At 47.0% G+C, this 71899-nt stretch overlaps 1 protein-coding gene across 1 annotated transcript; it reads left to right on the top strand.

The window, feature by feature from the left end:
* The first annotated feature begins 41054 nt into the window (after window positions 1–41054).
* Ccn4 (cellular communication network factor 4) lies at window positions 41055–69605 on the top strand. The gene is made up of 5 exons (XM_051160540.1): window positions 41055–41242; window positions 56710–56989; window positions 62971–63231; window positions 67321–67514; window positions 69165–69605. The coding sequence occupies exons 1-5, from the start codon at window positions 41174–41176 to the stop codon at window positions 69462–69464; spliced, it is 1104 nt and encodes a 367-aa protein (XP_051016497.1). The 5' UTR covers window positions 41055–41173; the 3' UTR covers window positions 69465–69605.
* The last annotated feature ends 2294 nt before the right edge of the window (window positions 69606–71899 follow it).

Genomic DNA, 71899 nt, shown 5'->3' with positions numbered 1-71899 from the left:
GTCCCTAGCCTTCCTCTCATTTTGATTAGCCATACTCTATTTCTCCTTGTTCTGGGATCTCAGATAGGTCTTCCAGGGTCTGTGCATCCTGTCCTATGCCTGAAAACCAGTTAGTCCCACTGGTCCCCAGCAAGTCTTTGTATTGTCCATAGGCCAAACAATGTATCACATTCTCTTAATAAGTCTCAGAGCAAATTTTCTGTCGGCCATGTTACAGCAGAGTCTAAATGCAATTTAACATAACCAACTTCCCTCTTTTCTTCTTCCTATCCTTAACAGCCTTACACCACCCACCCAGGGTAAGACTGTAGAGCTTAAAAGGTGTGTCTTATCAGAGCTCTATGGGCCATATGCACCCCCATATAGCTCTGAGTGTGACCCAAAACATGGCAATGAAAACATCCTGCCGAAGTGTCCCAAAGATAAACACCCCTGGAAGTTATTCCTGTCTCCATTGTGACCATGAGAACTGGTGCTCTGGCCTTCAGAAGCAAGATAGCATATCATAGTTAGTAGAAAGACAGAGCCCAGGACAAGGGGCTCAGAAGCAAGCATGGCTACAGTGGCAACTCTTAGATTCTACCAAAATGTCACTGAGACTGGGGCTGTGTGCCTCCCAAAGTGAAGTGGTCCTTTGCCGGTCCTCCATGATAACCACTGAGATTGTCTCAAGCTTTTTGTACTTCACTGGATCTCTCTTTCCTATGAATGGAACTCAGAGTTCCCCAGTGTTTGTTCCCATATATTTGCATTGGCTATAATTGTATGTCCGGCCATATATGGGCAGAGTGAGGAAGAAAGGGCTCATATCTCCTCCTGGAGGCCTTGACTCCACTGTAGCTCTGTCTGAGAACATGGAGCCAGAGGAAAAGCTGGTCTATGTGGGCAAATATCAGAGGAAGATAAACCTAATTAAGAAGAGCCAGGTCTCTAGATCAAGCGGACTGTATACCTATGCCATATGGCTAAGCAGGCAGCAAGTACAGCTACACATGACATGAGCTGTCTAGACCAGGTAGGTCCTGGAAGATCAGGAGAATGTCTTGCCAAAGTCTCAGTTCAGGGTCCAAATGTAAAACATATCTTTTATTTGCCTGACTTAATTGTAGTCTCAGAGGCTTACTGGCTCTGTCTGCTAACCTAGGCCTAGTCCTGGAAGCCTCTAATCTAATCTAGGCATAGATTGTTGTCAGCCTCTGAATCTTACTGCTTGCTGAATAAACTCAGCCATTCTAGCTCTTTCTGGGTTCAGCACAGCTGTTCTGGCTCAAACTCCTCTCCAAGCTGACTGATTGAATCTGGCTTCTCTCATTTTCTCACTGAATTGCTCCGCTTGGCCTCAAGCTAACACTAGCAGTCTGTTCTAGTCTTCTGGCTTCTTCTCATTCTGTCTTCACCTGTGTCTAGCTTGTTCTCGCTTAAACCTGTCTCTGTAAAACTCTCCTGGTTTTAAAAAAAAAAAAAAACTGCCTCTGAATTCCATAAATTGAACTGCTGTGAACTCAACTCCACTGCACGGCCTCTCAACACACTGACTCAACTGAAGTCCTGAACAGAACTGACTAGAACTCAGAGATCTTCATGCCTCTGTCTCCTGAGTGCTGGGATTAAAGGCATGTTCTACCACACCTGGACCCAAGCTTTTCTTTTTTTTTTTTTTTTTTTTTTTTTCAGCTTTTGTTTATCTGAAACTTGCTCTACCCTAGGCTGACCTTGAACTTAGAGATCTGCTTGCCTCTGTCTCCTGTGATTAAAGGTGTGTCTGCATTCCTGCTGGATCACACAGACCTAGAAGGTCTTTGGATATGATCCCTTGCCAGAGTAGGCATGTTCTGAATTAAATCCCACTACATCCAAATTTGCTAATGTCTCTGCGTCTGTTTTGGATCCTTCCTCACTGTGGCCTGGACTCTGAAGCCAGCCCCTGAAGCTTCCTGCCGCTGTATGCTAGAGGTTACCTAGTCTCTTGGCCTGCTTTGAGAGACATGCATCTCCACCCATCATGGGTGCTCTGAAGAGGAAAGAAACTCTCCCAGAGGAGAAGTATGTAGGGGGGGGGGGCAAGCACACTGCAGCTGCTCAGGAGGAAAATGGCAGGTCTGCATGCAACATTTCCCACCAGAGTTTGGTAATGTGAGCACTACATCTCTTGGCTTCTTCTGCCATCTGCATGAAGAACTTCATTTGTCCCAGGATCTCTAAAAGTTTATCATCTGCAAAGTGAATCCTACAGCTCATTGCCCTTTGAAGGACGAGCTATAAATAAACCAAGTCATTAAAAAGAGGAAGAACTGCACCTGGACACTGAGAACATGTAAATTTGACCTGTGCAGACTACTGAAATCACAGTCTGCTGAGCCCCGATGTCTCCTCCTGGCTTCTAAAGAACCCTGAGCCTCCAGGATGGAGACTGCAAGCCGCCAGTGCCCCATGCATTGGAACTAGAAATCCCATGTGTGATCATAACCATAGGCTGCGGTGAGTCACAAGTCTTTGGCCGTGATCAACCCATTCTGAACAAAGAAATATAGTGACTTGTAATGATGAAGGTCTAGAGGTGGCATCAGTGGTAAGGAACATTTTTGGAAGATGTGTCTGTCTCTATGGAACTTTCCTCATATGGCTTTTGTGACTGCTGAGGTTACTTTAGGCAAGACAGCGTTACCATTCAAGACATCAGGGGCTGCTTGGCTCTGCAATGCAATGCGTAGACACTATGATTTAAATAAATTTAGAAGAAAAACTATGCTATAGACAATGCCCTCATTTTAAATTTTTTTTCTTTTCTTAAAATCTATCAACAACATAATATGTTGCATGCCAGTCATGTTCACTCACACATGAAACAATTCGGTGATTCGGAAATAAATTTCTGAGTCTCTCAAGCCTGTATGGATTATAGGTGAAAAGGCTATACCATTGACAAAATTCCTGCTTAAGGAGCAGATTTGAGCTTTTATTCCCCCTTCTCTGCAAAGAGAAAAATAGTAAGTAAAGGATGAGTTCATTAGTAATGGCTTTGTTTGCATATGGCTGTGTGACATTGTGTCATGTATCTCATGTAGGCATGGAGAGATTTCCTTATGAGATCAGGATTTGCAGTCTGGGAAGACATATTTGGGAATGGCAGAAATGACTCTCTAAGTAGTGGGCATGGGTGACAAGGTGTCTCTCTTTTTGGCTTCTGTGCCTTTTGTCTTGTCAGACTCTGTCTCTATGACCAATCTTAGAAATCTCCACCCAAGCTATGTTTTAAGTCTCCAGTGCCCAGAGGCATTCTGCAAGAATGGTGGTGGCTGAGAGCAGAGGTCACACCACACCACTGACATTTCACATTCTTCTAACTGGTAACCCATGACAGAGCTAAAAGGAACCGGTGATGTCACCTGGTGGGCTAGCTCATACTGGTGACATCATCTGCCATTTAATTGTGTGGCTCAAGCCAGTACAGTACAGAGCAGAATTTCTAGAAGCCTTCCTGTGCCTTCTGTTGAGAGCTATGCCATCTGGCCTCAGCCTACAGGAAGGTAACAGGACCACGTGAGAGGCTCCATAGCTGCCTATGGGGCAGCTAGCAGGAGTCAAGCCCAGGCCTGCAGGCCGCAGGCCTCAGGCCTCCCAGGCCTGCTCTGCATGATTGCCTCCTGCCACTCCACAATGGAGGTAGAGTCTAGATCTACTACATCTCTAGGGACTTATAGGAGTTCCTCAAGGTCCACCCTGATGGTTCCTAGCAGCCCTTCATGTCTAGTGCTCACTGTACTACATTGCCAGGAAGGACCCCCAACTTGGCACCACCCCTGCAACCAGTGGACCAGTGTGTAGTTCCTAACAGCTAGTCCTGAAAGAGCCTGTTCCTGTCCCTCCTTACACCACAGTGACATCTAGATCAGATGCCTGACACAGATGCTTGGGCACAGCTCTTGTGCCAGATGGCTAGGCTTAAAGCTTTCAGCATTATGACCTTGGGCAGGAGTCTGGTGTCTTTTTTGGTACTGGGTTAAATGTTTGTCCCTTCAGTCATTTTATGTGAGAAGACAATAAACAATTGTATGCAGAAGACTGCCACACAGTGTCTGCCATGATTTGATCCTCAGAGAATTTTGCTTACTGATGTGTCTGGCCAAGCAGCTCCCTGTTCCTTCCTGACTCTGAGACCTTCTCCTCAAGGACTCCCTGGAATGTTCTGCCCACCTCTCTGGCATCAGCTTCTCTGTGGGAAAGAGAGGGATGAAGAACAGGTCTGTGTTAGGGCCAGCTGAGTCTCATCTTCTCCCTGATGACAGGAAGCTCTTAAGAATGAGGTAATGGAAACTAGACGCGGTGTCTTGGTTAACGGGGCCATCTCAGTGGGTTTGACCACAGCTTTTTCTATACCATCATAAATCCAAAGCTTTGGCCTGCTTCTAAAGGAAGGGGAAAACAATGGCTTGTGCTTTTAGGCACATAAAACCACAACCATAATATTTGACCCTGTCTTGGTTTGTTTTTATGTCAGCTTGGCACAACCTAGTCACGCCTGCAGAAACAGAGTTGGGGCTGATCTTTCTGAGGAGCCGGTAGGATGTCTAACCACAGGCCAGTGCTCAGGGGCCTTTGTTTATTATGCTGGTTAGTTTTAACTGTCAACTTGACATAATCTAGAATCACCTGGGAAGAAAGTCTCAATGTGGAAATATGTAGATCTGGTTGCATTGCAGGTGTGTCTGTGGAGACTGCCTGAATTGATTGATATAAGAATTGATATATTAAAAAAAGAAAGAAAAAGAAAAAGAAAAAAAAGAATTGATATAAGAATCTTAATTGATATAAGAAGAGCACAGCCCAGTATGGGCAACACCATTCTCTAGGCTGGGCTCTGAACTGTATAAAAGTGAAGAGAACTACTAAGCAAGCAAGCAGCATGGATGCCTGAGTTTCTTTCTGCTCTTGATTATGGATGTTATGTGACTAATTGCTTGGTCTATATGAGTGTGCTTGTTAGGTGACCTTCTCCTGCGTACCTGCTTGTGGTCCTGAGCTTGATGTCCCAAAAATGATGTACTGTAGCCAAACCGATCCTTCCCTCTCTTTTGTTTCGTCTGCTGACTTCTTCCTGGAAGGCCTTGCTTGCCCTCGATGATTCCTTCCCTCACCCTCTGCTCAGACTTGCTGTTCCGGTCAACTCTTACTAAGGAATAAGGTTATGAACACAGCCCAGAGAGCATCAGGAAACTGCGAAAGTATACTAGATCATTCTGATTTCTTAGCCTGCCTGTTTCAGGTGCAGTGTCCCAACAGCTTATGAAATCTAGAGAGAACTAATTCATAGTCTCTGTTTCTTAGTCCAGATCCTGCATCTTACCTTTTCCCCTAAGCACATTAGGAAAAGAAAAAAGAAAGAAAGAACTTGTTTTATCTTCTCAGATAACACAGCTAGTGTATTCTCATGACCTGAGTAGGGCAAGCCAGAGATGTTTGGAAGTTTGCTTTTCCAACCTCAAAGGCCCATTAAGACATATTTATAGAGAAACAACTGCACAAATTTCCATCTAGTTCCAACAGGAAGTTTCAGAGGGTTTGAGATGATAGCAATTCTTCACTGTGCTTTGGTAAATTCCTGTGCTTATTTCCTGGCCCTCTGCAACTGTGATGTTTATGATGGGAGAGGCTCATGTACAGCAGAGTTTCCATGGTGCATGGCTACTTACTGATACATAGAACCATATGATGGAGAGGATTTGGGAGTGAATATACTGCATGTGTTGGGACAGAGAGTTATAAAGCATTCAGATTATGGATCATTTCAGTATGTGTGTATGTGTAGTGTGTGTGTGTGCATATGCATGTGTGTGTGTGTGGTGTGATATGTGAGTACAGGCATATATGCATGTGTGTGTGTGTATGATGTGTGTGGTGTGATCTATAAGTCTATGAGTTGTGGTGTATATGTGTGTGTGCGTGCATGTGTATGAGATGTGTGTGTTTTGATGTGTATGTATTTGTGTGTGTGTGTGTGTACATGTGTGCCAGTGTGTAGTGTGTGTGTATCTGTATATACAGATGTACTCCTTGTGCTGGTGAGGGTGTGTGTGTGTGTGTGTGTGTGTGTGTGTGTGTGTGTGTGTGTGTATGCAAGTATATATGAATGTACTCCTTGTCCTGGTGGGGATGTGTGTGTGTGTGTGTGTGTGTGTGTGTGTGTACACATGTATATGGATGTACTCCTCGTGCTGGTGGGGATGTGTGTGTGTGTGTGTGTGTGTGTGTGTGTGTGTGTGTGTGTACACACGTGTATATGGATGTACTCCTCGTGCTGGTGGGGATGTGTGTGCATGTGCTGGGGTTGAGGTGGTATGTAGTCGTGTTTATGCAGGCCAGAGCCAGAGGTCCTGTGGAGTGTAGGAGAGGAAGAAATTGGTGTATGGTTTAAGATTTCTCAGCTTGTCTCTTGCCAAGTGGTTTCCTCTGAAGCTCAGAATCAGCCCATATGGCCTGGGGTGGAAAATACCACTGTGGGCAGCCAGCCCCTGACTCATTCTGAAAGCCTGCAGGCTGCTGCTTACTACTGTGTGTCCCACACTCAAATCCCATCCGCCCTGCCTCCAGACTGTTCCTTTGAGGACCCGTATTCCTCTGGTAAAGCTCGGAAGGGAATGTGGAGACCCCTGAGCTCATGTTTCCTGTTGCCTCTTTCTCCCCTGCCTGGTCACTTCTATGGACTATAACCAACTGTTTTCAAGGACCTCCTGAACTACAAACGCCCTTCCTACTCCCAGGGGCCCCTGGGAAGTATCTTCAAAGTCCTGTGGTGCTACCTCTTTTCTTTCTTCTTTATCTCCCTCCTTTCCTGTTCTACTTGTTTATCCTTGGGTGACACGTCACTTCAGAGCCCTGTAGAAATGGCAATTTCACCTCCAGAGACAAACTGAAAACAAAATTAAGACTTTGTGTCAGTGCGTGTTGGTGGGGGCCCTGGGAGCGAACCCATGGCCTGATGCCCAAGACTCTACCCATGCCATTTTGAAAGGATATCCTGCCTCGGATGAGTAAAATTCGGAGAAGCAAATATACACTTTCAAAAGGACAGTCTTTCCTTCATGGGCCTCACCACATTCATTGCTCCTTCCCTTCCCTTCGTCAACTGTGATGACAGTGGGGGAGGCCCACATCCAGGGGACTTCCCTACTGTTTCCATGTTGTATGAGTATTTCCTGTGAGATAGCACAGTGAGGATGAGGGGGGAAAGGAGTGGATACACTGTCTTTGCTTCCAGACGAAGGGATTAAATGAGTTGTGACTCCGTGTCTACCTTTCAGTGCAGTGTAATATTTTTATTTCAAAAAAAGAAAAGATAATCAATGTCTACACCCCAGGCACCTCTACACCCGATCTTCTACCCAGGCAGGGAAGGCTGGCATGAAATAAGATTCCCAAGGCTTGGAAGCATTGATCCAGAATGGTCACCATGTGTAGGCAGCCATTTTGGCTATGTTACAGACAGCCGATCTGTCACCTTGTCCTCCATCTTTCTGCATCCTATGGAGTCTCTAAAAGGACCACCCATTTTGAGATCCTGCCCACTGTGGGTGACCCTTGACATACAAAGATTGTGTCTCACCTGCAGGAGCTTGTCCTGGGATCTGGGGCTTGCATTCACAATGCACAGGTTCTGTAGGTGTCAGAAGAATCAGCACTGACATTCCACTGAAGTGTGGGCCAGCCACTGCCATATTTATAGGTGATAGGCAAAGTGACACACTGCCATCTGCTGACAGTCACTATGCTTCTTCTACTAGTGGTTGCTATTCCCTGTGAGGGGAATCCCTCCCCCTCCCCCTGCACACATCCCACACATCGACAGCACTCACACTCATGGATGCATTCACAACCTAATACCCCCAGACACCCACAGAAAACAGATTCCCTCCCCCTCCCCAACCCCGGTACTACAGTTTCTTCTAAGCAGCATAAATGACCATTTCTACCTACCATCTTGTCTTCTAGAATTTGCCAAATGATGAGTATAGGCCAAGAGAAACCTGCTGCTGGTGTTCAGCCACTGTAGTTCCCCCTCTTAGCCCTTTGTTCTTCCCAGGCCCTGTCCTCCCACTCTCCTTTATCCCTGGGGCCAGCAAGAAACAAGTATCCTACTGAGTTCCAGCAATGCCTCGTGGAAGAGTCAGAACAGCTGAGGCTGACCTCCCACACAGCCCTCCAAGGAACCAGTGCTGGATAAAGCTGGGCACTGGATGACAGAGGCCACCCGCTTGTCAACTATGGCTCTTAAGTCCCAGAAGAAACATCCTGATGCATCAGTATCACACAGGATTGTGAGCCATGCATGCAGTCAGCAGACATTCGGAGACTGAATGTGAAGTCTGTTTTACACCCCTCTCCATTTTTTCAGGTAATTAAAAATATAATCAACCCATTTGGCAACAACTGGAGGAGTGCAGCCCCTGAAGGAGATTCTTCCCCATCTTCTAAAATGGCATCTGAATGCTAAGGTCACAAGGTACAGAATTGCCTTAGTTTGTTTTCCTATCAATGGGATAAAATACCCAAAGGAATCAACTTAAAGGAGAATGGGTTTATTCTGGCTTACAGTTCAAGGGCACAGTCCACAACATCAGGGAAGCTGAGGTGTTGGGAGCTTGAAGCAAAGAGCGGTGAGTGCACACTGCTCCTCAACTCCTCATCTGCATTTACATTGTCCAAAATCCCAAGCAGGGAACCATCCTACCCACCATTAAAACAGGTCTTATATTAATTAACATTATCAGGATAATTCCCTACAGTAGTGGATCCTGACCTTCCTAATGCTGTGACCCTTAGTGCAGTTCCTCATGCTGTGGTGACCCCCAACCAAAAGGTATTTCATTGCTACTTCATAACTGTCATTTTGCTACTGTTATGAACCATAATGTAAATGCCTGATATGCGGGGTATCTGATGACCCCTGTGATATAGAGTTTGACATTCCCCCCACCCAAAGGGTCTAGGACCACAGGTTGAGAACCACTGGCTGAAGGCATGCCCCATGTCTATCTTTTAGATGATTCTAGATTCTCTCAGGGTCACAGATGTGGAGTACATGAATTGCTCATGTCCCCATTCCCCCATCCTTCTCCAGTGGCAGGACCCAGTGGAATGGCAGGAGAGGTCCGTGTATGCTGGGCTCCTTCAGGACGGGCAAAGGAGGAGCTGGGCTGCAACCCAGCTCTCTGCCATTCTTCTCTGGGCTGCTATAAGAAACCGAATGATGGCTTGCTAAACTTGGAGTACCCCCAAAAGGCTAATGTGTTCTATATAGATTACTCCCCACTGGGATTCTGGATGATTGCAGGAGGTTGCTGAGGAAGAGGGCTGTTTCTCCATGTGTGTGGTGGCTACTAGCCATTGGGTAGGAATGTAAGCTCTAAAGAAGATAGTCTAGGTGTGTTAGGCACAGTGAATTCTTTGATTCAGGGAAGTCAGGGTGTGATGCAAGCCTTCTAGACCAGGTCAGAAGCGTCAGCATCACAACCATATTTTACTGAAGGGCCTTACGGTTTCTTTACCCATGTTCGTTACCCTTTTTTAAATGTAAAAGTCACATAATTCCTTATGTGAATTCTTAAGTATAAAGGTAGTACAAATGCAAAATCCATAACCCCTCCAGATTGCTGTAAAATAGCCACTGTAAGTATTGTAACAAATGTTCGCCTGGCCTTTCTTCTCCTTGTGTGGGTGTGTGTATGTTTATGAAACTTTGCTAATTCTTTACATACATTTTACATCCTTTCTTTGTTTGTTTTCTCACATCTGTTTCCATGAGCTGTTTCAATTTTCTACTGAGACGTCAGTGATGCCACCAAAGTTGAAACTGAAACTTTAAAAAAAATTTTAAAAGTTTATTTTTCTCAAAAGATACATTATGTGCTAGGCACTGAGTGTTTAATTTTTTTTATTCACTTTATATCCCAATCATAGCCCCATACCTCCTCACTCCCCAGTCCAACCCTCCATCCTTCTCCCCCATCATCCTCCCCTATTCCTCAGAGAAGGAGAGCCCCACTTCCAATCCACCCCAGCTCATCAAATAGCATCAGGACTGAGCTTGTTCTCTTCCCCTGTGGCCTGGCAAGGCAGTCATGCCAGGGAGAAGTGATCAAAAAGCTGTCAAGATGTCAAAAGAGTAGTTGTCAGATAAAGCTCCCACTCCTTTTACCAGGTGACACACATGAAGCCTAAGTTTCCCAATGGCTAAATCTTTGCAGAGGGCCTAGGTCCAGTCCATGCACCTGGGTGATTCTTAAATCTCAGCAAGTCCCTCTGGGCCCTGGTTAGTTGGCTCTGTTGGTCTTCTTGTGGCGCTCCTTTCTCTTCCAGGTCCTTTTTTCCTTCTTCCTACTTTGTCACAACAGTCCCTACACATTGCTCAGTGTTCAGCTGTGAGTCTCAGCGTCTGTTTCAAAGTGCTGCTAGGTGGTAGCAAGAGCCATAGAGACTGAAGAGATCACCCTCTAGCTAGACAAGTCTCCTAGTAGAGGGAGGAGAACACCAACTTCACCCATAAAACTTTCAACCCCAAACTCACTCTGCCTACAAGATGTGCAAGGATAAAGATAGAACAAGTAGAACAGAGATTGAGGGAATGGCCAATCAATGCCTGACCCTACCCAAGACCCACCCCACGGGAGAGAGCCAACCCCTGACACTATTAATGATTCTTTACTATGCTTGCAGGCAGGAGCCTAGCAGTGTTTAGCATACTTTATCCCTTATCCCTTTCAGAAGAGGAATGTCCTACTTTTTCTCTTATTTTCTGAATCAGGAAACTAATGTTTGGATAGGTAATATAAATTGTGGAAATAAAAGTGAAATTGATGGGACTGGAAAGATGGTTCATCAGTTGCTGCTGTTGCAGAGGACCAAATAGGTTTAATTCCCAGCACTTAAGATGACTTACAACCTTGTAACCACCTGACTCACTGGATTCAGGAGATCCATTGCCCATTTCTGGCCACTGTGGGCTCTTACCACACAGGTATACACAGATGCACACAACACACACACAATAATAATAATAATAATAATAATAATAATAATAATAATAATAATAATAATAATAATGTCTTTTAAAAGAATATTTTAGAAACTGAATTAGTGCATGTGATTCCAGAAGTCAAAATCTTAACCTCTCTCCTTTCTTTCTCTCCTCTCCTCCTCCCTCTCTTCTCTCTCTCTCTCTCTCTCTCTCTCTCTCTCTCTCTCTCTCTCTCTCTCTCTCATAAATGTTATTGCCAGGCATTGCTTTAGACTATACTAACAAGAATAGACAAAAGAAACATTCTCCTCTGTTTGTTATGCTCTATTGGAGGTTGATGGGGAAAATTTAATAAGTGGGTAAGATGAGTACAGAAAACTTATTATAAATGGTTCTAAGTGCTGTTAAGAATTTTTTTAAAAATGGGAAGGAGAGATGGGTTATCAACCAGAAGTATAGTGCTATGGAAGGTGTGATGAAGAGCAATGACTAGAAGGTACTGAGGGAGTTGGCCTTGTATTTGTGTGGATGCTATGTGGACATGAAGCAGCCCACCCCACACTAATGGGTTGAGTCCCCACCTGGCAGGTTCTTGTTTGGGAAAGTAGTTGGATCATAAAGGCTCTTACCTCACTTCTGGTTTAATCCAGTGATGGACCCATTGTGGAGAGGTAGTGTAGTTTGGTTAGAGGAAGTAGATCTCTGGTAATGTGCCTTTAAAGGACATGTGGTGGATAGGTGTGTGTGTGTGTGTGTGTGTGTGTGTGTGTGTGTGTGTGTCAACCTGACAGGAGCTAGAGTTTTCTGAAAGGAAGCTACCTCAATTGACAATATGCCTTCATAAGATCAGCTGTAGGCAAGCTTGTAGAGCATTTTCTTCATTAACGATCAATGAAGGAAGGCCCGGCCCACTGTGGGTGAGGCCATCCCTAGGCTGGTGGTTCTGGGTTCTATAAGAAAACAGGCTGAGCAAGCCAGGTGAAGCAAGCCAGGTAAAGCAAGCCAGGAAGCAATACGCTTTCATAGCTGCTGCATCAGCAACTCCCTCCAGGTTCCTTCTCTGCTTGGGTTTGTGTTCTGACTTCCTCCAACGATGGGTTATGATCTGGGAGTGTAAGGTAAGTAAACCCTTTACTCCCTGAGTTGTTTTTAGTCATGGTGTTTCATTGCAGCAATAGAAACCCTAACTAAGACAAGGTATCTCACCTTTGCCCCCTTTCTGTTCCTCTCTGTTTCCTGGCTGCCATGATTTAAGCAACTTGACCCCACCACCATGATATTTGCCTCACTATAGGCCCACAGTAGTGGAGTCAGCCAATCATAAGCTACACCAAGAAACCACAAGTCAACATCAGTTCCTCCTCCTTGAAGTTGGTCTCGTAGACATTTATTATAAGGGGAAAATGTAGGGCTAATACACTGCAGAACACAACAGAAGCAAAGTCCCCAAGGTAAGAGGGTCCTTGGCTGGTGGCTGGGAGTCAAACAGGGTGACTGGGATGGATTGAGCTGGAGAGAGGAGGACAAGATAAGACTTGAGATTTGGGACAAGGGTCCAATGAATTCCTATTTTACAAATGAAGCCAGTTTAGAACTAGAAGACAAGAGAAATGTTCATACTAACACTAGTACTAGTCTGCTTCTGAGGGCTTTGTCTGGTATTTCATGGCCCCACTCATTACAGAAACCAACATGGATGTGACATTTGTTTTCACAATGACCTTCATGAAACAGCCCTCCCCCGGTACAAGGTATCAAGGCGAGTAGACACAATCTCCTACTTCTTCCTGCCCCAGTGGCTATGATTCTGACTCATGGTCTGTGCCTTCTCCTAGATCTCCCAAGGGGGAAAGGCCTCAAATACCTGTGGTTCGCTTTGGAGTTGATAACATTCTGGGATCAGCCCAGTGGGTTTTCTTAGGTCCCCTTGTGTATTAGTTATTGTCTCATTGCTGTAACAAAACACTTGACAAAGGCAGCTTAACAAGAGGAAAGGTTTCTGGGGATAGATTCTATTATTGTGTGGAAGGCATCAGGAGAGTGAAATAGCTGGTCACATTGGCTTCATGGTCAGGAAACAGACAGTAATGGATGCCTATACGCAACTCTTTTCTCCTACTATTCAGTTGAGGACCCCAGCCCATGGCATGGTGCTGATTATATTTAGGATGTGTTTTTTATGATGAGTTAACTTATCTAGATTCCTTCACATGCACAGAGATTTCTTTCCACTATGATCATAAACCTCACCAAGTTAACAATCAACACTAACCATCAAGATTAGTCCCTTTATGTGGGATGTCTGCGTGGTCTCCCACACACTTCCCCCAAACATGCATCTTATCCCAAGATTGCTTCTGGAAAAACTCAGACATGGACACTTGTATGTGACATGGGATGAGGTGGAGGACAGACATATTCAGCATAACTTACCACAGCCTGTGGTGTTTGAGGAGTACATGCTTGTGTCAGTATGTTTGGCACACGTGGTCTCAGGCTCACATCCTCGTGGGGACTCATGCCTGAGTGGCGGCTCCTGTGTTTAAAACCAGCAAGGAAACTGCAAGTACCTCCTTGTGTAAACACTGGGCAGAGTTTCAGAAACCCTGCTCCTACCCTCCCACTGGCTAGCTGGTGAGAGTGGAGAGAAAGGCAAGGCTATTTTTGCTCTGGAGATTTCAGGATCTCTCTCTCTCTCTCTCTCTCTCTCTCTCTCTCTCTCTCTCTCTCTCTCTCTCTCTCTCTCTCTCTCATACCTGCCTCGCTTCTCACCCTGAACTCCAGATGATCTGAATGGAGGATCTACTGTTCTTCTGAGAAGGAGTCTCTGGAGCTTCCAGGAAATGTAGTGCCCGCCCTATGCTGTGAACAGCAGGAATTCACTGGAAGATCCTGGGTTACCCAGTGTCCCTTTCATATGTCACCACCTTTTGAAACTTGAAGGGAAATGGTGGGTGGGAGAACAGGCCAACAGTTCTCAGTTGGGTAATGGAAAGTGTGGGCTTGCCACCCACCTGGGTGCCAGTCCATGGCTAAGGCACTTAATGCTCTGAGGATGGAGCTCTGGCCTGTGAAAATGAGGTGATGCAGCTTGCCTCACACCCATGATGGCAGCCGTGAACCTCAAGTGGTGCCAGGAGCCAGAAGAGGCATCTGGGAAAAAAACGAACATTACTAGACACACTCAGGTTCAAGTCTGGTCTCTGCCATTCCTGGGTCCTTGGAAAGTAACAACACATTTGATCTTGTGCATTCAGCCTCATTTAGTTGAAAAGGTAGTGCGCCATTAGGTAGTGTGCCATCATCCCACTGTTAGGTAGTGTGCCATCATCCCACTGTTAGGTAGTGTGCCATCATCCTACTGTTAGGTAGTGTGCCATCATCCCGCTGTTAGCCTACAGGATGTGCTTCCTGGTGCTTCTCCTCTGTTCTGCAGAGCCAGCTGACTCCAAGGAGACTGAAGGGAAAGAGAGCAACCGAATAGGCAGAAGACTCACCACTCCCCTCAATACAGCAGCACGAGGTCAGAGGTCAGGTGCCTTCTAGAATGGTCTAGATGCAGCCCTTCCCCTAACGCTCATTACAGGGACCATGACCATGGGCAATGAAACTCCAAATTTAGTCATCCTGTGAAATGCTTAAAGTGTGAAATGTCCTAGCATCTCCAAGTGCTCCTCTGAAGAAAGTAAACAATGCTTATTCTAATTTTTTTCATGGTTACAAAAATAAAGGTTCACTGTAGAAAACTTTGAAATACAAACCAAAATGAAAATATCACCCATAATTCCATCGAGCTTTCAGTATTTCTCCACTGTGTCTTTCTCCTTCTTGGCTTTTCTGTGTGTCAAGTACCATCCAACAATACTACTCAGCTATTAAAAACAAGGAATTCCAGAAATTTGTGGACAAATGGATTGAGCTAGAAATGATCATAATGAGTGAGTTAACCCAGAACCAGAAAGACTCAAATGGTATATACTCACTTATATCTGCATACTAGCCCAAGGGGCATGTCCCATGAAAGCCTTCATGTACCAGGAAACTGGGACAGAGGGGAAGACATCCTATTGGGACTCTAGATGAGAGAAGCATGGGAGAATAGCAAAGTAGAAGGATCCAGAGGGTCCTAAAAACCTACAAGTAGAACATTATGATAGGCAGATTTGGGCCCAGGGGTCCCTCTCAAACTAAGGCACCAGCCAAGGACAATACAGGTGGTAAACTTTAAACCCCTACACAGATCTAGCCAATGGTCAGAAAATTCTCCACAGTTGAGTGGAGAGTGGGGTATGACTTTCAAACGAACTCTGGTGCCTCATATTTGACCATGTCCCCTGGAGGGGGAGACCTGGTGGCACTCAGAGGAAGAATAGCAGGATACGAAGAAGAGACTTGCTACCCTATGAGCATATACAGGGGGAGGCAATCCCCCTCAGGAACAGTCATAGGGGAGGGGAATAAGGGAAAAATGGGAGGGAGGGAAGAATGGGAGGATACAAGGGATGGGATAACCATTGAGAAGTACCAAGAATAAATTAATAAAATTTTTTTTAAAAAAAAGTACCATCCAACAAATGGTAAATGGTATAATCTTAATTCATCAGCTTTTTCAAATGCCTGGGTTATTTCAAGTATTCTGGGGCTACTCCCTGACTCATTCAATTGTCTATATTCTCATAGGCTCATCTGAATGCCAGTAGTCATGGACTCACAGATGTGCCATGTGGATTGAGACAAGGTCTCATTATGTAACGTAGGCTGGTCTAAAACTTATGTGGCCCAGGCTGGCTTTGAAATGATCATCCTCCTGCCTCAGCTTCTCACTTGTAAAATTACAGGTATGCACCATTATACGTGGCTCTTTACATGGATGTACATGTCTTTTATGTTCCCTTCCTCAGAGTAGTTGAGATAGGGTCCTATTATTTGCTAGATTCTGGCCTGTAACCCACAACTCTCTTGTCTCTGCCTACCAAGTGCTAGGCTTGTAAGTGTACATATGTCATTATGCCAATTGTGATTCAATGGCTCCTATGTGAATGGGGACTCTGTTTTGCTCTACCCCTCAGTCCAGTTAAGCGCTCGCTATTCTAAATTTTCTCTCTGTGCCCTCTTGTCTTTGTATTGAGGCATAATCAAATTTTATTATAAAACTAATAACATTTTAAAAGGCATATATAAAAGCAATGGATCCTATCTATGACCGTCATCTTGACATCCTCACTGATATCTACGACTATGAATTCATCTTGAGTGACAAGGTATGACAAAATGTAGAGTTAGAGCTACACCTACTCTTTGTCTCTAGTCCGATACTTTTGTAAACAAGAGATAGACTTTTCTGCTGTGGGCTCATTCTCACATATGTGTGCATAATCTATGCAAGAGGAATAATCTATGCAAAACCCAGACAAGGTCTGCTATGAGAGACTCAGCAACTGTAAGCCAGTTTGTGAAAACAGTGATCCCAGTAGATTTAAGAGCACCTTGAGAAACAATGTTGTGTGCTGAGTCGTGGCATATACATGGCCCTATGATTTTGGTTTGGTTTGGTTCTTCGAGAGTTTCTCTGTGTAGCCTTGGCTGTCCTGGACTCATTTTGTAGACCAGGCTAGCCTGGAACTCACAGCGATCCACCTGCCTCTGTCTCCTGAGTGCTGGGATTAAAGGTGTGCACCACCACACCTGGCTTGACCTTGTGATTTTTTTAGTAATTCTTTGAAAATAGTTTCTTATTTAACTGATAGCCTTTAAACAGAGTGACCTCCAGATGTCTGGGGTGTTTACAGCTGGCTGGAGTCGGATAATTGGTGCGCAGAGCTGTTTGTGGTACAGTTTTCAGAGGGGAGAGATGGCAAACAGATAGCCCATAGCTGTGTGAGAAGGTGAAGGGTGTGAGGTTATGGCCCAAACATTATTTAATTCCAAGTTTGTGTGACCTAACATAGAACCTGAAACACACTCATGTGCCAAGTAATTTTAGTGTGTTCATATATGATTAATAATGAATAATTAGCAAGTGCAACTCTAAAGCAAAACTCACTGCCAAGACTACAAAATGTATAATTAGCCTTGTCCTTAATTACCAGGGCCTCTTGAGGGTGCAGAGGGTTCACATTTGTTGGTTTCATTTTTTTAATATGAGTGCTGACAAGGAACTTCTGAGCAGACCATGTATCTATCTGGCCAATCTTATAACATTTAAGCCTCAGGAAAACTTTGGCAAGGGTGAATTATGAAACATGGTGAACAAGGCAGCTGTGGATTCTATCCTGCAAATAATTAATGCCCACTGTGATGCAGTAAGGGGGCAACAGGGAGCAGGACCTCAAACAGCAGTGTCAGGAGGTCTCTTGGGGGAGATTGAAGGCTGCAGGGTGGCGACCAGCAGAAAGGCAAGAGCATAAGATAGGATGTGGCAGGAGAGAGTCAGGATACCACATGGTCTCAGAGAAGAGCTAAGCCTGTGGGATGTCTGTGGTCCTGAAGTAAGGTAGGAGAGATCAGAAGAAGGGCAGATAGCAGCCAAGTCAATTATCAATAGCAGGGACCTTTCTCATCAAGTTATCATGAAGACACTGGTATGTTTAAATGAATGAGTTGCAAGATAGAATAGAATGTTCTGAGGAAAAAAAATGGTGCTGTGGGAGAAATACCACTCGAGCTGCTGGTCACAGGTCACAAGAGGGATGCACTGAATGGTGACTAGTTAGAAAAGTCACCTCTGATTTCCTGGGAGAGCAGAGAAGGCTCAGGCCACCACAATGGCAATAGGAGAAGGAGAGATAACAAAACTATGCATGACCCATTTAGGGGCAAAGCCAAGGTGCTATATTGTAAGAAACAGTCCCATTTCTTTTGCTTTAGTATCTGGCATGGAAAGACAAGGGGAGACAGAGTTCTCAGGTCTCACTAAGACCTCAGTTTTGGACGTGATGCCCCTAGAATGTCTATGAGAGGCAACAGGACATGTGAGTCTGGGGCTTGGAGGAGGCTGGGTGGGAGGAGCACATGTAGGGTTGCTGGCATGTAGTGGAACTGAAGCCACTGGAATGTATGATGTCACCAAAGCAGAGAGAGACCCTCACAAGGTTCAAAAAAACAACTCAGCTACTCCAAACAAAATACCCGGATCCTGGAGGGTTTTGAAGTAAATAACTTGGAAGAATTTTCTCTGTGGTGTAGGATTCCACAGTCATCTTTGGCTGCAGGAGGGATATTGCTGGCCTCCGGCTGTGGTCTAGCTGACAGGATTTTCATAAACTAGTCTGGAAACCATGTCTCCACCCGCAGTCCCGTGCCAGGCCCCGTGATCACACTGCCTCCTTCCCACTTCCTTTCACTCTGGCTCTCTATACATACCATGGCATTTAGTCCCGAAGCTCTGGAAGGACCCCAAGGGTTTTACAAGGCTTGGTTTTCTTTCTCTTGTGTTAGAATGCTAAGTATCATCAGCCACAGGTGGCTAGCATGAATAGGAGTGTGTGTGTGTGTGTGTGTGTGTGTGTGTGTGTGTGTGTGTATGAGTGTGTATGTATGTGAGACTGTGTATATGAGTGTGTATGTGTGTGAGAGTGTGAATGTGTGTGTGTGAGAGAGAGGAGGGGGAGGAAGCAGGGGGGAGGGGATCTGATGGAATTCACTTGGGGAAATCCAGACCCAGGATATGGCTTGGTAGTCAAAGTGTCAGGCAGAGTCCCTGCAGGGGACATATAGGTGACTATAGAAAGCCATGTTAGTACAGCATCTTTCTCAGGTGAGTGGTATCTGCAGAGAGCCAGTTCCTTTGTACCTTGCCACTCCCATCCATCCATTCATCTCCAAATGTGTCAGCAAATGTCAGTTTGCTATGTCCACTCATCATCTGCTGGCTTCTCTCACTCACTTCGTTCCAGACAAGATTCTTGGTTCCTTTTTTTTTTTTTTTTTCTCTCCAAGGCAAAGCCATTTCTTTGTCCTAATTTCTGTTGACAATATCATTCATCCAATTGTTGTCACCCATTCTAAGTGACACTATGCCTTCCTCTGGTCCCTACTGCAGAATGGCAATGAAATTTGCCATGCCTGATCCATTAGTACCTCCTGCCTCGAACCTTTTCTTTAATTTGTTTATCTCCTTGAACACACATCCTTTAGCTCCATTCCACTTCCTGGTGCCCATTTTCTCCTCAATCTATAATGTTGTGTTTTTACTTGCTCAGCTTGCTCTTTCTCATAGATATTAATAAGAGTGAACACTAATAATCACACAACAGAGTCAATACCAGGCTGTTTTGAGATTTCCTCTGCCAATGGAATTGCTACAAACTCTTCACTTTAGCCTCAGGCAGACTTTTCAAACAAGGGTAAAAAGTAGCCATAGTCTTTGCCAAAATATCACAAGAGCACTCTCTAGGCCACATAGTAAAATTCTTCCATCTCCTCTGAAACCTCTTGAGCTAGGCCCCCAAAGTTCAAATAATCCTCCGTACCACTGTCTTCCATACTTGTACTGGCCAGTAAGTACCACTAAAGCATGTAACTTCTTTTCCAACCCAAAATCACAAAGTCCACATTCCTCTAAAGAAAAATATAGTCAGGCCTAGCACAGCAATATCCCAGTCCCTGCTACCATACATGTTTCTCAGTTTGGGTTTCTTTTTGCTGTGAAGCGACACCATGACCATAGAAACTCTTAGAAAGGAAAACATTTCATTAAGGCTGACTGAGAGTTGCACAGGTTTAGTCCATTATCATCATGGTGGAAAGCATGGTAGCATGCAGGCAGACATACACAGTGCTGGAGAAACAGCTAAGAGTTCTACATCTTGAGCACCAAGCCAAAGAAAGTGAACTGTAGACTACTAGGTAGACTTGTGCTTCTAAGACCTCAAAGCCTACCCATAGTAACCCACTTGCTCCAACAAATCCACAGCTACTCCAGCAAGGCCATACCCCCTAATAGTGCCATTCCCAATGTGTCTATGGGGCCATTTTCATTCAAACCACCACAAAGAGGCAGGGCCTCAAGGATAGATGGTGGAAACCAAGGACAATTAGAATGTCCCTGGTGGTTTACAAATCTGTCTTCTTAACAGACTTCTTAGTGAGCCATGTTCTGGTGTTTCTAGATTTCTGAGATTAACCTTCAGGCCAGGCACTGAGTGAGTACCAGTCAGCCAATGATACCTTTTAAGAGGCAACTTTCTTAACCTACCATGTATTTTCCTCAGAGACAGCAAGCACTTAGCTGACCTCTGTCCCCAAAATAATGACTGATTCATGTCTCCACTCCAGATGGCATGTGAAGTCTGAAAGCTTATTTTCCCCAAACCCAAAGAACACTATACCTTAACTGTGCACATACCTGAGCAGAATAAGTCATGGCTGAAGTACACCCTGGGTGTCAGGAAGAAAGAAAGAGAGAAAGAAAGGTCTGAATATTCAAAATAACTTGAAATGACAGGGTCAGTTAGAAGGAAGCCCTTGTAGTTCCTCTGCCAGCCTTTCTCTGTTCCTGGGTTTTGTGTGATAAAAGAGAGCCTGCACACTGCCTAAAATCCTCCATGGTAAGGGCCTAGGAAAAGGGATTAGGCTGTGCTTTCTTTATCTCCTTCTTGGTCAGCTCTCGGATCTTCTTTCACTTTTGGTCACATTTATTCACAGCTTCTTCCTTGCATTCAGCATGTGTCAAACATGTTAGCCAAAGTGCTGGGTCCTTGGAAGGCTTCAAGTGAATAAAAAAAAAGAAAGACATATTCAGAAGTGGATGAAATGAGGGAACTGGGAAGGAGAGGGTGTGTATGTGGGGGGAACGAGGGTGAAGATCAGATGTGGGGAGAGTGAGGGGGAGTGAGAGGTAAGAAGCCTGGGAAAGAGAAGGGAAACAGGGTAGGGGGACATCTCTGTCACAAGCTAGAGACTTGCAACAGGGTAGGCTCCTGGGAGGATATGGAGGTGACTCTAGCTGAAACTCCTAGTATCAGGGGACATGAAGTCTAAAGTGGCTACCTCATAGCCAAGCAGGACTTCCAGTGGTGGGAGAAGGACGCTAACCTACTCACAAAACCTTCTACCCAAAATTTACCTTGCCTACAAGATGTGCAGGGATAAAGATGGAACAGAGATTGAGGGAAGGGCCGATGACTAGCCCAACCCAAGCCCCACCTCATGGAGAGAATGAGCCCCTGACACTATTAATGATGCTCTGCTATACTTGCAGAAGGAGCATAGCATAACTGTCCTATAAAAGGTTCCACCCAGCAGTGGATCGAAACAAATATTGAGACTCACAGCCAAACTTTAGGCGGAATTTGAGAAGTCTGTGGAAGAGTCGGGGAAAGGTAGAAGGACCTGGAAGGGACAAGAACTCCACAAGAAGACCAACAAAGTCAACTGACTTAGGTCCAAGGGGGCTTACAGAGACTCATGCACCAACCCAAGAGCATGCATGGACTGCACTCATGCCCCTGGCACATAAGTGGCTAATAGGCACCTTGGTCTCCATGTGGGTCCTCTAGCAAGTGGAACAGGGACCTGTCTCTGACATGAACTCTGTGGTCTGCTTTTAGATCACTCACCCCTAGCTGGGCTACCGAGTCTGGCTTCAGTGGAAGAGGATGTGCCAGAGTGAGGTGGTAGTGAGTGTTCCCTTTTCTGAGGAGAGGAGGAAGGGGAAGGAGGGTAGAGGGTGGGAGGGTGGGAATGGGAGGAGTGGATACAGGGGATTGGCTTCAAGTGGGGAGAGAGAGAGAGAGAGAGAGAGAGAGAGAGAGAGAGAGAGAGAGAGAGAGAGAGAGAGAGAGAGAGAGAGAGAGAGAGAGAATAGCCAAGTGGGAACAGGAAAAAGATAAGTAATTGGTCACATAATTAACCTAGTTACATATAATTTTAATTTTATAATAAGAAAACATTCTAATATAAAAAATATTAAGGCAAGGCAAACTCTATGGAGGTTTGGAGTGAGCAGAGAGAAGGCTCAATGCCAGCTACAGCAAAAAGTTCCTACCATTATCCACCCTCTTTACACAGACTTTCTTCCTTTATTTCTTCCTTCATATTTTCCTACGCAGTTTTTAGTGAGTTTTTATTAGTATCTTTATATTTCTGTACAGTGTGTTTTTGATCATATTCAACCTTCCCCAACTCTTCTCAGATGCATGCCCCTTCCCTACTCAGCAACTTACAGTCTTCTTCTTCTTCTTTCTTTTTTTTTTTCTTTTCAAGTCGAATCTATGATGTATTTTGGAGTGTGTGGCCTTCCGCTGGAGCTTAGCCATCTTGCTAGAAGCTACATTCTTAAGAAAAATTGACTCTTTCTTGCCCAGAAGCTATCAATTGACAATATCTCCTCAGCTAAGGGTAGAACTCTTCTACTTTCCTCTTCTTGCTGGGGGTGTTGTGGCTTGAGCTTGCACATGTCTTGTGCGAGCCATCACAACCTTTCTGGGATCGTGTGAGCAACTGCCTAGCTGTGTCTAGAAGAACAAAGTTCCAAAACAGACTCTGCTGTATGGGTACACTCTGCCCTGCCACACCCCCTCCACATTCAGTTCTTTCCTCCAGTGGGGCTGTAAGCCTGTATATCCCTGTGGGATTGAACAAGGTGGGCAGTGACCTGAATCCTCCTCATCTCACATGGATATGAACACCTCTCACTACCACCTGTCTCTTTAGCTGAAGTGAAGCCGCTGGTTCATCCCACCTTACTAGTGCTTCCTTCCTAGTCTTTTGCTATTGCTCTTTTCTACTTTCAATTGCCAATTTTACAGTGAGCATTTCAGTTATCAGTCCCTAAATAGAAAGCATAGGAAGGGAGGCTTTTAGACCCTCAAGCCTGCCCCTGTGATGCACCTCTTCCAACAAGGATGCACCTGATAATCCTTCCCAAAAAGTTCTGTAAAGTGACACTAAGTATTTAAACATATGAGCCTATGGAGCCCATTCTTGTTCAAACGACCACATTGCACTCCCAAGTTCCCATAGGCTCATGGTCATAGCATAAAGTAAAATGCATTCAACCCAACTTCAAAAGTCCCCATGGTCTTTTAGAGTTTCAACACATTTAAGGTACAAAGTCTTTTCTGAGAATCAAGGTAATCTCGTAATGGAAACCCTATATAAAATCAAAAAACAAATCACATACTTCCAACATACAACCACACAAAATATATATTTCCATGCCAAATGGGAGGAATGGGACATATTGAGGAAATACTATATCACTGAAAGACTGAAACCCAGAAGAGCAAATTCAAAAATGTTAGTCCACCCTGAGTGAGAATATGACCACAAACAAACAAAACAAAACAAAAAACAAAAAAAAATCACTAACACAATACCACAATTCTGAGCCAAAATTGAAGCAACCTTTAATTAAATATTGGCCAGGATGATGGACTCTGACCAGGTCCATTACTGGGTTCCCAGACAATGGCAACAAATTTATCTATTTCAGGGTGGGGAGGGGATGTGCACATGTGGAAGCCAGAGGTTGATGTCCAGAGTCACTTTTAGCAGAGGCTTAAAATGGCAAACCTATAAGGACCAATCAGAGGCAAGGATGTACTTCCTGCTTGCATACCTCCTGCCCACATCCAATCAGGGGCAGGCATACATACTGATGTACCTCCCACCAGCATGTGATCAAGCAAATCCATTGTAGTTGAGTCAAACAAACTTGTTTAGGGGAGGGAAAACACTTAGCTTGTTATCTTATGTGAACAATAGCCTCCACCAGCTCAGGGAATATCTGTCCGTCGGCAAGAGGCTAACAGGTTAGAGGCATTTTGTTTCACTCTGCTCTTAGGCACAGTGACTAAAACTTAAAGTATGACTTTGGCTGTCACACAGTCCTCTAGCTCCATGTTTGATGTGAAAGGGTTTAGATGGCTCTACCCTTCCATCTTACCTAGTTCCACTCCTTGTCTCCAACTGTCCTTGGCAGAGAGGCCATGGCTCTGGCACCTGTAACACCTTGGGATCACTAATGCAATCCATGCTTCACTTTCTTGGCTTCATGCAATGGCTTCTCAGGGCCTCTTGCCCTCTCCGGGATTTCATGCAAGCATTTCCCAGCTATACATCTGTGCTCTAACACTCTCATTGATAATTGAGGAAGATTCCATGTGCCCATTATTTGTGTATCCTTCACAATCCTGTCACAGAACCATTTGGACAGCATTGCCAATTTCAGCCATCTTTCTGAGATGGAGCTTGGTCCCACTGAATGACATTTGCAACAACTTTCATCTGTTGTTGATTTTTGGGAGCAGAAGTTTCCTTTCACATGTTGGAAGCTTAGCTGGGTGGGCTTTTGGCCTGAGGACACCCTGCCCTTTATTTTCTGGGTGAACTAGGCCTCGCCTTAATATCCTTATCTCTTTCAGTGCAAGCCTTGGCTCCCACATTAAGTCTCTTACTGTTCTTTTTCTCTCTAAGGTGTTCATTTTGTGGTTCTTTTTCCCTATTGCCTCTTTTAATTGGAGTTCCACATAAGACTGATCACTAATAACCAGGTGACAGAATCAATATTAGGCTGTCCTGAAATAATCTGCTCCAAAAAATTAGTCCATTACTTTTCAATGTAGGCCCAAGAAAAATCCTTAGGAAATAGAAAGCAGTCACATTTTTATTTTCTCAAACCATTACAAAAAGAGTCTCTGGCCCACATGTTCTTAAAGTCCTTGCTCCCCCCTGAAGCTCCTTGAGCTGAGCCTCCACAGTCCACAGAGCTCTCAGCACTACCATCTTCCAAGCTCCTACTAAGACAACACGGTAAGCCCTGTTTATGGCATCCAACTTTCTAACTCCAGAGTCCCAGAGTCTTTCACATTCCTCCAAAGGACCACATGACCACATTTTTTCATAGCAATACCTCACTCCTGGTCTTAGTTACTTTTCTGTTGCTGTGATTGAACACCTTGACCAAGGAAATTTATAAGAGAAAGCGTTTAATTGGCCTTATGGTTTCAGAGGGTTACAGTCCACAACAGAGGAATGAAGATATGATGGTGAGTAGCTAAAGAAGCAGTTGACAGGAGGCTGAAGAGAATGACAAGAGGCTGTGGAAGCCTCACCGCTGTCCCCTGTGACATACCTTCTCTAACAAAGACATAGTTCCTACACTTTCCAAGACAGTTCTACCAACAGATGCCCAGGTATCCAAGCATGTGAAGGGGACCATTCTTATTCAAACCACCACAGCATCTACCCTGCTGCTGCTGCTGCTGCTACTGCCCCTGACATCCTCGACTGCCGTCATTTACCCTCTTTAGCCCTCAGGAATTCTCCAGCCTTCAGCATAAGACTGAGACCACTCAGCCATCCAGCCTCATAGACTGAGCAGCTACTGAGTTCTTGGCCTCTCTAGCATGTAGGGGCACCTGGAAGGCCTAGCCTTACCATGTAAAGCAATCTAATAAACCCCTATATGATGTGTATTCATCCTAGCTGTTTGTCTCTACTAGGGAACCCTGACTAACACACAAATGCTGGATTCCATCTGTGCCCAGCAAACCTGCCATGCTGTGTGTAACCTGGCTGCTGTCAATTTATTTATCTTCTTGCTGTACACTCTCACTACATGGGGGCTTTTCTCCACTCAAGATCGGGCCTGTTCTATGTCTGCGCTGTCCGAAGCCCTCTTCCCCCTAGTGTCTCTGTTCTGTCTCAGGGCTCGGGAACAACTCAAGTGTCCACAGTTCTGGATGACCTTCTGTGAACTTGGCTGACCTTGCTGCCTTTGGGTCATGTACCACAATAGCTTGACTTCCCCTGTGGTAGCATTGACCGGACTCGACATCATCTTGCTTGGTAAGGTGGGTATTTATTATTTGAGTTTCCTCTCTGAAAGCAGATCCAGTTTGTGTTGGGTCCTGTTGAGTCCTCAATGATGAAAGAAGTTGGTTGGCCGTAACACATGCCTTTAATCCCAGTACTTGGGAGGTAGAGACAGGTGGATCACTGTGAGTTCTGGACCAGCCTGGTTTATAGATTGAGTTCCAGGACAGCCAATCTTACTCACAGATAAACTCTGTCTCAAAGAGAGGAAGAGGGAAGCAAGGAGGGAGAGAGGGAGGGAGAGAGGGAGATGGGTGTGCCTGGTACCTAGTAGGAATACAGTGCATTCCAGGAACTGATTGTTGCTAACTACGTATCCTGTTACAGTGACGTTGATTATTCAATAACATGTGAACTTTATATTCTAGCTCTACTCTGCATTTGCTCGGTGATTTGCTCAGCCTACATAATCTTTCTTGACAAAATGAGAATAGAAGCCCTTCCTTTGGGTGTCAAAGATAATTGGAGTTGAAAGGCCAACTTGTGGAGCACTGTGAATCCCCACATTTAAGCTTTCCAGCAGCTTCCGTGCATGGTTTCTACAGATGAGAACACTGAATCTCAGAGCAGTTGATTAACACCCAGAAATTCACAAATAACTGATAGTGTCAGAGCAGCATAGGATCCCACGTCTGTCTGTTTGCTACTCATTAATAGTATCACTTAGCCCCGCCCCACCCCCACCCCGATGCCCTTTTGCCTTCAGTTCCCACTTGGCTGTGAAAGTAAGGTTGGAATCCAACCTCCTCATCAATTTGGTCCAAGCCTGTCTTAGCCTCAGGCTTTCATCTGTGAGATGAATAAGTGGTCTAGACAGTGCATTTGAGCCTGGGTTCCACCTCAGGGTCACGTGTATGAACAAGGCTGGCACTGGTTTGCATCACATTCCTGAGATGTCTGTTCATCACTCACAATGGGGAAGCAAACCTGCCAGGATTTGAGAAACAGGAGGCTAGGGAGATGGAAGCTGAGGCCCGCTGTGGGCTTAGGGAGTCTCTAATTAGCCTCGAGCTTGTCCTCACAGGCTGGCATGGATCTTCCATTATCTCTGAAATTGCACATGGCCTGCAAGTGAGCTCACACTGGTGAGCCACAGGAAGGACATAAGATCAGCTCGGGTTCCTCAGCACATGTGAGCCACAGGAGAGAGCTGCCTCAGGCTTGACAGGAGAATACAAAGGCTGGGAAGAGAGGGGTCTTCAGGGTTAGGCTGACCTCAGCCATGACCCTAGTGAGGTGGAAAGGGCAGCAGCAGGGGAGGAGGGCAGTGGTCTTTCCCAGGGGTAGGGGCAGTGTGGGCAGGCTAGTGATGCCAGATGCGGATATGGCCTGATGTAGGCACCAGAGTTCCTCACCCAGGACCCATCTTGCCAATCTGACACATCTTCCATCCAGACCTGAGCACTCAATCCTTAATAAGTTAGGGTCCTGATCATCTACTGGATATTACAGTGAATTTGTTAAAGTAGGTCTAGTTGGCACCAGCATTAATTAATTTAACTCATTCACTCACCTAGCATGTAATCTCCACTGAGTATCTGTAATGTGCTTTGCTCTGAAACAGTGGAAACAGTGAAGGCGCCCCCTCCTGAGTACAGAATCAGACAAGGAGAAGGACCACCATCACGACATAAAGTGTGTGTGCGTTAGGCTTATGGATTTCAGTAAAGAGGCTGCAGGGAGGGGGATGCCGTTCTTGATGCCACAGTCTGCCCGGCTGTGTGGCTGGCATCTTAACAAAGCTGTGTAGGAAATGGCTTTGCAAGGCACTTGAGGGTGATATTGTAATCTTGAGAAACAAGGAGACTTTTAGATCAGAGCTTCTAGAAATAAAAATGGACCCACGGTGGAAATGTAGAGAAAATAGAGAGGGCTGAGAAATGAGAGAGGGTAGAGATGGCTCTAGAGGTGCTTTGTTTGTGCTTATGACGCAAATTAAGCTACATAGTGGTCTGTCTGTCTGTCTCTCTGAAACAGACACATAGAGAGATAGAGAAACTTGGAGGCCACACCTAGACAGCATGGAAAATATAGAGCAAAACTTGGAGGGTGAGGTGACTGCGGGGGCAACATCTCTAGCTGGACAAGAGTCTTTCAGAATGGACGCTTTCTCCCAATTGGGACTCAGTGTCTGACCACAGTCATGCTGTCTGCGCCTTACCCTGCTATCCTGTCTTAGGACAGTAAGCAGGCATGCTTTGTCAATTCCTGCCTTCAGGGCTAGTGCCTTAACAGTCTCGGGGGGGGGGGGGGGGGGAGGGGAAAGAACATGTCTGGTTCTTTTTCTTCTAAGGACAGTGATGTGGGATTTAGGGCCCAACTTCAATCCAAGATGATTTTTTAAACCCTAAACTAATAACATCTACCAGAACCCCATTTCCAAGTTGAGATGCTTTGATGCTTCCTGAGGCTCCTTCCAGATGGACATAGATTTGGGGGTGCATGATGCACCCCATCCAGAAGATAAGCTCAGGGATGCATCTTCAGGCTGAGGGGCAAGGTGTCGGGGTGCTGGAGAGAATAGGGAACAGGAAAGAACTGTAACCAACTGTTTATTCGTGCCAGAAAAGACACCAGGATAAAAGACTAAAGAAACAAACTTACCCCAAGTCTAGCCCAGTGAACCAGCGGGTTTATTGTGGTCACTTTCAGAAGCCTGGGGGACTCAAAAGCAGCTGCATCACTAAAGGCCTCATCCTGGCATGGATGGTGACTCAAGAAAGATACATTCCTGGAACTCCCAGCATGGGTGGCCAATGGCCTCTGAGGACTTAAGTCTCCCCTCCTCAGCAGTTGTCACTGCTTACATAACCGTGGGGAGGCGCCTTGTGACTTTCTGAGCTTCCAGCACTTTGTAGTCAATTGCATAGGCTGCTCATCTCTCCTGTAGGAGGGTGTGTTTCAAATCAAGAAAATGGCTCGCTACGCGCCAAGAAGACAGGAGGACCAAGGGCCAGCACCATGCTAGCAGAGGGGTCAGCAGAGGACATGTGCCTGTGGGCTTCTAGAAAGAGCATGAGAGATTTTTATCAAGACCCGTTGCTCTGGCAGCAGGGGAAGGTTTGAGCAGAGGGGAGTTACAGGAATTGCAGAGGGAGGTGTTGGCTGCTCTGACCTCCATAGGCACTCCAGGAGTCAACAAAGTACCACATGCACAAGCAACGGGCTGAGGGTCTCACCCAGCACACAGCACAGTGTAGAGCCGATGGCTTCCCAGCTGCAATCATTGTTTCCTTCTGTGGAGTAAACAGATCCAGAAACACATGGTACTGGCTTCCCCCACATCAGCAGCAGCCTGGAGCACTTGCAAGAGCTCTAAGTTGTGCTTTGAAGCTCTGGGCCAAGTCAAGAGGGAGAGGAAAAAAAAATCACCAAAAGGAGCATCCTTCTTGCCACCTTGATACAGTCAGTCTCCCCATGCACCAGCCTCCCTTCGCTCCTGTCATAGTGCCTGAAGAGAGGGCAATGCAGGTTCTAGAAGGATACATCTGAAACTTTTTAATGTGGTAGGTGGTGCCTGGCTACTGAGCTTCTGTAGAGAGAAGCTGGGGTGGGAGAGGGGGCAGTGAAAGAGAATAAAGATGGCATCCAAAAACTCGAGAGAGATCAGAGGGACAACAGGGCCTTACTCTACAGGAAGGCTTTGCAAGTGATATAAATCTCACATGCTTTGGGCTCTAATGGAACTGGCTCCAGATTCTAAGCCTACCGGAACTGGAAAGCTGGAAGCAGCTGTTTCCAATGAGAGGGGCTGGCTCATTCTACACAGGACAATGCGCAGCTGTTTTACACCAGGCTCCCTCAGAAGGCACCAAAATATATAGGCCATAATGTCCTACATAAAAAATGAATCTGAAAAGCCGGGCGTGGTGGTGCACGCCTTTAATCCCAGCACTCGGGAGGCAGAGGCAGGCGGATCGCTGTGAGTTCGAGGCCAGCCTGGTCTACAAAGTGAGTCCAGGATGGCCAAAGCTACACAGAGAAACCCTGTCTCAAAAAACCAAAAAAAAAAAAAAAAAAAAAAAAAAAAAAAAAAAAAAAAAAAAAAAAAAAAGAAAAAAGAAAAAAGAAGAAGAAGAATCTGAAGAAATTCTAAAAAAAAAGAAACCTACATTTTTGTATCATTTTTGATTGCCTGATAGGGTTATCTATTACAATATACATTAAGTACAATAAAGGAATTAAAATATATATGTCTCTTCTAGTTTGCAAAAGTGCATGAGAACAGAAGGTATTGCTGCACACCTTTCCATAGTTCAATAACGCTTTGCTTAAACCAGACTACTGAATTTTAAATTTTATTTTATCAATTAATTTTCTAAGGAAAAAAGGTAACATGTAAAATGCTCCCCTTAGCTGGTAAATCATATATTCTTTCATATGGTAGAATTAATGAAAATTTCCTTTATCTTTTGAGTTACATATAGAATGACTGACATCTAGTTAATGTAATATTAAATTTAATAAGAGTATATCATTAAATAAGACAATACCTGTTGTGGGGAAGAAATTCAACACAACAGCATGGTTTTAGCTTCTAGATATATATGTACTATACATGTTATGTAGAAGAATTCTTAACACCTCTCAAAATATAACAGCACTCATCCTTGAGAATTAAGTCTATGTATATATTTTTATTTCTTTGAAAAAAGTAAGAAGTTGGGGTATGGCTCAGTGGTACAGCGTTTGTCTATTTTGTATAGTGCCCTGGTTTTAACTTTGAAAACTTTGAAAAACATAACTTTGAAAAAAATAAAATTGACCAACAGGAGCTTAGAGATTGCTTAGTGGTTAAGGAGGCTTCTTCTTTCAGGGGACCAAATTTGGGCTCCAAGAACCCACATTGGGCAGCTTACAACCACCCACAGCCACTCTAGGGCTCCAACTCTTCCTTCTGCCCATAACCCTCAGAGCACTCATATACACACATGACAAAGAAAAATACATAGGCCTGTAGGCACAAACACAAAAGTTGGAATTAAAAGTAACCTCAGTCTCCATGTGCCAACCTCTGGCCGGACTTTCTAAGTATCTTAGTATGCTTTCCATAAAAGCTCATGGTGTCCAAGTTGTGTAATTTTCATTACAGATGGGGAATTGATGAAGCTCAGAGAAGAGGGATCAAAAAAAAAAAAAAAGTAGAAGGCTTATCTAACCCAGATCTGGAAGAGAGAAGACAGGCAGTATTGTGACCCAGAGTAAGTACAGGCTGGGGACAGTGTGGGATGGCTGCCCACACAGAGCCAGACCTGCCAGAGAGTCTGCAGAAGCAAGGGGATCAGATACCTCCACAGCCAGAGGCTGCCAGCCAGCCAAACCAGAAGCTGTCCCCAAGTGCCCTCAACTAAGGAAGGAGCTAGAGGCCAAGGTGGCAGGAAGCTTAAGAAGTAGAATGTCCCTCAGAGAGTGAGTCCAAGCCTTCATTTTACAGAACAGGAAAACGAGGCCTGCAGAGGAAAGGACACACAGGGACATGCAGTAAAGGAGTGCGAGAGTGAGAAATCTTGCACACTTTGAGGGGCACAAGGACACCACATTGGACAAGGTGCACAGGTCATTGCTCACCACCAGGTCATTATTGCTCACATAGCACCGCTTACAGGTATATCAAGACTCCAATCTCTTGAGCTTGAGGCTAGTAGAAGACAGACGTGGCCTTGCCCTGCCATCCTTATGGCTTATAAACTCAAAGGCTGTGCTTCAGCCATTCCAAATCTCAGTCTCCTTCCTCAGTTTCTCACCCACTTAATCAGTATCTGTTCATCCATCTAGCCATTTGTGCAAATACCCTTCCGTCCTCATATCTCTCCATCCATCCACACATCTACCCATCTGTCCCACAGCCAGCCAGCCAGCCAACCAGCCAACCAGCCATCTTTTTAACTTATTTTCTCTTTTTGTCTTTGAAAATGTTTATTACATTTATTCTCTTGGTTTTGGAGTGAGTCGTGTGCACTATTGTGCTCATGTGGAGATCAGAAGACAACATGTGGGGGTCATCTCACTCATTCTACCATGTGGGTCCTTGGAATCAAACCCTGGTTTTCAGGCTTGGCAGCAAGCTCCCTTACACACTGAGCCAGCCATGTCACTAATGCTTCTTTTCTCTTTGCTTTCTCTTTTCTCCTTCCCAGTCCCTTTGGACTTTTTAATTCAATACGTAATCAGATGTAGGCCAGACACTTAGCTCAGAGAACACAAAGAAGAAAGTCCCCAAGTAGCATACAATCTTTGGGGGAGAATTGATTGCATGTGCAGATAACTTCGGTCCACAAAGCACATGTGTGCTTTTCACATTCTACTGGGAAGGGCCAGAGGATCTGTGGTGGGAAAGGTGAGCTCTCTAGCTGGGGCCAAACGTGGGGTCTATGCTCAGCAAATCCTGGATGTGGGCAGGCTTAGTCATTCTGAGGATGGTAGTGTGGGGTGTGGACACAATCCCCGGATACAGATCTGCCTTGAATGTCAATGTCAAATCTATGACCTCGGTCACTTCTACATCATAGCACTCCATTCGGACATGCACTGCTGCTGCAGCCCAGATGAGCACACCACTTGGCCGCTGGAGCAGCCCTCACCTCCACTTACCACTTTGCTTGGGAAGACGGAGATTTTTCCCACAGATACTGGACCCTGATTCCTCAACAACCCTCTAGATTTCTCCGACTTCCCCGGACACTCATGAGTCTACACCCAAGGAACAGGGATATGGCAAAGCCCTCTCCCCAACTTCTGTTCATTATCCCCAGCCCTGCCATCCTCCTCTATCTCCTCACTTTATCGTGTGTGTGCCTTCATCTCTTTCACTGCCACCGCTCAAAACTCCACAGTACCCCAGTCACCTGGAGGATGGACCCACTGCCATCCTGACAGCTTCTCTTTCTGTGTGGGCCTCCTCATCACTGCCCCTCACATGTTTCTGAGCTCCAGCCTCCTCACCAACTATACTCCCTGTTGTCAATGCTCTCCCAACCATGTCCCTTCCCCCACAGCATCTATACGGAACATTCCAGAACGTCTGACTATACACCTTTTTTGCTGACCCCTTTCCAGCGTTATCTCAGAAGGTCAGCCCAGGCTTTCACAGGGTAACAAGTGTTTAGGAGAACCTGGTATTCCAGAGTATTTCATCAGGATGAAGTCTTTGAAATCCCACAAACATACCATGCCATATCTGCCTGAGCCACTAATCTTCCTTCCACACAGAAAGATATGCTCTCCCCTACTATCTAAGTAAATCCTATTCATAAGCTCCCATCCACCTCTGACCTCAACCAGCTCTACTCAGGCTGAATGAAATCCCTGCCCCCATATGCCCATAATTCTTTGGGCTTGAATCAACTACAACCATAGTGGACATAGTTGATCTTGGCTTTTTGTCTATAGGCTAACGTCCTTAGAGGTCAAGCCTACAGCTAATAGGCCACAGAGATCCAAACTTCTTCCTGTGTCTGGCATGCAATAGGTACTTAATTGACAAGGGTAGAATCTCTATAACACTTGGAGAGCTAGAGAGCAGATAAAAAGCAGGTGCTGGAAATTTCTCTGCCCCTGGGTAGCCAGGGAATATGAGACTCATGGCTTAAAATGTCTCTGCATCTCACTTACCATGTGTTAAAAATGGAGCTGGTGTGAAAAAAGTGTTTTGTTCTGTCATGAAGATTAATAAATTAACGTGTGCAAGGGGTCTTAAATGGCACCTAGTACGTACAGCAAGCTCAGAAAATCTTTGTTTCTATTGTAACAGGACAATTGTATTCTTCCTCCTTCTCCTAAAGTCGGAATCTTTTCATATCCCTTTACCTAGAGATCAAACTCTTATTTGTCCTCTATGGTCTACCTAGGTTTTTGTTCCTTTGCTTGCTTGCTTTCTCATTGACACAGGGGATCTCTGGTTTCTGTGGTGGCTTGTCCCCTTGCTTGCCTTTGGAGCCTTTCTATATCAGCTCAGGCCTGGATCCTGCCTGAGCCCACAGGCACCCATGGAATAAATATGACTCATTTTACCCATGTGCCAGTAAGGGGCAAGTAGGGGTGAGCATCTCAGTCACTGAGTAAAGAGAGAAGGATAGGAAAAGGTCACATTGTTTTGGCATGGTGACATCATTGCCTCTCCCTGTGCCCTGCCTGGCTGGGAAGTACTCCCAAGTGATGTAGTACCCACAGATGTAACTCCAGAGAGTGTCACTCCACAGAAGGGTGAGAAGGAATCCCATACTGGTCTTGTCCAAGATTCCCAGACAATCTTGACAGGAAGACTCTGCACTGCGGGGAAGGATTGTCTGGCTCTCACAGCCTCTGGAGTATGTGAAACCCAATGCTCCTGCCAGATAAGAAAAAAAAATTCATATCTGCATCCATCTGGGCACATCGGTGCCAAGGGGAAGATCACTTGTCACAGACCTGCTCTTTGTCCATGCCACATGTTCCCTGTGCTCTGTGAGAGACCCAATAGATGCCTGACCTCCCCCAACCCCAACATGTACTCTTCCAGACTGAGTCACACCATATCTGGCTCTGCCTGTCCCTCCACGCATCTACTTCCTGTGCTTGGGGAAATGTGAGCTGATGATAGATTTAAGGAGTCAGCCTGGTTTTTAAGGGTCTGAAGGTAAGAATGAGCTACAGCTGGGTGTGTTGCAGCCGAGGACTGAGGCTTTCCTCATAGGACCAGGTAACGGCAGGCCCTCAGCAAGTACCATTTGCCATGGGCACCAACAGTGCATCAGGAACAAGGTATTGGTGATGCCAGTGGGCATTTTGGAATAATTAAAGGTATGAGTGAGCTAAAGGTGCCTTCTCTACTTCTCTGAAAAGAAGAATGACAGGAGTGGGGAATGGGGGTGGTATTGGGGAAAGAGGAGAGCAGAGGCTAGGATCAGGCTGTAAAATGATTAAATAAATTCAGGGGGAAAAGGTGGGGGCCTCAAATCCATCTCTGTGGGTAACCAGATTTCTGATATGGGCTGAACAGTGTCCTCGTTAGATACACATGATGAAAGTCTTATCCACATGACTTAGGTTTCTATTACTGTCATAAAACACCATTGCCACAAGCCACTTGGAGAGGAAAGGGTTTATTTCACCTTAAAGCGAACAGTCTTTACTGAAATAAAATGGAGGAAGAAACTCAAGCAGAGCCATGGAGGAGTGCTGCTTACTGGCTTGCTCCTCATGGCTTGCTCAACCTGCTTTCTTATACGACCCAGGACTATTTGTCCAGGAATGGCACTGCCTACAATGAATGGGCTGGGCCCTTCCACTTCCACCATTAACCAAGAAAGTGTCCCACAGACTTGCCTATAGACCACTGTGATGGAGGAACTTTCTCAACTGCAGTTCATAATTCCAAGGTGACTAACTTTTGTCCAGCTGACATAGAAGGAAAAGAAAAAACTAGTTAGTACACCTCATAATTTCAGGCTATGGCAGGATCTGGGAACAGGCACTTCAAGATTTCAGTAAAATGGTATCATAGGGACTGGCCCTAATGCCAATGTACCTCTTAAGACAAGGCACACCCAGAGGAAAGATCGAAGAAGACACAGGAAGACAATGATTACCAAGGCAAGAAGAGAGCAGGCCCTGCTGACACCTGGATTGTGGGCTCAAGGACCTCAGACTATTAGAGAATAAACTTCTGTCATTTGGACCAATAAAATTCTCAGTGTTTTTCACAGAAGCTCAGAAAAACCAGAACTCCCTCTGTCTACCCTCCCCCAACTTTCCTGGTGCCTACAACAGGACACCCAGTCTCCCCCACAGAAGAAGCTCCTCCCTCTTCTTTCTGTGGCCAATTCCTGATTTGCTCTTTTGTCATTCACAAATGGTAGCAGTGGGTGTCACAGTTGGCTTCAGCACTCACCTGTGGAAGGACACTGCGCTTGTGTTCAGGGTGGGTGATCAGAACTGAAGTTGCTGGCAAACACCCTGAAATTTGCTTTGTCTCTAACGTGACTTTCCTTCTCCTTCCTTGCCTCTTCCTCTCCCCCCACCCCATCCCCTCCCCTCTTTCAGCCTACTATTTCCTCTCATTCCCCCCTTCTCCTTTCTCCTCATTAAAATCTTCCCTTTTCCTTTCTTCCAATTCCTTTGAGGTAAATGTTAGTTCCCTGGAGAGCAGAGGTCTGATGTCACCTGAATTTTCCCATCATCCTTAGTGCGATGACCACCGATGCCAGGCTCCTCTCTGGGTCCATTTTGGTGTCCATCCCCCTTTCTTCACTTCTGTGGGCAGCATCTCCAGTGTGTGTCCTACCAGATGTACCTACCTTGTAAAATGTGTGCCTCGGACTCCCATGCAAGCAGTGGTGGCTGCTGTGTCTTATTCCCAATACCCTTTCTCTCATCACTTCTGAGTGGAGCTCTTGCCCAGTAGCCACTGTTCCTAAAGGGACTCTGTGCTGGCATCACCTCAGGTTTACTTCTCACCCCACCCCCAGGCTGCTTCAGGTCCCATTAGCCATTAGCATGAGTGATACTGCAAGAGAGTCTTCTCACTTGAATATAGACTATCTTCATTTTTCTGAGGTTCAGTGGAAACAAATGCGCTATCTTCCTAGCTCACACAGATGACATCTGAGGCCCTTAACAAAGCCCTGACCACCCGAGACTGGCTCAAGGTCCAAGCCCCACCATGCTTTTCTACTTGAGTCTCCTCTGGACTCAGTGGGTACAGAGGCTGCTTAGAGACATGCTGACTCGGGAGCTCAGCGTGCTGACCTAGGTTTGCAGTTAAGAGTCTGCAGTGAATCTCATGAGCAGGTTCTTAGAGAAGCTCCTTCTAACTGCAGTGCCTCTGAGGCAGTCAGCGCCTGGCCTAAGCCCTCAGTCTGCAATCAGGTGTCCCAGTGAAGGCTCTGTAGAACTGTGGAGTGCCATTGGCATGGCTAAGGCGTTAGATATCTCCTGCCACAAACTGGCTCTTATCCACTTCTGTTTCTCTTTCCATCGTTGTTCCCTGGGACCCCTGGCACCTAGGATGGAGGCAGCATGCCATCCTTTGTGGCAGCTGTGCAGCTGCTACTCACTGTTCCCCAGCCTGGAATGCCCACTTGCTAGCTGCTGCCAAGCCAAACCAGCCAAGAGCCAACATACGGCATGTGCACAGCTCTTCAGCAAGTCTGCAGGACCTCTAAACCACAAGTGTTTCATCCTGTGAGGAGCCCAGAGCCCAGAGCTCAGGAGACCACCACCCAGGGTCTCCATCATACTCAGAGTTCTAGCGCTCTGTGATCAGTGCCTTTCTGGTACTTGCCTCTGTGAGAGACAGAGGAAATTGATGCGCTCATGCACGCGCGCGCGCGCGCACACACACGCAATTACAGAAGCCAAAAGTCTGGTGTCAGGCCTCAAGAGCTGTTTTGCATGCATCTCAGCTTTGGGGACATGTTCTGTGGTAGCTAATATTGCCAGCTCAATAGGATCTAGAAGCACCTAGGAGCAAGCTCAGGGAAGAGGCTCTGAGAGTAGGGGCCAACCCCAGGTGCTCCAGGGCTGGCAACACAAGCTGAGCCTCTGTGACAAGGACAAAGAAGAGGAATTAGCAACTGTTTGCTCAGCCTCTACCAGGAGCTGAGGACCAACTTTCTATCAGGACCCTGGAAGCAAACGCTATCCTTTTCATGGTTAAGTAACACAGGCTATTTTTTGTGTGGGTAGTCTTTGCATGGTTAAGTACCAAGGGCCTTCTTTTTCTCTCTTTCCTTCCCTTGTGAGTACTGGGGAGTCCTAGTGATCCCCCATCTGTGGCTAGACTAGCAAATCAACCTAAAGGAGCCAGCAGCAGAGAGGGGAAATGAGACCAATCACAGGGGAGGCAGAAGGCAGGACATGGTGGCTCCTGTTGGCATCTAGTTAAACCTACATTGCAGGGCTTCTTGTATAGCCTCTCCATTGTCTCTTGGGTCCCAGAAAAGGAGGTGGAGCCTGGGCTCAACAGAGCTTAACCCACCTACTGCCACTCAAGTCACCATCCCAGATCAACAATGCAGCCACCAATGAGTATGCTGCAAAGCCCAGCCTGGGCCTGCATAGACCTGCCCTCTGTCACCTGCACACAGTGTGGGCTCCCAGCATGCCGAACATGTTCATGGGATGAATAAATAATCAACAAACAGGCTGTTTGATGTCAGCCTTGGGGCATCTGGGTACCTGGTCCCGAAACTGGGGGGGTCTGGAATCTTCTGTGCATCTGGCTGTCAGGCCAGCCTTGCTGCTTGGCAGAGGAATGCTGTTGTCTGACCTACTCTGCAAGCCCTTCCCCCATCCCCTCTTTGGAATTTATTTATTATTTACAGCTGCTCTGGGAGCTCTGCCAGGACACCTCCCGCTGGTGCAGGATAACTAGATAACTAGAAGGGAGAACTTTGAAAGAAACAAGGGGCCAGTCAAAAGCAGTCCTTCTATGACCTGCACATGTGTGGCAGGCTGGGATGTGGGGCACAGAAATGCCGGAGTATTATCCGGACAGAAGCCAAGAAGATAGAGACTCTTAGGTAAACAGGCTTGGGGGAGGGGCCTACTGAGCACATGCTCTGTGGTAGGCTTGCCTACAACCCTGACACATGCACACATATGCACACTTACACACACACACACACACACACACACACACACACACACACACACACACACACCATCACTTTCTCCAACCAGGAGCCACAAGAAGAAATCCAGAGCACAGCGGACTCATATGAGTTCTCCAAGGCCACCCAGCTGCAAATGTCTGGAAGCAGGAATTCAAGCCACTTCTTTTCAGGCAGTGCCGTTCCATCCATCTGTCGCACAGGAATGACATCAGCTATGGTGATAGCAGAGATTAAGTCCTGAGTCCCATGTCCTGAGAAACTCCTAAAAGATGAGAGTCTGTCTGGGTCTGCCTGGGGCATTTGAAGGTATATCAGGGCTCTCCACTCAAAGAACAAGACAAAGTAAGATCTGAAAGTCACATATGGTGGACACTGAGGCAGCTATCAGGAGCCATATACTAGGAAGAGGCAGTTAGGACATATAGCAGAAGTAGGGATTGAAGGAAGCTGTAACACCTGCCATTGACCTGAGGCAAAAGCCCACTTATACCCAGGTCTAGGTACCAGACTTTACACTCAGGTAATTGCTCTCTGTTCACACTAAGAAGCATGCCAGACTTCTGTTCCCTGAGACTTGATGTCCTCAAAAATTGAGCTCTTCAGTGAGCATGTTCTTTTAAAGGAACAGCTGCTGAGAAATTGATGAGGTATGATCCAGCTAACCATCCAAGCTGGAGGGCACAGGGCTGTCTGTCCCTAGGGATGAGAAGAAACAGGGCTGGATGGAGCCACATCATTGATATTCTTTGGGTTCAGCTTGGCAGGCTGGAGATGTGTGATCCTGAGGGGCTGAGGCTGGTTCAGGCAGCCTGGGAAATCTGTGCCTGACCCTATGCATGTCAGTAGAGAGGAGACTGCCCAGAGCCTCTGAGTTTGCTCTACCTGGCCACAGCACAGGGAATTATGAGATGGCCCATGGTATGGGACGTGTTCATGCCTGCTGTCAGTCAAATGGCCGTGAATGTCACTAGTCCCCAGTACTTGAGGAAAGTTCTTTAATGTCACCTGCTAGCACACTGGCTTTGCAGCATTCCAGCTATAGAAGCATTTGAGTTAATGAGAAGAAAACCTTAAGCTGCTGAAATGGTTAGCATCATTGTTCCACACACCTGCCCTGCTTTTGCATTTTACAAATATAATTCCCTTCAATTCTCAAATTCCAGCTAATATGGATTGGCTTCAAAGAACAAAATACCCGAATACCCGTGACTAAGGCCCTATCTTATTCTTGGTTCAAAAAAAAAGGTAAACTCCCAGGGACCCAGATCTTTTCATCAGTCTCATCCTTGTTCTTTTTTTTTTTTTTTTTTTTTTTTTTTTCTCTCAACCTTGTTCTTATACCAAAGTGGCTGCTCCAGCGCCAGCCACCACATTTACACCCCAGAGAGAACATGAATAGAGATTTATCTTTTCTTACAAAATGAGATCCCTTTTAGACCTCCTCTTGTGTCTCACTGGCTAGAAATGGCTCAGGGGTCCAATCTGAGTGAATGACCAAATAAATCATCAGAGTCACTTTTGGGGGGTTCATATCTATGGTGATCACAAGTGATTTCTGTAGGTACAGTCACTGCCCCTCCAAACAGGAAAGGGAGAGCTTTGTGCACAAAATGGAGCCTTACCACTCAGTAGGAGGCAGGCAGCAGTGAGCAGGAGTCATGAGGGCCAGACAGGGGAATGGTGTGTGAGAGGGAAAGAGATGCTCCTGGCATGCATTGCCTGGCAGTACCCAGGAGAGGACCCACATTGTCCATAGAGCCAGGCTGAGGACCACTCTGGTCTCTCTAAGATGCAAACACAGGAGAAGCCAGAGTTGAAGCTGAGGCAGGAGGCTAAACAGTACCCATGGGGAGGTGCTGGGGCTATGTGAGATGGCTTTAGGTTTTCAGAAGATTCTCAGCCACCATCCCACCCCAACCCCCACTGTCTCTTTGTCATGCAAACATGAGATTTCCTTGACTAGGGTCTAGAATAGAGCAAAGGCTGGGAGGCCCATCCCACCAGAAATAAGAAATCTTCAAAGAGACACTGAAGACAGGCTAATGGACTGAGGCAGAGGAGCCAGCTGGCAGAGGAACTGCCACCACTGTCCATGGCCTTGCGGACCAGGATCGACCCCGTTGATAGCTCGCACCTCCAGGCATGTCAGTGGTAAATTCTTTTCATTTCTGGGTGGAGTAAGAACCTTTCTTGCTTGCCTCTGAGTCAGAGGTGGGAGAGATGGTGAAGAAAGGCTAGCCCATGGGAAGAGTGCAGTGAGACAAGAGGGATGGCCGCCCCACCCCCACCCCCAGAGCCCTCGAAAAGCCCACACACTGTCTCCAACATCCCCATCTTCACCCTGCATCTGTCTCTTTCCTCCCTCCTGCCCTGAGAGCCCGAATGCTCCTGGAATATGAAGGCTGCTGGATGAGAATTCACCTTCCCATACGGAGTCAGTCCTGGGACTTTCCCTTTAAGAGCTGTCAGAGCAGGGAGGCTGGCCAAGCAGGGCTGGAGGTGGGGACAGAGGGAAGAAAAAGAGAGAGGGAGAGAAGCAGGAAAAGTTTTTTTTAGAGGGAATTGCTGGGCTAGTCTGTTGGCCTGACGTCAGATGTCGCTTTGACAACCCCCCCCCTCGAGGAGGGGGGATTGCTGAGGAAGGCTCTCCGCTGCTCTGATGGGCCAGCCCAGTCCTGGCCCAGCTCCCTGGAGAGGCATCTGCATCCTCTGGGCTGAGCTGTAGCTCCTGTGAAGCTGACTTCCAGGCATGAGGTGGCTCCTGCCTTGGACGCTGGCAGCTGTGGCAGTCTTGGTGGCGGGCAACATCCAGGCCACGGTGAGTCCTGCCTGGAAGGGACCTGATTCCTTCCTGCCTGGTGCTGAGGCCACGGGACTGGGGGTCAAGAGAAGATGGGTTGGAATAGTGTACTGAGAGAAAGAAGGCTGCTCAGATTAGAAGAAGGTGGCAGAGTGGGGCAGAAGGTGCACACCTCAAGAGAGCCAGCCTACTTTTATTCTATTCACAGACAGCAATATTCAACAGAACCAGGATTTGGGGATCTATACCCCAGACTGGCCGTGTGATCTAGGGTGGATCACTCACCCATTCAGAGCAGTATAAAATAAGGGGTTATTGGGAGCCTCCAGAGCCTGTAAGTTTGAAAGCCCCAGGGCTCTGAACATCTGAGCTCCCATGAGGAGAGGTGCTACGAAATCCCAGGAAGGGGTGGGAAGGAACATACCAGCTTTCAGCACATCTCTGCTGAGCAAGCAGGGTTCTGTGCTTTCCAGCTGCATGGTTACCGCCTTGAGCTCCTTGGTTTGCCCAGTGAATATGTTCCTGCCCTGCCATTTCCAGAAGGCATCTGGAAGCTTCTCTCCCACCTGGGTCCTGGAGGGAGGGCCAGCAGTCTGCACTTTCAGAGGGCAGGAAAGCGGACACGTGGCAAAACAGGGATGCCTGTGCGGGTGGCTGGGCAAGAGGGCAAGCTGCTAGGGGCAGTGAGGTGGGGAGGGGGCTAGGCAGAAGGGAGGCAGCTTGGGGCATCAGGGTGAGCCTCTGAGCAGCTACTGAGTCTGAGGTCCCACAGGAGGGCCATGGACCACGGACTAATGTGTATTAGAGATTGAGGAGACTTGAAACCTGAAGCTCAGAACTAGACCTGGCCAGGACTGGGTAAGAGGCACCCTCAGGTGTTACATGCAGAGAGAACAAACCTGTCCAGTTTGTGCCCAAGTCCTCCAGCCCTTGCATCGTGTTTATTGGTAACAGCACGTGACCCTACAAAAAGTAAAAATACTAGCTCTATTCACATAGGATGGCCAGAAGCAGAGGATTTGCCCAGGGTCAGGATGAGTAAGTTAGAGGCCAGGGTACCACTTGGATCTCTGCTGGCACATCCTCACCACTCAGTCCTCCCAACATTTCCTAAGCCCGGAGCCCAGGAAGGAAGGAACTAGCCCTGCTTCTGCCTCAGGACTGGATGTGACTGGTTATGGCTGCAGGTGGCTGCGCCTGGGAGGGCAGGGTGTGGATGGAGAACTGGTGAGAGGACAGAAGCTCGTGGTGCGTTCTGTACTGGAGCCTACTCACCTGACACCAGGGCAGCCAGGACTGAGGGACGGTGAGGGACAGAATCAGGGCTTTTCAGGGATGGGTAGGGGGGAGGGAATCTCAGCTGAGAGATCCATAGTCCATACCCAGCAGTAGCACAGAGTGCTCTTCCAGCAAAAGATCCCAGGCTATCTAGCCCATACTCTCAGGGCCTCATAGCAGAAAGTTCGGGTTCCCAGAATGCCCTCAAAATCCCTATCCACTAACACAGTGCCCTTAATGGTACAGAGCTGGGCTCTGCGTGGAAGTCAGTGCCTGGCTTTGTGACCAAATTCCACACATGGCATCCTCCAGAACTAATACAGAAGTTCAAGTCCAGCAAGGGGCCGGGGGTGGGGGGGCGGGGCATGGAAAGAATGATGAGCATTGGCCATATGGAAGGAAAAGTATGTGGGAAATGAGAATTGCCAAGAAGACTTTGAGGAAGTGGGCTGGGAGGGAGGCACTCTCTGATGCGCATGTAGCTCAGTGGGCTGTTGGCAGGAAGGAAAGAGCTGCTGGGAAGGGGGCCATCCAAAGTGGAGGGGGAGGCAGATCCTGGGCTCAGATGCAGAGCCTAGTGCCTATGGCAATGGTGTGGTTGACACTCTGTTCAAGGACCAGTTTGTCTTATCTCTTCTTTTATTCTTGGACAAGCTTTAAATACCCACCTGCTAAGAGAAAGGGGATAGAGTGTGTGAGCCTTCCCAAGGACTGTGTACCTGGTAATACCCACCCCGGGCCATGCCTGTGCAGAGATGGAATGTTGGAGTCCCACCAACATTCACTGATGCTCAGAGACGGTAGGGAAATTGTCCAAGGCCACACAGATAACAGTCCGTGGAAATGACAACTTGAAGTTAGGTGGGGAGCTTTCTGCTGCTCTGAGTCTTTGGGCAGAAATAGGATACATGTAGGCTAGACCCCAGCAGGGCTTGCAGGGTGGAGACACCCACCACTCACATGTCAGAATGAGAGATGAGGAGAGGATAAGGCAACATCTTCCAGGATAAATAGGTTGCAATGCAGGGTCAGCCACTGGCTGAATCTTCTCTCCCTGTCCAAGTGTGTGGGCTGTTCACCCAATCATGTGTGCTTGGGGGGGGGGGGTGCGGGGGTGGCTTGGGGAGGGGGAACTCATTGTTTGAGTTGGGAATACAAACTCATTCTCTATCCCCAGAACCCCTTACAGAATACCAAGGACCTAGGCACATGATGAAATCCTTCCTCTAAATGAGAAAGCAAGCAGAACCCGCAGACAGTCTCCACATACCTAGACACCAGCAGTGGTGAGTCAGCGGTTCTGTCCCCATCCCACCCCCTACCTCAAGATCAGAACCCTACCATGCTTTAAGCTGCTATCTGGCTGAGCCCTACCAGGATGCAATAGAAAGGCTGCTGAGAGTCAGCCTGCCCCACCCCCCCGAGCATGGTATTTGTACAGGTTTGGGATGCAGGAGGGCTGCCCCATACGGCTCTTCACAGACATGAGCCCCACATGTGGGCTGGGCAGACTTCTGGTCCTTTGGCAAACCCACACACCACACAGCACAGGGTTTAGTGACAGCTCTGTCTATGACAAGTGAATGGGCGACTGCCAAGCCTGCCTGAGACGTGGTACAGAAGCCAACTCTCAAGCGTGCTGTAGTGCCCCACCCGGGGACTTCAAGAGTCTGTCCCCAAAGTGGCTCAACTGAGAACAGTGAAGGAGCCACAGCCACAGCCAGGCTACCACAGGCATAGAAGCCACTCAAGGTTGGTAGGGTGACTGTAAGATCTCAGAGTTAGGCTTTGGCATGTGAGCTTTTATAGTCAACAAACTACAGATGCCCCACTTGCCAGCCAACCAAAGGAGGATATGAGGACCACTCAGTTCTGGCACACAGCTTTAGCCTCCATGTAGAGCAACACATTGGAGCACTGCCCACTGGGAAGACATGGATGTGCTGTCATCCAGACTGTCACTGCCCATTGCAGCTCCTGTAGTGGGCCACTGCAGCCAATCTCTTATCCATGCTGAGTGGTGCTTTGGATTGCAGACCTCAGTAGAGACAGCCCAGAGTAGCAGACTCTTTTATTCCTACCCTGACTCGTATTGACAGGTTATACTTAGACTGGGTTTTTAGTTCAACAAAACATATGATTGAAGTCAACGTCACCTGCTTCTGATTCCTTTTGCTATAGCTACTAGAAAAGTCTGTCTGTGGCTAGCAAATGGATACAAAGGTATGGCATTCAGTGAGAGAGGGACAATTTTGGAGAGTCTGAACCAGGCTCACAAGCCAAATATCTTCATGGAAAGTGTCCCCGATGCAGCAATGTCCCTAGGGGCAAGTGTCCCTTTAAATGTTCACATTAAATTCCGAGGATGGTGGGAGGATGGTGGAGGAGGAGAGAAAGAGAAGAGAGAGAACACAGGAGACCTGCAGATTCTGGGAACAGTCCCACTGTCCCAGAAGCAATGCTAGATGTCAGGCAAGTGGAGGCCCAGGCTTCAGGCAGGTCTCCAGTCTAGGAGTACAGACACTACGGAAACTGAGCTCAGTACCGTGCGTGTGCAGAGCAGTGCAGTGCAGTATCCACTAGCCTGGGTTCCATGCAGGGTGTCTTCTAAAGCCTGTTAGCCAGGTATCCATCCCTGAGAGCAAAGTTGATGAGCACTCCAGGGGATTGTGAAAGAGAAAGGAAAGCTGGTGAGGTGATGCTGATGCTGCTAGTGATGATGGTGATGATGATGGTGATGCTACTAATAATGAAGGCAATGGTCATTGTAGAGATGGTGGTGATAATGATATTTGTGATGATGGGAAGGTCATGATATGCATGATGGTGACAGTAGAAATAGTGGAGTTGCTGCTGCTGCTGCTGCTGCTGTTGCTGCTGCTGCTGCTGCTGGTGGTGGTGGTGGTGGTGGTGTTAGTGGTGGTGGTGAATATGGTATTGTGGTAATTATGGTGATGATGGTGATGATAGAGATGGTGGTGATAATGGTGATGGCGACAATGATTCTAAGAATGTCTGTATGGTTGTGCATATCTCAAAAACCCGAGTCGGGGCAATAGCCCCTCCTTTCTGACTATAGGACTCATGGCCCATCCACTTGCTTGTTCTATTGGAAAGCTGGGGCACCTGCCCGGGATTGGCACTAGCTGCTTGAGAACACAAGGCACCTGCGTGGGAGTTTCCTGGTAACTCAGCTTGCTTTGGACTTTAAAAACAATGGGGGAGATACACTACTCTCTGCTCTAGTACTGATGTCCTGATATTCATCAGCCAGTGCTCCCCCCTCCACACCCCCTTTACCTTCTTCCCCACTTTCTCCTCTTCCTCCTCCTCTTTTCCACCCACTGAAAGGAGAAGGAGGCTAGAGGGAGGAGGGGGGTGGAAAAGGGAGAAACTGGGCCTCTGAAAAGGGATAATGAACATTCCAGGGATGCGATCTGATCTTGGCCCGCCCACCAGTCTGGGATCTTGAGGCAAGTCCAGGCGAAATTGCAGATCCACTGGGGGCAGGGGTGAGGAGAGCAGAGCCCAGACTCCAGGGGCTCCTCTAGGGACTCCAGTCTATGAATGAAGAGAAGGAAAGTAGGCGGGGAGACTCCGCAGGGCTAGAGAGCTGGGGGATTGGGGTACTGGCAGAGTAGAGGAATATTTAGAGAAACCCAAACGTTAACCCTGTCTTTAGCAGAGTGGTAGACTCCCTGAACTGCTGGCTCATAAACCATCCCATTCTTATCTATTCCATGGCACCTACTTGGGACATTGCCAAGAAGTCTTACAGACACACACACACACACACACACACAAAAGTAGGGCTGCAGACATCCCCATAGATCTTATCCTTGACCCATGGGAGGAATCACATCACTCAAATGGAATTGCACTGGCCTCACCCCATGGAAGGCCATCTTTTGCTCATATCCTGTCATCCTACAAAACCTAACATCTCTCAATTCTCAAGCCACCGGGGATCCTCAACCCCAGACCTTTGCACATGCTGTGTCCTCCACTAGTCTGGCTCGTGCTAGGTTCCTTCTTAATCTGGCATGCCCCCTACTGGTCTGGCAATGGCTGTGCTAGTTACACTGTAGGTGCTAGGGTAAACATCACGGTGACTCATAAAGCCAGGCTAGGGCTGGTGGAGGCGAGGCAGATTGTATATAGGGAGAATGGACAGGAAGGGGTGACCGAGGGCCTTTCTAACGTGAGGATGCCTGCTGGAGAGGGTTAGGGAATGCTGGAACAGGGATCCAGTCGCTAAGTGGCCTAGGCAACAAGCAGTGACTTCCAGACTTGGTAGCAAATCAGGAGTCAGGAGCTCGCTTCTACAGGTCCTGTGTTAGCCTCAGCTTCTGTGCTCCTATATGGGAAGCAGACATAAAGGGTCACTGTGCCTGTGTACCACACTGAACTGGACAGAGGTCAGAAGAAGGTGAGGCTTAAACATTCCAGGGACAAGAGCCAGCTCCACCCTATCCAATCCAGGGACTAGGCAACAATTTCTTAGCCATGATGGGTGTAGAGTTCCTTGTCACAGAGCCTTGTGCTAACACAGGCTGTGCTGGCCATGAGGGAGACCAGAGATCCTTGTAGATCAGAGGAGGATTTCTTTGGTTGTGGGTACCACATAGCTTGGGAACTTTCATCATCACTTTCTCCAGGCTTTGCATTGAACTCTGCATCCTTGTGCATGTGCTACACACACACACACACACACACACACACACACACACACACACACACACACACCTTTTTAGAAGCAAGGGGAGATGAGCAAGAGTTCAGACACCTCAGGGTCTCAGTTTCCCTATTTGTGAGGGCTTCGCAAGGTATTTCCACCATTACTATCACATGACTTGGCTGATTCAGAGACTGGACCTTGTCTTCTCCGTGGATCATGGCCCCGGCCTGTGGTCGCCATGTCCTTAAACCTGGAGTTTATCTTCTCACCAGTGGCTGCCTGACTCTCACCCCACCTCAGCTGGAGCTGTATCCAGCTTGGACACCCTCCCTGAATTGTCTTTGGTCAATCATTCTCCCCATCTAAGATACAGCGAAAATATCTCCTCTTCCAAGAAGCATGTCATGCTCTCGCCTCTCTCTCCATTCGCCTTGCCCTGTATTCTCTCTCCTACTAAGTGAGGAATGCTATCTGAGTATGATCTGAAAGAGTGATGCCTGAGTGTTGAGGTTCACATGGTATATACTCACTTATAATTGGGCACCAGCCCAAAAGGCATGTCCCATCAAAGTCTTCACTTACCAGGAGATTGGGATAGATGTGAGGACATCCTACTGAGACTCTAGGTAAGAGAAATATAGATGGGGAGATAGAAGGATCCAGAGGATCTTAGAAACCTATAAGAAGAACATCGTAATGGGTGGATCAGGGCCCGGCTTGTGGGGGTGGGGGGGGGTGTGTCTGTTCAAACTATTGCACTAACCGAGGACATTACAAGTAGTAAACATTGAACCCCTACTCAGGTCTAGCCAATGGACAGGACATTCTCCACAGTTATGTGGAGAGCAGGGACTAACTCTGACATGAACTATGGTGCCCCATATTTGACCACTTCTCCTTGGTGGGGAGGCCTGGTGGCACTCAAAGAAAGAATAAGCAGGCTGCCAAGATGAGACTTGATAGCCTAGGACCATATAGTGGGGGAGGAGGTCCCCCTCGGTCATAGACCTAGGGGAAGGGAATAGGGTGAAAGTGGGAGGGAGGGAGGAATGGGAGGATACAAGGGATGGGATAACAACTGAAATTTAGTCTGAATAAATTAATTTTTAAAAAAAAGAAACCATAAAGCCACAACTCCTTGTGTTGCTGGGATAACTGTGTGTGGGTTTTCTTTTCTTCAACTCTCTCCCACTTCATGGGTACGTCAGGTATCTCTGGTGAAAACAAGGTGTGCCTACAACTTCTTGAATTTCCAAAATAAGCAAGCATGCACTAGTGTGTGTGCATATGTGTGTGTGCATGTGAGTGTGTGTGTATTTGTGTGTGGGCAGGCATAGACAGCAAGGTTAACAAAGTGCAGGTGACGATGAAGGCTGGTGGTGGCAGGAGGGGGCAGTGCCATGGTCCTAACTGCATGGGATTCAGATTCTCATTTGAATGTGTATCTCACAGTCACTGTGTCTCAAGTTTATATGTGTAAAATTACATCTTTAATGTAAACAGATATAACTTTATTATATCATATGAAATGTATATATGAATAGGCATTATGAAATCTATAGCTATACATAATAAAGCATATGCTATATATTATATAATATGCATTATAGATAAGTAGGGACATAAATAGGTAGATGACAGTAGTTTATTATGATGATATTAGTAGTAGTAGTAGTAATTTTTCAGGATAGGGTTTCTCCCTGTAGCTCTGGCTGTCCTGGAACCACTCTGCAGACCAGACTAGCCTTCAACTCAGAGATCTGCCTGCCTCTGCCTGAGTGCTGGAATTAAATGTGTTTGTCCAGCTTTGTTGTGATTTTTCTTAAAACTCTCTAAAACTGCTGGAGCCACTTCTGGTCCCTACATAGAATGCCTGTAGCCAGGATGTAGCTGTCTTAGCCCCATTTTTCCCATGGTTGTTTCCTCAGAAAGAAGAGCCTGGAGCTGGTACTGAGCCTGTATCAGTACCTGGAGGTTAGCAGAAGCCCTAAGTACACCATTCTTTCCTTCTGAGCAGAGGTGCTGGTGTACATTTCAGCCTAGCCCAGAACTCATGATCCCTCTATCTCTGCCTCACAAGGGCTAGGACTACAGCGCTGCCCACCAGGCCTTGCCTCTGAGTAAGTTTGAAGAATGATTGAATGAATGCTTATAATTTGGAAAGAGCCTCGTCTCCTGCCCTCTTTATCCTCTCCACACAAAACTGCCTCATCTGGCCCATAGCTCCCAATGTGCAGTATGGAAAATTGGTGGGAAGGAAAGTCTAAAGTCTTCCAGAATCTTTGTCTTGACCCCTAGCCAGCTGGGGTGAAAACTTGTGGCAATTTTGCTCTCTGAAAAGCCCTCTTGAATGTGCAGCCTGGGGAGGTGAAAGGGCCCTCCACCCATGCCTGGCCCACGATTGCAAGGCTTGGAGCCAAGATCCTCCCACACAGAGGTCTAGGGGACCTGGTATCCCAAAGCTCCCAAGAGATGCTGGAAAAGTGACACCCTCCCTGGTATAGTCCTTTGGACTAGAAATATGGCAACAAGGCTGTAGGACCAACAAGTTCCTGTGGTACATGCTGCACCCTGGGCTCAGACCTGTCCTATCTCTTGTCTCTCACAGAGTCTTTTAGGCAGCTGCTACTGGGTAGAGAGACTCCCCCAAATCCCTGGTCAGTGGAGATGTGATCTACCATTTCTGTCTTGACACTGCCCTCTGGTGGACTGTCTAAGCACAGTCACCCAAAGACTTCTGCCAGGCTCTCTCCTCTCCTCTGCTGTTCCCTGAGCACTGTCCAAGTGTGCCCTCACACCCACGGCCGCTCAGGTGGTTTCCCATTTCTGGACATCTGGATGCAGCCATTCTCTCCTCTGTTGTGGCCTTTCAGAACCAATAATCATCCCCGTTGTGTTACAATCCTGCAGTGGCTCATGCTTTGTCCTTCAAAGGCACCAGGTACCCAGTAGAGGCCTAGTGCACAGGTGCAGTGGGAAGATGGAAGAACAAATGAATGGACATGAATGGATGAGGGTATGGCGCCACTAGCAATGACAAATGCATTCTCTGGAGGAACATCGGGGTCAGACATGACTCACAGGCAGTAAGACCTCACGCAAGCCTTCATTTCTTCCACTGGAGATAAGGAAAACACGAATGACTTCTCATCAGGACTGGTGAAGGGCTGTGCCACCATTGCCATTTTAAAAATTGACAAAGAGAGTTCAAACAGAATGACAGTCCCTATTGCCCAGCCCTGGCAGTGGTGATGATGGAAGCTGTCACCTGAGATCCCCTCACTTCCTTGTGTCCTCTCACCACTGGACCACTCATGCCCTCAGAAAAGAGACAGGCTTTCACATGTACTCTGGTGCCTCATATTTGACCATGTGCCCTGGATCGGAGACCTGGTGGCACTCAGAGAAAGGATATCAGGCCACCAAGAAGAGATTTGATACCCTATGAGCATATACAGGGGGAGGAAGTCCCCCTCAGTCACAGTCATAGGGGAGAGGAGTAAGGGGAAAGTGGGAGGGAGGGAGGAATGGGAGGATACAAGGGATGGGATAACCATTGAGATATAATAGAATAAATTAATAAAATTAAATTAAAAAAAGAAAAAAAGAGACAGGCATGTCTCCCTCATAACTGGGTCCCCAGTAGGGTCTTCTCCACCCAGGTAGTGTCCCGTTTTCTGACCCCATGTCCCCACAATTTTTGAAAATGGAGTGACCCCCATTGTATGAAGCCCCAGCATGACTTTGTTTCTGCGTCCATTGAGAGTGCTGGACCATGCCGGCCCAGCCTTGTCACTGCTCACCTGTGAACAGCCTGTTACAAATGCATACGCAGGCTTTCCTGTGGTGCCAAACTCTCCTCCACTTCATCCAGTTTAAGCATTCCTCTAAGTATGACCACAGAGATCAAAAAATACTTTCACCCTGCCTACCCATGGTCCCCTTTGTCCAGAAGTGTGAGATTCTTTGGGACATTGCCACCAAGCTATGTCTTTCTGTTTTTTCTGTTTTCAGGCACTTCAACAAACTCTTGAGGGCTAAAATGAATTTCAAATCATCATTTAACAATATTTTGTCCTGAGGGGCGAAAGAATGATGTGATGCCTCACAGCCATGTCTGCTGGCTCTGTGTAGGGCACTTTGAAGTGTTTTCTATTATACACAACATATATGCTGCACAAAGAACCAAACATTAAGAGAGGAAAATGACCCGAGGCTCTGCCTTGTCCCTGTCCTCCACCCTGTGTTCTCAAACCATTGCTCCTTCCCTCTTAAGAATCACAAGGGCTACAGGCCAACTCAGGCCTCTCTAGAAGAATCCAGAGTCCAAGTGGGATCAGAGCATCTGTATTGATGGTAGCTGCATTTAGGACTTGCTAGAGCATCAATGATGCAGTGTCCCTTCTCCAGCAGCCTAAGTTTGGCTCTCTGAGGACAGTGCTGGGCATCTGCACATTCTTACTGTCAAGGTGACTCTGGTGGGCAAAAACTCCAGGAAGTTATGTTGAGTTTTGCTTCTGCTAAAGAGCCCTGGAGTAAGGAGTAGAGAGTGTCTCGGAGTGGGCAGGGGCCCGGCAGGGCTGCAGCCATGAAGCTGGGAAGGCCATCTATGAATGAGAGTATAACGCGCATGCGGTCCAGGAGGCATCTTGGGCTTGCCACTTTCTTCCTGTCATCCCATTAACACCATGGCATCTACAGGACCCAGTGCCAGAAGCATGTTGTAAAAGGAGTTTTATGTGAACAGCTTCAATTTGGAAAAGACCAAGCCTTTTTTTATTTTTCTCTTTTCCTTTCTTGCCAGCATTCTCCTTAGTAGATGATTTATTTTCTGCTTTCTTCCTCTTTAAGAGTAACACACAATGTCCCAGGACACTATGTCTGCACAGATACATCTGCCTACTTTTGGGTAGGTACAATGACCACGTGTGATGTGTAAAGCCATGATGGCCAGAGCTCTCTGGGAAGAGGATGGGTCTCACTCATGCTAGGAATACAATGGACAGGTCCCAAGAAAAGTAAGAGTGCAGAAAGGGTCTTACGGCTCTAAGATAGTGTTCCCCCAAAAGGAGGGTGCCTCTGAGAAATTCTATGGCACCTTAAAGTACACAAAGAGCTGCTCCTCCCTTTGGGTCACCTGTAGGTGACCTTCTACAGACCAATTGTCAGGTCACGTAGGCTCTGAGAGCTCAGTTCCTCACCACTCTGAGGAAAACCAAGCCCACTTTGTAACATATTTAGACAAGTTTACGAACTAGTATCTGTTCACAACACAACAAGGAGCTCCCGCTAAATATTAGTTTTTGAGATCTTGAGGCCTTGCATGTTTATTCACACCATAAAACAAGGGAGTGGCAGGTAACCTTGCTCTCACGGGTTCAAAATTCAGTTGAGGACATGTACATGAACTCATCATTCCTGCTGACAGGGACTTATTGGCACCTACTGTGTGCCCATCTGTGTGAGGCCTGACCTCTGCCGTCATAACTGTCAGCTACTATTTATTTTTTAAATTTTTTGTTCCTTTTTATTAAGCATCAGTGTGTGCGTGTGGAAGTCAGGAGACAGCTTTCAGGAGCTGCTTCTCTCCCTCTGCCTTGTTGAGGCAGATGTCTCTTGCTGTTCGTGCTGCACTGCACACTTTGTGATGGCTGGTCCAGAGCTTCAGGGCGATCCTCCTTTCTCCTGCTCCCATCTCACTACAGGGGTTCTGGGACTAGAACTGTATGTTACCAATTCTATCTTTTATTTAATTTTTTTCTAAAACCTTCTATATCAAACTTTATTTATCACTTTCTAGGAATTGTTTAGCAAGTAAGTTTTTGGGTTTTTCAGTTCTAATACACATTTAGAAATTCTGTTTTCTGGGTGTTTTATAAACTTTTAAAAATTAATTTATTCAGATTACAACTCAATTCTTATCCCATCACTTGTATCCTCCCCTTCCTCCCTCCCTCCCACCCCCATCCTATTCCCCTCCCCTAGGTCCATGACCAAGGGGCATCTCCTTCCCCCACTTTATGCTCACAGGCTATCAAGTCTCATCTTGGTAGCCTGCCTATTCTTTCTTTGAGTGACACCAAGGCTTCCCACCAAGGGGAGGTCATAAAATATGGAGCATCAGAGTTCTTGTCAGAGTTAGTCCCTGCTCTCCACATAACTGTGGAGAATGTCCTGTCCGTTGGCTAGATCAGATTCCAGGGCTCATCATACTTTTACTAGCTGAGGCATTTCACCAGTTCCTGGGTACCGCTTCGTTGCCTCCCCAGATCTATCCTGAGTGCCTATCAGCTAATTTCTTCAACCAAGAAATTCTCCCTCCATGTATCATAGTGGAAATAAGACTAAGTCTGACAGATCTGAGTTCTAATCTATGTTCAGAGGTAGTTAGGCACTGTAGCCATCTCACTGATCTATAAATACAAATAATATACCTGTCACCATGGGGGAAAATGAGGTAGTCTGAGATCAGAGGGCCTATGATAATCTAGTCTCAAGTGTCCTCAGGCTGGTAGCCCTCAGTAGGCAGACTGGGCAGCTGTGTTCTATAGCATAAAATTGTTCCCTTGGGGGTAAGAATGCCATTTGCAGAGGAGAAAGCTGCCCCTCAGACAGAAACTTTTCATGCCACAGGGTTGATAACAAGCAGAAGCCTGGCACAGTGGCACGGTGGGTTGTGCTCCAAGCTCAGAGCCAAGTAACTCCTGCAAAAAGATCTCAGTGAGTGAGATGTCCAGGACTATTCTTGGCCAATGCACTCTGTGGGCATCAATAGCCAGCCTGCCGCTGCCTCTTCACAGCCACTCTGACTTGCACACATGCTCCTGCACTTAGGACATTGCATACCACAAGCTCAGTATTGTGTCCCAGCTTCTCCATGTACTTCAGTCCCCTGCCCTCCTTCCTTATCCTGGGTCCATTCTTCCTCTTCCATCACAGTGTTTACAGCCTTGTCACCTCCCTGGAGAACTTGGTCCCACCCTGTACACCCACCATACTCCTTCTCTCTACTCCTGAAATCAGGTATAACTGTTTTCTTGCCCCCACTGTGTGTCTCCAGCACCCCACCCAGCACCCAGTACAAAGTAAAAGCTTGCCTTGTGCTGAGTCAACAAATAAAACGTATGAGTACCATCATTGTAGCTATGATCACGTTGGTTGCAATTATCACGCATGCATCTCTGTACAGGCACTCCATGAGAGGAGTGACTCTATGCCAGGCTGCTTCCTCTAAGTCCGTCACAGAGCCTAGCACACAGTAGGTGTTCTGTGTCTGTGGATTCATTGGCCAAAGAGCTGGTGTGTGTTTCTCTGCCTTACAGCCTCTCTTCGCGCGAGCAGAAGTCCCCTGCCAGCCATCTGTGTGGCCCTGTATGTAAGAGGGTTATCCCTGGGAGTCCGAACTAACTACTGGCCTGTAGTCAAACATCTTGGATATCAAATCTGGGCAAGACATCAAGAATCAGGCAGCAGTACAGCAAATCCTGGAAAAGCCTGGGGTACAGGTGGATGGCTAGATGCCACCACTAGATGGCACCAACAGTTAAGGCTTGGTCCAAGGCAAGTTTGCTTAAGGTGTCACTGCCTGGTGCATCTCATAAGCTGGAGAAGGCCTTCCTACCTTGTGGCAGAGAAAGGATGCTACTAGGCTGGGCCCTGAATTAAGCCTGGAAGTGATGTGCCTGAGCTTTAAATCGAGGCTACGGTAACGCTGGCCCACCAGAGTCACCTTGCTGGCCTTCTGGGCTTTCTTTTCTTTGCATCAGTATCTGCACTTGTGATGGTCCAAGCACCCAGGGCTTTATGCTGTGATCCATAGCTTCCAGTGCTTGTCTCTTCTATACATTGCATGAGATTCACATACAAGACCATCTAAATGTTATCAAGTATCTAAAATGTAGAGGCTACTTGCTAGCTCAGCAAACATCTGTTAAAATGGATGAAACAGTCAAGAAAGTGCACTAAAGGGCGCAGGTGTTTCTCTCTCCGCTTTGGGCCTCAGTTTCCTCTAGTGCATGGTCAGATAGGGTCAGAGAGGCAGTCAGCCAGGATGGGATGTGCCTGGATTGCAGAGATACAGGCGTCTTGAAGGTCTTGTGCGTGGCTACCTGCCTGCTGTTCAGGACAAGACACACACAAGGTTTCAGCTTCCTTTCCCATCCTGCCCATTCTTCTGTTTGCCATACTTTCCTGAGGGAAGATGAGCTTGTTGGTGGGGGTGTGGGATGGATCTGTTGGGGAAGGGTACAGGTGCAAGAACTAAAGAGTTTGTTCTGAATGAAAAGTGAAGACTCTTCCATCTGGTTTACTTGAGTCACACAGTCTGACTCTCTCCACTAAGGCCAGGGAAGACAAAGCTGCAAAGAGCTAAGGTTAGAAATCAGCTGCTGCTAGGTGGCCCTGCCTCATAAGGCAGTGCTTTACTATGGTAAAGAGTTAACCTGCTGAACTTGGTGGGGCTGGGGAGCAGCTCAGTCAGTAAAAAGGTTTCTGTACAAGCAGGAGGAGCTGGCTTTTATCCCTCGAACCATGTGAAAAGCCAGGTGTGTGTGCTTGTAATCCCAGAGCTGGGGAGATGGGAACAGGAGGATCGCTGGCACCCAGCTTAACTCCCTCAATCAGTAAGTTCTAGACCAGCAAGAGACCCTGTCTCAAAAAACAAGGTGTGAAATACCTGAGAAAAAGCAGCTGAGGATGTCCTCTTGTGTGTGTGCATGCACACAGGCACGCACACACACACACATGGAGACAGTGAGAGACAGAGAGAGAGAGAGAGACAGAGATACAGAGAGAGAGAAAGAGAGAGAGTCAGATAGAGACAGAGACAGAGATTCAGAGACAGAGACATGCAGATACACATGAACACACATCAATGCACATACACACACAGCATGTACACACACCAACATACATACATGCATGAAAACACATGCATACACATGTGAATGTACATACACATGTGCACACATTTACATATATCAACACATACATTCACACATTCGTGCATACACACACACACACACACACACACATGCAGATATCTGACTCCACCAGACACAGAAGGCTCAAAGGAGGAAAAGCTTGGAGCTGCAGGAGGAAGCAGCAGCTCTAGGTTGTTTACAATCCCTCCTGCCCCACCCCCTAGCCCCCAACAGCAAAACTTATCAGCAAATTTGCATTGCTCAAATCCCTGGCTCTCTCTTCTGTAACTCAATGCCATCACAGGTACTGCTGGGGCTGAGGCATAAAGGTAAGAAGGAAGCCAAGGGGGGTGGGGTGGGGGGGTCCATGGTGGATGCCAAGCCCCAGCACTTCACTCACTGACTGGGAGTTGTTTTTGAATTCTCTGAAGTTTGAGCTCCTTAATCTTACTGGCTCTATTGAAAGAAAACCGATATTTGTCTATTGATTGTATGGAAGTAAATTGTGAAATTCCTCTAAACAAAGGAAGGTATGATGGTAATTGCAGCCATTTGGGCTTGGAAACCCTGAACTCAACAACCCCTTTCACTTCTACTTTTCTCTACAGGCCCTCTCTCCACCCCCAACAGCCATGATTTTGACCCCAGCACCACTGGAGGACACCACTACACGCCCTGAATTCTGCAAGTGGCCATGTGAGTGCCCACAATCCCCACCTCGCTGCCCACTGGGCGTCAGCCTAATCACAGATGGCTGTGAATGCTGTAAGATATGTGCCCAGCAGCTCGGGGACAACTGCACAGAGGCTGCCATCTGTGACCCACACCGGGGCCTCTACTGCGATTACAGTGGGGACCGCCCGAGGTACGCAATAGGAGTGTGTGCACGTAAGTGAGAGCCTCCATACCTTCCAACTGCCCCCGTACCCTAGCCCTTCCCCATAAATACCCACAGCCCTCCACCTGCCCAGGCTTAGCTGGTCAGGAATTATATTCCAACTAGTCCACAGTTTGAGGCCACAGGATAGGTCATCTGGGGAGAGAGCAGTGACTGTGTTCTTCTTATCCCTACGATGCCATCATGTCTTGCTCTATTAGAGATATTTCCCCCCAAGAAAGAAGATTCTGCCAAGAAATATTCAAGCCTGGTTCTGTTCTCTCAGTAGATAGAACTCTTAAGTAGATGCCCAATGGCCTCTCAGATGACCTGGAAGTCACTGCCGTACTTCAAATACTTTAATAATCCTTTAAATTAAAATGATCATGCTTAAGGAAAGCCAATGACCAAGAAAACCGACAGCCTGCAGTCACTTCGCAGCAGCCATGCTTTTCCAGTTCAAGCTATCACTTTTAACCTATTAGCCCACTCTTGTAGCTATCACCTCATAGTAATGTCTTCTGTGAGATCATAACTGGTTTGCTAAACTAACTTTGGATCAGCTATTAATATTCCTACATGATAGTTGAAGGATTAGCTCCCCAGTGCCACCAGACACCGTTGTTATCTTCCAAATGTTCTTGTCTCGGTTTTGGCTATGTAATTATGAATGTTTATGATGTTCTGACTATGCCCACTGGAGCCTGAGTAACCCTCATGTTTGAACTCTCCCCTTTCACGGGGCTTTTTGTTCTGCCTGGTGTTTCTAACTGCCTTTGGTTTTCTTTGATTTGGGTGTGTATAATATCCTTGCGTTTAGAGGAAGGATGCTGTTGTTATTTAGTCTTCATGTGGTCCAGCTTGTGTCCACTGCTCTTGCTCTTCCTAGAGACCATGTTTCCGGGACATGATTGCCCTCCTGCTTCTCTCTGCTCCCTTAGTCTGAATCCTCTGAGCATGGCTTGATCAAGTAGCGTAAGCCAACATGGCAATGAACAATGGCCTGCCATATGGCATGCAGTCTGTCTTCTGAAACATTCCTCAAAAACTTGTAAATCCAGGAACTCCTCTCCCATTTGTATTGAATCAAGACTCCTCCGTAATTATCAGTCCATGCAGCCCCTAACGTCTGTTATGTACTGTACAGTCCCTAGTCCTACCCAACACCTTAGATTCTTGCGGGGTGGGAGGGTTGTTGATGAGGTTTGTGCACACAATCTGAGACAGTAAGCCCTATCTGAACCTCCTGCTCCCTTTGTGGCCCTTTCTTTTCTGTCTTTCTTTTTCTTCTTCTTCTTCTTCTTCTTCTTCTTCTTCTTCTTCTTCTTCTTCTTCTTCATTTATTTAGATTTACATCTTTGGCTCTTCAAATAAATGCCTCTGCTTCTCCCATCTTTCCCTGGTTTTCTCCTCTTGCTGGAATTTGCTGTTAATGCCACAAAAATCTTTCAAAAAAGACTTGCACCATAATCTGCACAAAATTACCCGATGCACTGATTAAAAATATGTTTCCTGGGCATCAGCCCAGTCTTATTTAAATAAGCCCTTGAGTCACAGGTGATCTCCGCTTGCTGGTGCCCAAGACTGACATCATAAACAGTCATCTTCCTTTTCCTTAGTCCAAAGAGACACTGCCAGCTTCACTGTGCTGGAATCCCCCAGGAGACCAAGCACAGGGGCCCAGCTAGCAACTCCTCTCCCAGCTAGCCTTAAGGTCATTTGAAAGGTAACTGGGTACACTGTGATTACACTAATCTCCAAAGCCATAATGGGATCTTACTCGCTACAGACATTGTGTCATGGATCCAGAGATTGTCTTTCCTGCTCGCCAGCTCCCCCACCCCACCCTCACAGTTTCCAATTGCAGGTGTCATCTCACCCCCAATCACTACAGTCCCCTAGCTCCCCGGCCCTGGAAACCTTGATGAGTCTCCTTTCCATTTATTTGGGAAAAATAAATAAAGCATTCATCATCCAAGGAAGGATTCAGTAGGTTTTTACATTTGCCATGAGTTCCCTGGCCCAGTGGGCTTGCAGACTTTGAAATAAGTACAGTGAAGCAGGAGTTGCAGGTCATTGTTAAGTTCAAAAGGGAGCCTCCACAGAACCATTCCCAACTCCAACACCTGACTCTTTCATCCAAGTAAATTCTTACCCATGTGCTCTCCACAAGCACTCACACAGATGCACATCAGGTGTGTGTGTGTGTGTGTGTGTGTGCGCGCGCGCGCGCGCACACACAGAGCTTCTCAAACAGACAGCCCATCAACACATGGTCAGCTTAGCTAGTAGATGGACCCCAGGACAAGCTAAACATGTCTGGAGATTTGCAGAGAATTAGGCCAAGATGAGGCAAGGAAAAAACAAGTCATCAGAATGCTGCCGCACAGGACCCAGGGAGCTGGGAAGTGTAGTCAGCATGCTGGTAAATGCCAGCTTTGGCTGTCAGCGGTCACCTTCCTGGGCCACAGAGGCCAGGCAGGACAGTGAATGTAGTCTTGCCTAGTCTGCTTGCCTGTCAGAAGGAATCCAGGCTTGTGTGTGATTGGTAAACACTAGAGCTACATTCAAAGAAACTTTTTAAACGTGTGTTCAGGCCAACTTAAACACAGGGATGGGCACAGTGCCCTCTACTTGAGAAGGTTTCACTATTTTAGTTGCCCAAACACTGCTCTAATGCAGCTGGAACAGGTACCAGGGCAAAAAGGTCTGGTGAAGGGAACATGGTGTTTACAAGCCCAATGGGCTAGGGGTTTCAATCTCTGCTCTGACTCTCTCTGCAAGCCACCCTGGGCCACACACCTGAGCATCTTCATTAAATCAGCCTTGTGCAGGCAGGGTAAACAGGGGGAGGGGGTACCTATGGCTTTTGCATGCTCCTGTCCACTGTTATCCTCCATAGGGGGAAGGTCTCTTTCCTGGACCACCCTACCTTACATTGCTAAAGCAGAGAATGGGAAATGCAGTGTGGTGTGTGGGGTTGGACATTCTGAACTGGTGACTCAGTGCTGCCACTAAGTCATCCTGGGACATTAGGCAAGCTCCCAAAGCTTTTCAACCTCAATGTCCTTAATAAGGACAATGTGATGAAGGGTGAGGACCTCTGTGGAAAGTCAGGTTGTCACATGCTTAGATACAGTAGGAGCTAGTGGAGGAGAGGCACCCTAGCACACGAGTGCCTCTACCCACCCATCTGCCCACTGACTCAGCACAATAGGAAGGTGAGGTTACAGGACCCAAGCCCTATTCCTACTCCCTCAAAGCCACAGAGGGTGAGGGGCATGAAGGTCTCAGGAAAAGAGCATGGTGGCTTGGTTGCTGCAAGGTTTTTAGCTATAAGAAAGCCTGCCAGGTCTCGTCTGAACTTTCAAGTGATTTTAGAGAGGAGCTGGTGGCTTCCCTTCACCCAAAACCAGTCCCCTGGGGAAGTAGAAAGGCTATAGGTACACGGAGAGTGGTCTCATCTCTGGTGATGGTTAATGCGTGGTCATCACATACCCTGACCTCCCCTTGGTCTGTGTGGGACAGGTTTATCACTGCCCATATATCCTCCTTAACCAGTCCACTGAGGTGGTGTTTCCTAGGTGCAGTGGTACTTGACTTTGGTTGCGCACTGGACTTGCTTGGAAGGCTTTGAAGAATACGAAGGCTGAGGAATGCAATGTTCCAGTGTCTAGGTCTGTCTAATGTCCTGTAGCCTGGATATCAGCATTTTTAAAGCATGTTCTGTGAATTCCTGTAAGATGATGAGAGAAAGGATTGCTTTTCCACGGGCTCCAGAGACCAGGACTAATGTCTTCACACGTGGGAGTAGAGCGTAACCTTCAACCTTCTCACCACCAATACACACACACACACACACACACACACATACACATGCATGCACACACACGCAGAGAGGAGAGAGAGTGTGTCACACATGCATGCATCTGCCTACACACACATGTACATATAATCAAATACATATACAAACTAGCGTGCACAAAGATGCACATACACATACACATGTGTACACATACTCATATGTACAAGGAGTGGCAGAGTGACTGAGGATGCAAAACTCAAGGGCCCCCTCCCATCCTGTTTCCTGTGTCCTCCTCCTCCTCTGCCTGATCTTCTTCCTTCCTCTACCCTTACCTTCCACCTCCCTCCTCTTCTGGTGTCAGGTAGAAGGAAGGAGGCTGTAGGTTTAGTGTTTCCACTGTGTCATTCACCAGCTCTTTGAGCCTACGAATCCCTTCCTCTCCCAGACCTCTCCTGTCCTTACTGAAGTAGACAAATCTCTCCTGATGAAATCATCGGGAAACCTGTGTGAGATCATGGACCAGAAGCTTTGTCAATGCATGCTAGCACCTGCTTCCTGAATGGTAGCAACAGAGAGACGGTTGCACCCTGAGACTGGTGCTCACTGGTCACCTTGCACACCAATGTCACCTTGATGAGACTGTTTTGTTGTGCATGACAATGTGTTTCCTTAAAAAACAAAATATGCCATGACACATACAACAAAATCCCTGGTTCTGACAGTCTTCGCCCCTGCCAAATGCCCCGATGTTTATCACCAGCCACTAACCCCACCAATCCTGGAGACAGGACAGAGTTACTGCAGACAGAAGACTCCCCACTGCCCCTCCTCTGTGGACATTCTTGGTGTCCCAGAACCCTCTGCCTACAGTTCCAGATGTTATCCCCAAGGAGCACACAGCACCACAGGTAGAATATGGCTCAGTAGTTCCCCAAGCCCCCACAAGGCCAGCTCATGTAGCCAACTCCACCATGCATACATAACTCATGTCCAGTGAAGACTCTGGAGCTAGCCTACCACAGTCCCAGTTCCTCCAGAGGGGAAGGCACATCTCACTTTCTTGGCCTGAGCACAGACTGCTGGAAGGCTTCCTTGACTCCTAGGAGTCTTGGCAACTCTCCCTGCTAATGTGTCTGGAAGCTGAGCTTTCTCATCGCTTTGATTTGAGAGGCCACCAACCTCTGCCTGGGCCACTGGGGTGCCATCTATCTGTCTCCTGGCCCTCTTCAGCCTATTGTCTACTCAGTACCACAAGTTTTCTTATGAAAACTTATGAGATAATTCATCTCATCTTGTTCATGTTACCTATTGAACACGTACTTGTGCCAGTCAGAGTTATAGACACTAACAGTTCTACATCTTCCTCAGAGACAGAAGGAAGCTATATCTGGTCTCACCCTCTCCCCCCACCTCCCAGGCCTACTGCATCATGGGACTCTTACACGTTTAGTAGATGCTTTCCCTACTTGGAAGACTGTCATCGGCACCTGGGCTGCCTCGCTCTTATTCTTGTCTTTGTAGAAGATAGGCAGAAAGCCTACTTGGGTCCATGGGACCTTTCTGGTCCACTTGTTCTCAGTCTACAGCCATGTCTACACCTAACATCCCCTCCCTATTCCCCCAACCAGTGGCTGTTACCATAGACAATCACTCCAGACAGGCATTGGACCACCGTCCTACTTTATCATAACATCGTCAAGGGCAAGCCCATTGTCATGCTATACAGTATTGGGTCCCCAGCTTCTGCCAGACTCCATGGCAGGAGGAAAGGAGCCCATTTAATTCCTAGGTTCTGGTTTCCTGTTTGTGCCCTTCCTTGCTTGGACAGACTTGCATCAGTACCAGGTCTGGTTCTGGGAACACTGTAGGGAGAAAAATGTCTGGGTTCCCGCACTAGGGTGCTGGACCTTCCCACCCTAAACCCAGCAAGCGCTTCAGTGGCTGTGCCCTGATGTCATGAAGCACTTTCACAGTACCCTCTCTCCTTTTCTTCCTGTTGTGCCCCACCTCTTCACATGGATCACTCTTTGCCCTTGAGGTGCAGCCAGCTGAAACATGGGCCGTCCCTCCTTTCTCACATGAGTGATTTCTTGGCATGACATCTTAGGCAGAGGGAAACTGCATAGACGAAACTTGGCATGGAGCCCATACCTCTAGTCCTGACACGTCTCCCACTTGTGTTTGCAGAGGTGGTTGGTGTGGGCTGTGTCCTGGATGGCGTGCGCTACACCAACGGCGAGTCCTTCCAGCCCAACTGTAGGTACAACTGCACCTGCATTGATGGCACGATAGGCTGCACGCCGCTGTGTCTGAGCCCCAGGCCCCCACGCCTCTGGTGCCGCCATCCCCGGCATGTGAGAGTTCCTGGCCAATGCTGTGAGCAGTGGGTGTGTGATGATGATGCAAGGAGACCTCGCCAGACTGCAATCCTGGACACCAGAGCCTTTGGTAAGTGTGGACATGGATGAGTAGAAACTCTGGATATCACACAGTCCCTAATGTCCTGGTTTTCTCTTCATAAATCAAGGCCCCAGGCCATTACCCTCTCCACAACTCACCAGTTATATGGTGTCAAGGATGCTCTGTCTGGGACCCAAGTTTCCCATCGGTAAAATGCAAATGACACTATCCTTCCTGCTCTATGTGCTGCTCCAAGCATAAAAGTCAGGTATCACATGTGCAGTCCTCTGTTATCTCTATTATCCCAGAGAGTGGGTAGGGACTTAGAAAGAGGGGTAGGTGGCAGGGCATAGAAAGGAGTAGATGGACCTTCCAGGTAACTCAAGGGTTCCATTGCTATGTTCAGGTGAGCAGATTAGGCTTTAGGTAGGTAAACTGAGAAGAGGAAGCCCTGGAAGGCAGGACAGGGACATGGCTTAGTCACCATTGTCTACTGGAGCTTAGTGCACTTGCCAAATATTTGGCAAGTATCCAACTGACATTTGCAGAGGTAGCCACATAGGTGTTTGGCTATAGGTGGCTGAATAGATGAAGGCATAGATAACAGATAACAGACAGATGATGGATGGGAACATGTGTGTGCTGTGCCATCAATATACAGATGGATGTATAGATGCATAGAGGAGAAATGGTTGGAGAATGGAAGGGAAGTAGATGGGTGAATGGATGGATGGATATATGAAACAGATAGATTCATGGAAGATGGATGGGTGGATGGATATAAGATGAATAAGTGGATGGATAGATGGATAGCTTAATTAATGGGTACATGGATACATGCATGGAGAACAGATTTATAAAATGGATGGAAAACAGATACATGGAATAAGACAGATGATAGATAGATAGATAGATAGATAGATAGATAGATAGATAGATGGATAGATAGAAAGAATGCAATGGATGTATGGGTGATAGAGGGATAGATAAAGGATTTATGGATAGATGATGTCTGGCTGGATGACGATGTTTAGGCTTTTGAACTAGGGCAGAGGGGACAAGAGTGAGGAAAGGACAAGGGCCAGAAGCAGTGGCTGCATCTGTACTGTGCATGGGGTAATAGGAAGAATGCAGGGTGGCTTCTGGGGCTGGCTACTGCTCAGGAGGGAACACAGGAGACAGAGCCTGTTCCAGGGCATGGTGGGCTGCCTGGCTTGAGCAGGCTGAATTTGAGGAGGGTAATGAGGGGGAAATGTCCAATGAGGGCAGCCTCACAGGGGAGTCCCACAGGAAGAGAACTCTGCTTAGAGCAGCTGTTGGTAGTTGATGAGGCCTGGGAGACAGAGGAGCCTGGGCCAGAGGTCCAGGGAGCCTGACTTTTGAGCAGTGGACAAGAGAAGAGGAGACTGGGGACTATGGAAAGAGAGGGAGAAATGAGGAAAAGCTGGGAGATTCGGACACAGTGGGCCACAGAATGCAGATATAGCTAGAGGAAAGTCCCTCTGAGGCAAGTGGCCCCAAAGAAGAGAAGCCTGCTTGCTACTGGGCTTTTGGGGTGCTAATGTTCTTTAAAAGTTTAAGTGTGTGGTCTTGCTCCAGAGCCTGCACAGAGCTGGATTCTTGGCCTTGGTGTCAGCAGCACTTAGGATTAAAAGGAATTTATTTTTGGTTTTTCGAGACAGGGTTTCTCTGTGTAGCCCTGGCTGTCCTGGACTCACTTTGTAGGTCCGGCTGGCCTGGAACTCACAGCAAACCACCTGCCTCTGCCTCCCGAGTGCTGGGATTAAAGGCATGCACCACCACACCCGGCACTTTTTTTTTTTTTTTTTTTTTTTTTTTTGGTGGAAAAAAGTAGCATCACAGGTGTTGCAGCATCCTTAACCCTCTGAACCTCTGAAACAACTCCAGACATTAACAAACATGACTCGGGGACAAAACCTCCCACACTGAGAAAAAGTGTGGCATGGATGAGAACCAGTAGCAGGGAAGGCTTGGTCCCTAGTAGCTCAGGGCAGCATGGCTGCTCCTTCCACCAGCATATCTGTACAAGAGTCACTGGGTGGGGGAGGGAGGCAGAAGCTGCCTGCCCATTGTGTGTGACCCAGTAACCTAGTTCTTAACCATCCCAGGCAAAGCCCCTGCAGCGGGTATGGAGAAGACCCAGAAACCAAAGCCCTTTGATCCTCTCATCCTCTCAGGCAAATCCCTCCCTGCTTGCCTGTTACAGGCTTCCAGACAGCCCACTCCAGACTGCCCACCTCTGTCTTTGGATGCCTCCATTGTTTTCATCCTCTCAGGCAAATCCCTCCCTGCTTGCCTGTTACAGGCTTCCAGACAGCCCACTCCAGACTGCCCACCTCTGTCTTTGGATGCCTCCATTGTTTTCTCCCTTCTTTCCATGGGTGCTCTCCATGCTCAAATTCATTCCCAAATTCACTCATCTGCAGTGTTTGCTGAACACCTACAAGCGCCAGGGACTGTGTGACAAATTCTGTTACCCTAAGGAGATTCCTCAGCTTCCTGGTGTGTTTTTCCTCTCCCCCCCTTCCCCGCCACCTGCCCCGTCCCAATCCTTGATTGCCTTTTCTGTCCTCATGCTCATTCTCTCCCATTCCTTCTCCCCTCTCTGTCTCTTTCTCTCCGTCTCTCTCTGTCTCTGTCTGTCAGTCTCTCTGCTTCTGTCTCTCTCTGTCTCTGTCTGTCAGTCTCTCTGCTTCTGTCTCTCTCTGTCTCTCTATTTCTCTGTGTGTATCTCTGTCTCTCTGTGCCTCTTTGCCTCTATCTCTCTCTGTGTCTCTGTCTGTCTGTCTGTCTGTCTGTCTGTCTGTCTGTCTCTCTCTCTCTCTCTCTCTCTCTCTCTCTCTCTCTCTCTCTCTCTCTTTTTCTCCCCCTCCCTAGTCCTATGAGTACACAGGTGGGATTTCTCTATGTGTCTGTCTGTCCCATCTTTCTGCAGGCTTTTCTGCCTTGCCTCCTATCTGCTTGTCTCCCTCCATAGCTCACCACTCTCCCCTGATCACTTCTTCTTCTTCTTTTTTTTTTTTTGTAACAACAAAGATTTTATTTTTTTTTAATTTTTAATTTTTGGTTTTTTTTTAAATTAATTTATTCTTATTACATCTCAATGGTTATCCCATCCCTTGTATCCTCCCATTCCTCCCTCCCTCCCATTTTCCCCTTGTTCCCCTCCCCTATGACTCTGACTAAGGGGGACTTCCTGCCCCTTTATATGCTTATAGGGTATCAAGTCTCTTCTTGGTAACCTGCTATCCTTCCTCTGAGTGCCACCAGGTCTCCCTCTCCAGGGGACATGGTCAAATATGAGGCACCAGAGTTCGTGTGAAAGTCAGACCCCACTCTCCATACTAGCCCTGATCACTTCTGGCGAAGCATGTACCCATCAGATGCTGAGGCTCTGAACGTTCACAGGACCAGGCAGGAGCAGATACTCCCACAGGCCTATAGTCAGGTAACTGTACTTGCTGGCATGTACGAGCATTCACTAGTCCAGGGACTCCTGATTATACTTTCACACGTGTAATCACGTACATAGACATAAACATAAACACACATACAAAAAATAAATGTAAAAAAAATAATAAAAAAAATGTAAAAATAAAAGCTCACTTTAGCAAAAATAAGAAGAGATACTGTCCATCTTAGTGGGACAGGAAACAGGGACAGGAGGTGGCATCTGGTCACGTGGCATCCTGTCTGGAAACAGGGAGAGATGACAGCTGGTGCTCGGCTCGCTTTCTCCTATCTGGTTCAGATTCCCACTCTATTCTGGGTGGGTCTTCTCACTTCACTTAACCCAATGTAGAAAATTCTTGCCAGGCATGCCCAGGGTTCTGTCTGCTAGATGGTTTTACATCCTATCTAGTTGACAGTCAATCTTAACCACCACAGAGAAGACCTCCCTGGGTGCACCTGCTAATTAGAAGGCAGTTTGTCCTCCTGTGGAGAACTAGCCCAATTCTGTCTGTCTGTCTCTTTGTCTCAATCTTCCATATATCTGTTGGTCTTTGCCTGTTTCTGAGTCTCATGAAGTGTGAGCATTTTGTCCATGGTAATGGTGAGGGCTGGGGGAGCTTGTGGAGGCTGCAGACTCATGTGTACTCTGGTGTCCCTCTACAGCAGCTTCGGGCACAGTGGAACAATGGCACGGGAACTGCATTGCCTACAGTAGCCCCTGGAGTCCCTGTTCAACCACCTGTGGCCTAGGTATCTCAACTCGTATCTCAAACGTCAATGCCCGGTGCTGGCCAGAGCAGGAAAGTCGCCTCTGCAACCTGCGGCCATGTGATGTGGACATCCGTCCACATATCAAAGTAAGTCCAGAGCAGAGGTAGGCATCTTGGGCCGGTATCTTTGAGCCTGGCCACTGAACTTCCTGGTAGGCTTGGGAATGAGAACACTAGGCTGGCCCATGATGGGTTTCACGGAATAGATGCTTTTGCAGTTCCCATCCTATCAGCAAGGTCACTCCAAGGAGAAATCAGGAGCTACCCCAAGTGTTCTTTCTGTAGTGATGCTGAGGGATCTGTACCACCTTCCTTCCCCATGGCATCCCTCATCCACCTGCAGAGGCACAGGACAGCTACCTGGGCAATGTGAGGACTTTTAACTAGAGCTTGGAACACACTGGGTCACATGCCTCTTGGCTGTTAGTGTTTGCAACTGTGGCCGGTCGCCTGCTACCATTAAACTTCAGTCCCTTGCCCATGATAGTACATTGGTATTAATCCCTGAGTTCCTTCCAGCTTTGAGAGTCCAAGATGATGCAAGTACAACATCAAGGACATTTCTAATAACCTGCAAAAGACTGGGCATTTAGGCATGGGTCTAACTAGTTTAACTTAATACCTTTCACTCACACCTTAGTGTTGGCCCACTTGATGTCACATCAAACAAAGCAAGCTTGTCAGGGATCATCTCTAGCTCCATGTGTGGAGCCAACTAGGTTCTTCCAATGCTGAGGAAAGGCTGCTAGTTGACAGGACACCCTCCTTCCCACTGTCATCTTCAGGCAAGGGCCTTGCTCCTTATCCCCAACACAGCATCTTACCACCTTTGATAGATACTACTTTCCTTCCTACTCTTTTTTTCCTCCCTCTGCTGTGTCAATCTTTGGTCCCGGCAGGTCTTCCTTAAATGTCTCCTATTGGAAGTATGGGTGTGAAGAACCCAGAATAGGGAGAAATAAGAACAAAGACCCTAATCTGGATTCCTCTCTCACCTCCATGACCATCTACCCTAGGTGGGTTCTCCCAATTGGATAAGCTACATGCCCCACCCACACTGGACATGTTCTGAGGCCAGCTTTTGTGCTGATAATAGACCCTTATACTAGCCAAATGCATTTAGTAACTGCCTCCTGTATACCAGCTTCGAAGTTATATTAATGAGATACAGAAAGAAGCCCCAGTATCAAGGAGTCCACAGCCTCATTGAAGGGTAGACTTGTATTTAAATAATGTCAGTGCTATTGAAAAAGTATGATGATAGTGTGTGTGTGTGAGAGAGAGACAGAGAGACAGAGAGAGACAGAGAGACAGAGAGGCAAGGGGGTAGAGGGGACAGCTGAGAGAAAGGGGTGCCCCTGCCTAATCATGGAGCTCCATGTCAACTTACCCATTTGTTAGTGGGGGAGCATGGTTAGCTGGAATAGATAACAAGCCTTCTTGTGCTGGTGACACTGGCATATGGATACCAAGAAGGCAAAAGTTCAGGAGAGAAAGGAGACTGTGGGCTGTGAGATCTGAGCTCAGCGTGGTAATTCTCCTGCACTCCTCCCCTTCCCTGTGCCGTGTGGCAAGGCCTCATTGTGTTTGCTGATGTCCTTCCTGGCTTGAAGGTGCTGCAAAGTCTGGAGCAAAGCTGATGCTTGCCCTGCACAGTGATGCGAAGGCAGGACAGGGAGCCAGGTGGCTGTGGATCACCAGAGCATACTAACAAAAGGCCCCTTTCTTTTCCTGAAGGCAGGGAAAAAATGCCTGGCTGTGTACCAGCCGGAGGAGGTGCAGAACTTCACTCTTGCAGGCTGTGTCAGCACACGCACCTACCGACCCAAGTACTGTGGAGTCTGTACTGACAGTAGATGCTGCATTCCCTACAAGTCCAAGACCATCAGTGTCGATTTCCAGTGTCCAGAGGGGCCCAGTTTCACTCGTCAGGTCCTATGGATTAATGCTTGTTTCTGCAACTTGAGCTGCAGGAATCCTAACGATATCTTTGCTGACCTGGAATCTTACCCTGACTTCTCAGAGATTGCCAATTAGGTAGGTATGTGGCTCAAGCTCCGTGTTTGCAGAGCAACCAGCTGTCTGTGGCCCAGGACTTCACAACTGAGCCTTATTTCATCTACTCCCTACTTAATTCTGAATTCCCTGATCCTGACCTTCAGTCTCTGTTCCTTTTTTTTTTTTAACCATCCCAATGGCCCAGGAAAGTGCTGCTCAGGCTCCTTAGGGACATTCTACATTGCTCCAAAGAAAACACATCTTGGCTGTTCACAATGAAAGCCAAGCCTGACCCAGCCAGTCTGGCTCCAGCCTATACAAGTTGTAAGAAATCCTGATGGGACTGCCCAAGGAAAAGAACCAGCTGAAGAACCAGTATCACAGACCCCTTCAGATGCTAAGAATGAGGATGTTGGGGTCCTTTCAGACAGATGGATGGGATTGCGAACACAGGAATAAGCTACTATTTGGGCTTTGCCAAATGATACTATCATGGGTATTTCTACCTACAACACACCAAAAGTGCTCTTACTCTAAAGACGTGTGTACTGCAAGGTCACCAAACATTTTCCAGGTGAGGTCAATAGTTATGCTATTTTGATTTGTAACAGAAAGCCATTTTCATTAACCTTGACATAACTGAGGATAAATTTCTCCATCTACCCTCCACAGTACAGAGGGCTCAAATTTGGTTCATGGTGATCAGAAATGTAATTTGAGAAATTTTATTTGCTAGTAGATAACTATTAGTAGCTGTCAACTCATCCTATAGGGATAGGGCAAGGGCACCCAATTTCCCAAGCCACAGCTGATCAAGGTCACTGAATCTGCTGCTGAATATGTTCTTAGGGCAAGTAGCTACTGTGGGCCTCCCCCACCCTAGGTGTCATGGGAGTTGACAGGGATCTTGAGGTGACCTGTCTATTGCCTTAAACAGTGGGATGATGGGGCGCTGTCCTCATGGGTCTTTAGAAGATTCTTTTGAGGTTCAAACCAGACCTAGCAAATGCATGTGTCAAACAAATAAGTGGGTCACCTTTCAGTGGCCTGAGTAGCCTCTGACAGGAGTGGTAAGACCACAAATCACCCAGGGCCCAGGACACATCTCTTTTGTTTCAGTGACCTACTTCACAGCCTTAGTGTCTGTGGAGCTAAATCACTCAGTTTTCTAGTCTGAAGAGAGAAGTTGACTTGCCATTTCAAAATGGAGATCTATTCATCAGGGGTAAAAGCCAAAGAGTTTGTAAGCTGAAGAAAGAGATTTCTCCTAAGTGATCATGAGGCTGTTATTTATTTTATTGGCAAAATGTAAGGTTTTCCGTCATTGTTCATGTAGTGGGTGTGTTCTATGTGCTACTCATTGTTCTCAATATTTATCACATATTTGCTCATTGAAGTTTTGTGATAGCATTCCCTTCATGATTTCTGTTCTTAACACTGTGAAATGGAAGCTCAAAGAGGTTAACAAACTCAATCAAATTCAGCCATCTGGAGATTCATATCCCAGGTAAACTACCTTCATAATTCATATTTCTACTTTGTTTCTGGACCTTCCAACAGAAAAGTAAACTGAAGCCAGCAACCTGCCTTCTAATATTGTCTCTCTAGCTCCTTTCCCACAAGAGGAGAGTGTGTCTAAGTACTAATCATCCAGGCCAAACTGGATAAAAAGAGGCCCCTGCATCCCCTGTGGCTCCTCCTGCCCTGATATCTGAACCAGCTTACAACATGCATTTATAAGATGACTCCGTTTGTCCAGCACCACATGAGGGGTGATGGGAAGATGCCTGTGAGACAACTCTACAAGCACACAAATGGATTCCTAAATAGGAAAGGGGGCTTGGGATTTCCCCTCTTTCCTGCAACCTTCCAAAGGCCTGGCCTTGTGCAAGGCAAACAGTGGTGCTCAAGATGTATTTAAGGAAGAAAATACATTATATACACTCCTATTTTTCCTTAGATGCACTCGTCTTACAGGATCTCATCTTAGTGGTGAAAATCCTCTCTCAAACGAGGCTTGCTGTTCTGAATAAATGGATGTTCCTATCTGCAGAACAGCTTGCATGTATCGATAAGTTACCCCTGAATATTATCAGTTGTGTAAGTTTCGTGTGGACCATGTTAGACTTTCCTACATTGTAAAAACCTGTCTTAACAGCTAACTCTGGAAGAACTTCCATAGGAGCCATAAGCTAGGGTCTTACCAGGTACACATCGCCATTCAGGGAACTGAGCTGAGCATCTTCAATTAAAAGAGGCTGTTAAAGGAGTTAGAATGATCATTAGGAATAGGAGAGAGGGGTGGCCAGAGTATCGTGGTTGTCATTGAGAAATGGACCTGGCTAGCATCAGGACCAAAGGAGCCATCTTTGAATCAAGAACTTAAGTCCCATGAAAGAAGACATGGAGGCAATATAAGGGAGCTCTTTCTAATAGACAGAAACAGTCTGTAATGGTGAGGCCTGGTTCAAGGA

The sequence above is a fragment of the Acomys russatus genome, chromosome 17 (assembly GCF_903995435.1).
Source record: "Acomys russatus chromosome 17, mAcoRus1.1, whole genome shotgun sequence".
NCBI lineage: Eukaryota > Metazoa > Chordata > Mammalia > Rodentia > Muridae > Acomys > Acomys russatus.
This window is presented reverse-complemented; position numbering and strand designations above follow the sequence as displayed.

What these genes read in the sequence shown, in the direction of transcription:
- Ccn4 (XM_051160540.1), top strand. Translation starts at nt 41,174, where the DNA reads ATGAGGTGGCTCCTGCCTTGGACGCTGGCAGCTGTGGCAGTCTTGGTG. An exon ending in CGGGCAACATCCAGGCCACG is followed by an intron (nt 41,243 to 56,709) that starts GTGAGTCCTGCC and finishes TTTTCTCTACAG; the next exon opens with GCCCTCTCTCCACCCCCAAC. An exon ending in CCTGGACACCAGAGCCTTTG is followed by an intron (nt 63,232 to 67,320) that starts GTAAGTGTGGAC and finishes GTCCCTCTACAG; the next exon opens with CAGCTTCGGGCACAGTGGAA.